The sequence below is a fragment of the Clupea harengus genome, chromosome 9 (assembly GCF_900700415.2).
Source record: "Clupea harengus chromosome 9, Ch_v2.0.2, whole genome shotgun sequence".
NCBI lineage: Eukaryota > Metazoa > Chordata > Actinopteri > Clupeiformes > Clupeidae > Clupea > Clupea harengus.
The window spans coordinates 4028486-4100234 of record NC_045160.1 but is presented as its reverse complement, the minus strand read 5'-3'; the positions used below and the strand labels follow the sequence as shown (position 1 = coordinate 4100234).

General features: G+C 43.2%; 4 protein-coding genes across 9 annotated transcripts in view; 3 read left to right on the top strand and 1 right to left on the bottom strand.

Annotated features, from left to right (window-relative positions):
- The window catches only part of fgf12b (fibroblast growth factor 12b), a 49135-nt gene extending 44492 nt beyond the window's left edge, over positions 1-4643 (top strand). For all 4 annotated transcript variants that reach the window (XM_031573116.2, XM_012837943.3, XM_031573115.2 and 1 more), the window contains exons 4-5: positions 1196-1394; positions 2217-4643. In XM_031573116.2, the coding sequence (XP_031428976.1) occupies positions 1196-1394; positions 2217-2350 (333 nt within the window). In that variant the 3' untranslated portion in view covers positions 2351-4643. The remainder of the gene's footprint in view (positions 1-1195; positions 1395-2216) is intronic.
- Positions 4644-23046: 18403 nt separating this feature from the next.
- Positions 23047-34062, top strand: LOC105909293 (interleukin-1 receptor accessory protein). Of its 2 annotated transcripts, none has more exons than XM_031573112.2 (12): positions 23047-23222; positions 23706-24024; positions 25450-25538; positions 27398-27665; positions 28209-28407; positions 28823-28994; positions 29134-29205; positions 29741-29870; positions 30145-30293; positions 32121-32264; positions 32926-33069; positions 33359-34062. In XM_031573112.2, the coding sequence occupies exons 2-12, from the start codon at positions 23942-23944 to the stop codon at positions 33826-33828; spliced, it is 1920 nt and encodes a 639-aa protein (XP_031428972.1). In that variant the 5' UTR covers positions 23047-23222; positions 23706-23941; the 3' UTR covers positions 33829-34062. The 2 variants fall into 2 exon arrangements, with proteins under 2 accessions (XP_031428972.1, XP_012693362.2); XM_012837908.3 differs by having other exon boundaries at positions 23048-23222; positions 23885-24024.
- A 5136-nt stretch (positions 34063-39198) lies between these two features.
- Positions 39199-56981, top strand: LOC105909271. Of its 2 annotated transcripts, XM_031573110.2 has the most exons (9): positions 39199-39687; positions 40204-40226; positions 40499-40542; positions 41568-41773; positions 53548-53671; positions 54404-54679; positions 55514-55645; positions 55798-55831; positions 56035-56981. In XM_031573110.2, exons 1-9 carry the CDS (start codon positions 39661-39663, stop codon positions 56057-56059), a joined length of 891 nt encoding a protein of 296 aa, XP_031428970.1. In that variant the 5' UTR covers positions 39199-39660; the 3' UTR covers positions 56060-56981. The 2 variants fall into 2 exon arrangements, with proteins under 2 accessions (XP_031428970.1, XP_031428971.1); XM_031573111.2 differs by lacking the exons at positions 53548-53671; positions 54404-54679; positions 55514-55645; positions 55798-55831; positions 56035-56981 and adding an exon at positions 42629-43180 and having other exon boundaries at positions 39340-39687; positions 41568-41897.
- A 993-nt stretch (positions 56982-57974) lies between these two features.
- On the bottom strand, positions 57975-62791 carry fzd4 (frizzled class receptor 4). Its single transcript, XM_012837948.3, has 2 exons — positions 62139-62791; positions 57975-60818 (listed from the first exon to the last, which is right to left on the bottom strand). Exons 1-2 carry the CDS (start codon positions 62394-62396, stop codon positions 59484-59486), a joined length of 1593 nt encoding a protein of 530 aa, XP_012693402.2. The 5' UTR covers positions 62397-62791; the 3' UTR covers positions 57975-59483.
- Between the last annotated feature and the right edge of the window lie 8958 nt (positions 62792-71749).

Below are 71749 nucleotides of genomic sequence, written 5' to 3'. Positions count from 1 at the left end.
CGAGACTTCTCCTAGAACTTCTTATAAGGTTGGAGAATACAGAGCAGGGAATTTGAGACCTTTACAGAATCTCTGTACAGACCTTCTCTTGTGCACTCTCTTCTTTGGCTCAACCCACGTGGTATCTATGGGCTTTAGGTCAGGGGACTGTGATGGCCATGGCAGAAGCTTGTGTTCAGTAAACCGTTTTTGTGTTGATCTGGACATATGTTTTGGATCATTGTCCTGCTGGAAGATCAAACAATGACCCAGTTGACCTGACCCCAAGATGCTACTTTCTTCTGTCACTCTCCCAACAGTGATCCTTGAGGATGTTTGTTTTGTGCCTTTTTTGCCATCCTCCTCACTGTGCATGGGGGCGAAATAAACATGGGTCCACTTCCAAGCAAGTTCGTCACAGTTCCAGTTGATTTGAACTTTATTATTATTATTATTGCATATAACAGTAGATATAGGCGTCAGATATGGGGTCAAATGGTTCTCTTATCATTCTCATGTTGAAGAATGAATATGGACTATGGTATTTATACCCCAGTGAAATAGGAAGTGATGGACTACTTCTTGATAGTTTCTAATTGTTCTTATCAACTTTGTAAAAGTAAAATACATTAAGTTTCATTTCATTTAAAAAGACTTTCTCGGGGTGCCAATGATTGCGGCACATGTGGTTTTGTTAAAAAGAATTATTTCTTGAGGAGGTACTTTTTTTCTCAGAACAAATTTACAAAAAATTCTCATTTTTTTAAGTTTCGAAGTCGAAGCTAATTCACCAAAAATGTGAATTTCCTATAACCCTTTTTACTCATCTTTACCAGGAGTGCCAGTAATTGTGGAAGGGACTGCATGTATGTATGTGTGTGTGTGTGTGTGTGTGTGTGTGTGTATGTGTGTGTGTGTGTGTGTGTGTGTGTGTGTGTGTGTGTGTGTGTGTGTGTGTGTGTGTGTGTGCCAGTTGGTGCATGCTCTGTTTGACTGGCTTCTCCTCCCAGCCCACCTGTGCGTTGCTCGGGGACACTCATTTTGGTCCTCCAAAAGAGGCCATCATTGGGATCCATTCGATACAGTCTTCACAGCACAGAATTACCAGGCACCTGTCTGCAGACCTGCTCTTCTCTTTGTTCCCTCACTCATCTGTGTTTCTCTCTCTCTCTCTCTCTCTCTCTCTCTCTCTCTCCCTCTCTATCTCTCTCCTCAGGACATGTTCACGCCCGAGTGTAAGTTTAAGGAGTCTGTGTTTGAGAACTACTACGTCATCTACTCCTCCACGCTGTACCGGCAGCACGAGTCTGGCCGTGCCTGGTTCCTGGGCCTCAACAAGGATGGCATAATCATGAAGGGCAACCGCGTGAAGAAGACTAAACCCTGCTCACACTTTGTGCCCAGACCTATTGAAGGTGAGTCCTCCGCAGTGGACTGGCGTGGATGGGCCTCTGCTCACCCTCGCACGGGTGGACGGATGTGCCTTATCCCACCATCCGTGCTTTCAGCATGAGTTGAATATATTGATCAGCGATATTTGTATGGGAATCAGTTAGGTTAGCTGTTGTCAAACGTAGCCACTGTTGGAGACCTCACCCTCCCCTTCAGCATGGAGCGTACAGGCAGACTAGTTGACAGGAGGGGATGCACGTCTTTGTGTTCTGATAGGTTAACACAGTTGCACCTCGGTGAAATTGTCCCAGAGAAGAAAGTCCGACAAACATCTTTTTCTCAGCAAATAGATTTCAGCAGAATGCAAATAGAGCCATCAGAATGCAAAGCCGTTACGTTTTCCACAGAAAGTATTGCTCACGGTGGGTTCCTGTAAAAGGTACCTTTTTTTTGGTGCCTGTAAATCCTGACATGGGGAATTTCCCCTGGCGGAGTTAAAATGTCCTATGTCACTGGGACCACATACTGGGGCATCAGTCACTGTAGTAATGAGATAAACAGCAGTTACAATGGTGAGGTTTGTAATTCACATAATGAAAAGACGTGTTGGCATGTTTCAGGCCTTATAAAGGAGGTAGTGTTAGGCTGAGACATAGGGTCTTAACAGAATAGTATTTCTTGCTTGCAGTATTGTTCAGTGTTCACTGCAGTAAGTAGGCCTGTATCATGCAGATTTCAAAGTCTTTGACATTACTTTTACAAAATTTGTTTCCCACCTTCTGTTTCTTTGTCCTCTCCTTTTCTCTCTCTGTCTTTCCCTTCTTCTCCCTCTCTCCTCCCGGCAGTTTGCATGTACAAAGAGCCGTCGCTCCATGAGATCGAGGAGAAGCAACGCTCGCGGAAAAACTCAGGGACTCCCACTATGAACGGCGGCGAGAATGTGGCGAGCCAGGACACTACAGAGCAGGACGGGTCATAGCCTGCACCGGGCACCACAGCACAGCACAGTGCAGCGCCCCCTGGAGGCCAACTCCATTTCTTACACCTTGTGTTCAAGAGAAAACAAGCAAGTGAGCTAACAAACAAAAACAAAACAAAACATCAAGAAGACAACAGCAGAAGAAAACAAACAAAGAAAAAAAAATCCAAGCCTAAACAAGACAAGAAAAGAAAAATCCCAAAAAGGAAAAGAAAAAAAGAAAAAGAAAAGAAGAACAAAAAAATGGAATTCTTGCCTGTGAAATATTTTAGACAAAAAATGGGGGGAAAATATTTGGAAATCAGGACATGAATTTACATTTTATGCAAAAAGCCTGCTGTCGGGCACTAGGATGTCCATCTCCTCCTTTTCCTCCTCTTCCTCCTCCCATGATGATGTAAACAATGTTTTTGAATTTTAAGCTCTGAAAAATAAGCTTTAAGCCATGGTAGAAAACACACCTTGATCCATGAACGCAACGCCACTTTCACTGGCTTATTTGTGTTGTTACTATCATTATGAAGTATACAGTCATTGCTTATGACCCTTTTTGTTGTTGTATCACCTTTATATTATTTAACTTTATTATTTGTTTTCTTTGGGTGGGGCAGAGGGTTTGATAAAGATCATGCGTCATTGGGATTCTTCATCCGTATTGTGTTCGGGAGTGGGTGAGGGGGTTGGCGTTTGATGATGTAGAATACTGATCATACTTTCTCAGTGCATGTTAGGAACTGTCAGAAAGTTCTCATGGTTTTCTTGACACAGCTGTCTGATTGATTGGAGGTTGTTGTCTGTGATGTCCTGGGCCTTGTCAAGGCCAAAAGTGTGTGTCCCCCCTCCTTTTGGAAGTGCATGGAAGACAGTGAACAACCTAGGAATGGACTGCTGAATGCTCTGATAAACTCCCCCCGTCACACACGCCCCCCCCCCCCCCCACACACACACACACAAATCCATTGTCACTCCACACCTTGCAATATGTAGACGTTCATATAGCACTTATCGTTGTGCAATCTGGGAGTTTCTCTAGTTTCCTTTCCTGCCAAAAGCACAGACTGCCCTCTCCAAGCCCGCTGGCCCCGTCCCTCCCTCCCGAGTGGAGAGAGCACCAGTGGAACATGACATACAGCCCTGCGTCTCCCGTTTTAATCTGCCAATAAGTGATTAATGTTGATGTTCAGGGTTCAGGGTTCAGGTAAAAAAAAGTTAAAGTCCCTCGCCATATTTCCCCCCCCCCCCTCCTCCCCGGCCGTAAATCTGCTTGAATAACTCCGGATGCTTGTCACTGGAGAGGAGTTTTACTTTCTCAACCTGGACTGCATCCTGGTGGATTGATATTTAGCATGAATTGCTTTAGCCGCCCTTACTAATTATGCTACTCTGTGGACCCTATGGAACTCTTTCTTCGAGTTGTCTGTTAATGATGCTAATCTGTTGTTAGCGCCAGCAGGCTGCAGATTAGTGGGGAGGTGAGGAGTGCAGGGGGGTCTTGACTGCTGCACGGCAGATGATGGCTAACCTGTGATCGTCCAAGATAGAGAGCCGCGGTGAGGCTGGGCGCCATGGAGGTGAATATGCACTGCCCTTTACTCATGTAGACTTCTCGTCTCCCACCCTCCACGCCTGCCACGACGTCATCATTCATCGCCTGTCACGAGCACTGCGGGACATTTTCAGGCATCCTCGAACACACACACACACACACTCCATCCACACACGTGCACGCATACGCACAGTCAGTGTTTCACTTTAATTTAGTCTATCCAGGAAGTATCGAACCACAGGAAGTCATGGAGGCTGTCTCCGATTGGCTGCCAAGGCCCAAGTTTTCCTCAAGCGTTTCGACTCAGAGGTGAAGCAGAGGAAGCCAGTCTCCAATCACAAGACTTGTCACGCCTCTGAAATGTCTTCCAAACAAAAAATGGGGGAAATGGCACCAGCATCATGCACGTGTCCGTCTGCAGGGTTGGGAAACAGAGGAGGTTCTTGCAGGACTTCTGTGTGTGTGCTTTGTCATTGGCCACAGCTATGGAACAGGACACTCCCTATCTCAGCATCCCCCCTGTCACTGGAGGGTGTCATGTTGTGGAGTTTGATATTGGTGCCATGTTTGACATGGTCTCTTCGGCTGACCTGGACAATTTTTCGTTTCATTTTGATTTAGTGTTTGCTAGCATATGCACCTTTATTATTAAGTCACATTCATATGCATTATAAACTAGGGGAAACATCAATATAAGCAGCAGGATGAAAAAAAGATAATAAAAAAAAATAAAAAATACGAAACCAATGAAACACTTGTTGCCTTTTAATTTGCTCAAACAGAAATATTTATAATATATAATTTGTCTCATCCCTTTTCTGTATCCAAGACCTCATCTCCCTGTGGTAGTCTTTGTACAAACAGGTATAAAGAGAATCAATTACAGCAAATGACTAAATGTAAATGAACCTACGTCCCTATTGGTTGAGAAACAATGAACCTACGTCCATATTGGTTGAAACAAAAAAAGAACCTACATCCATGTTGGCATCATGGGTTAGATAAATAATTTATTCCCATTCCGTGCCCTTGTATACCATCACAGACAAACCTTTCCACATGCACTCTTTTCAGAGCATGAGCAGAGGTGTTCTTCCATCAGCACAGTGGCATTGTCAACTAGCATTAGCGTGTCTGTGTCTGCCATTGATATATCCTTTACCGAAAGCCACCCCTTAGCTTCCAATTCTACCACCCTTCCTTATATACTGTGGAGCCCATGAAAGCACATAAACCCGTTTGCTAGCGTGTCAGGCAGACAAGGAGACAGGAAGTGGGTATAAATAAACTGCTCTTCCGATGGCACGCTTAAAAGACCCCCCCATTTCTTTGATCCACTCCGCATCTTAAGAGCCGAGGCTGTTAGTTAATGTTTGATGAGGGGCCGATACAAACAGATAGTTTTTGTGTGTACTACATGAAAGCCTGGCTTGCCGTCAGTTTGATGGGGTTGTTACACAATGCTAGACAAGAGGCTTAAGATTTCAGAGGATGTGTGTGTGTGTTTTGTTAGGAGGGATGCAGCCTTTTATGAGTTATTTTTAAAGATCTATATATATAAAGCTTCTGATATGGTTCAGCCCCCAAAAAAAACTGTCAGAGAGAGTGTCAGCAATAAAACGCTCACTTTTATTTTACTCTCGCCCTAAACCACCCCGTATTTCTCTTTCACATACACAGACAGGTACACACATACTTTTCAACTGAGATTTTCACAGACAGACATTCTGTCTCACATTTTCTAGTCTTGGTCTCTACCCTCCATACACACACACACACTACCCTCTATACATACATACACACGTATATTATATATACCGGTATGCACACACACAAACACACACTATATTTGCATTTCTTTACTGTGTCCATTTCAACATCCCGTGTTCGGTTCTTCCCTTCTTAAAATGTAACCAGACCATCCCATCAATCAGCAAAAACGTGTTAAAAACAGGTTAAGGTCTTGCAGCGTCAAATATTTCATTTGACCCAATTTGTATACATAAGACAGGCTGTTCGTTCAAGTAAACCTCTCATTATGTTTCCTGCTGTGCTTGAGCTAGCACACAGAGAATTAGCACCAGTCATGGCAATTAGCATAAGGCCTGAAATATACATGTGGATGCAGTGCAGTGCTGTTTGAGTGGATTGTGTGCGTTGCACTAGGGGAGGGGCTCTCACGACTAGAGGAATTTCAGATGAAGCTCGAGTCAAAGTAACTCCACGGAACGGACGTCCATCGTCTTATTCTCCAGAGAATGAGCTGATGGAGGAATGTGAGCTGGAAAAAGAACAGAGAAGGGGGGGGGGGGGGCTGAAAGAACAATCAGTTCAATATTAATCAAGCCACATCTGTGAAAGGTGAGCGAGGGAGAGAGAAACAAATGCTTGCAACTTAGACTTCTCTCTCGGCCCCGTGGGGAATGGCAACGGCAACAAACTTATTTAATAAACAGGAGTCTGCCTATTAACGCCGAGAAATGGTACGTGTTCAAAATTCACAAACAAACCACACAAACAAATCCAATTTATTTGGTGCCAGTCAGCCAATGCTGTTCCGCTCCCCACGACAAATCCACTCTTATTTGCAGTGGGTTTTTTTTCAAGGGTGTCTTGAGGAAAACAGTAAGTGTTCTTTATTTGGGTCTCTTTCTCCAGGCCCAGAGCACAGCTCTCCCCCCACAGCCTTGGCACAGGCCTGTCAATTCACTTGAAACTGAAGAAAGATAGCAAATCCCCACAGAAGAACTACCTTGGAACCATTTTCAACCCAGAGCAACTCATTTTGTCAGGGTTCTTTATATGAAAGTAGCCTATTTCTATGTAGAACTAACGGATTGTCTGGTCTGATGGTTTCTATTGGTGTAGTATATTCTATTCTATCATGCTGCCATTAGCTAGATGAACAGGTGCAAGAAATTCTGTGGAGTGGCATTTCAGCTTTATTCCCTCAATAGGATTCATCATCTTGAACATAGTGGGCAAACTGTGACTTAGTTACATTATTATTATTATAGTATTAATAATATTAATAATAATAATAATAATGATAATAGTTTGAAATATTAATATGGTGAAATGCGTGGGTTTCAGGAGGTCTATGATGATATAACTAACATGATCTTACAGATTAATCCGTATTTAACATTTTGCTTGTGAATCAAGTGCATGCTGGGAGGGACTGAGATATCTGGATGGGTTTCATACTGCATTCTTTATGCTGGAGGCGCCCAGGAGAGACTTAAGCAATCATAAAGGCCCCAGATCTCTGAGAGAATGCCTTGCCAGTGCTCATCCATTTCAGCTGTAGGCAGCTTAATGCACAGTCACTCCCACACCCCACATTCAACTGACAAACTCAATCCATCTGGGCGAGAAAAAAAAGCACCACACTGCTCATCCTCTCAAAATATCACAAACCTCCACCTGCACACAACAATAAGTAGGACACTGATTTACCCTTGCCTTTATCTCTCTTAGTCTCTCTGTACAGAAGGACGGCAGATAGGAAGGATAGCAGGTATCTCTCTTCCTAGGCATCTTTCCTCCTTTCCCTCTCATCCTCTTCATCCCTCCATCTCTCTCTCTCCCTCTCTCTCTCTCTCTCTCTCTCTCTATCTCGTTCTCTCTCTCTCTCTCTGTCTCTGTCTCTGTCTCTCTATCATATTGACGGAATCTGCCTTAAAGCCCATACGTTTGACATGAGCGGATGGCGAATGACAGCGAGAGCTGTGGGATGGGGCGCTTCAGCGAGGGCTGTGGGATGGGTCTCTTCAGGGGCGCTGCCTCAGCTCTTTGTGCCCTATACCCAGCAGATCATAATAGGCCCGAGCAGTGCACACTCAGCACAGAGGAACCGCCACCAGATAGAAGTCTGGAGGTGTGTGTGTGTGTGTGTGTGTGTGTGTGTGTGTGTGTGTGTGTGTGTGTGTGTGAGAGAGAGAGTGTTTGGACCCAGGGCAGCACATCACCCTTGAGACGAGACACTCATTGGGCTGGAGATGTGGATAGGGGGACAGAGAGCTGACACATTACCTTCAGGGAGGGAGGAAGCAGAATACGAGCCCCTTGTTCGGAGCAGATACCTCCCTCTATCACTTTCCCATATAAATCTACCTGCTGATGGACTGAAGATGACACTGACTTTCCCCCTTGCCATTCGCAGGACGCCTGAGAGTTGTAATGAAAGATCCAGTGTTAAAAAAACATCCAGTCACACAAACCCACACATATCGACAAGGTCGCTTGCTTGTGCAGTCTACAGCACACTGAACAGCAGCAGCAGATTCCTGTGGTGCCAAAAAGAGGAAGCTGGTCTGCAGCCAAAGTATGTTTCTCATAGATAATCCTTAGGCTGTGGGTGTGTGTTTTTTTGTCTATTTTAAATCATCCTGCTTGGATTTAGGTTATCTTCAACAAAGGGTGTACAAATACAACTGAATCGTGTAGTAGATGAAGTAAACCCGCTATGTGCTTTGATCGCCCTCTGCTGGTGAAAGTGAGGCAGTGGAAGGGAACAGGAGCCTCAATCACAAGTTGTTTTAGAGATGAGAAAATGACCAGATCAATTGGATAAATGCTGATCAGAGTTATGGGGGGAAATCAGAGATCGTGTTTATGCATAGATGCACACAACAATTATCTCTGAACTTTTTATGAATCTCCCCAAGAGTGATCAAAACACCTTTTCTACACATCTCTAAATTTTGAATCTAAGCTAAAGAATGTCAATCAAATTTGTTTGATAAATTATACTTTAAATACAGCAGCAGAGGTAAGTACAAGTAAAAGATGCAACTGTACATTTCATTGAAACAAAACAAAACAAAAACGAATGAACATGGAAAATGAAAGTAGATCTCAAATAAGGACAAAGTACAGAGTACAAAAATACTACAGGCTGGTTCCAATGCCCTGGGGAAGAACAAATAAAAGTTGTCATTTTGATTTGTGGAAAAGCTAAAAGATCATTCTGAGAGGATCTGACAAGAGTAGATAGATGCAAGACTATGTTATGCTCTCCAAAATTTGAAAAGGGAACTTCAAACATAACAGCTTGCTTGTGCGAAAACCTTAAAACATAACTCAACCACGTGTGCCTTCCCAGTTCTTGTCAGCAGCACTCAAGCAGCTGAAATCTATAGTAGCAATAGTTGATTTATTATATTTTAGTAGGACTAGGCAGGAGATTCCTTCAATGGTCCCAACTACTACTCATGTCAAGATGCATTAGTCTTTACGTCTGATATTTCTCTGCTATAGAAAGCCTGACTACAGATTCTAAAAAGCTTTTGTGATGTTCCTGATATGAGAGTGGATTCAAAGGGCTTTTAGCTCCCAGGCTTTGTAGAGTAATTCATACTCAGGATAATTTGGCACTCCTTGCTCTCTGAGCAGCTGAACCGTTTGGCCACTAGGTGGCGATGAGAGGTAACATAATGAGAGGCGTGCTCTTTATCTGGTATTACTGTCTCGGCACATGTCTATCTGATGACGCTAAATGCACTCAGTCGGTTCTCAGCGCTATGGCTTTAACCACACCATACAAATATCTCTCTATCTGCCACAAAGAGATTTAATCTGAAACTACTGTGGCACGGCAGGAACACGTTTCATCTTGATAAGAATGACAGGTTGCTGCTTTTACAAATGGTTGCACGGCGGTAGGTAACCTGGACTGTGGAACTATTACGAAACCACATGCTCTGTAGTATGGTTAGATATATTCACGCTTAGTCAATACTGCTTTCTGTAGCCTATTAGGGCTTCTGTTTGGTTTTTCACAGCAACCATCAAAATAGGAAATACTCTATAGTGGTAACCCCACAAGTACCATTCTAATCAATTGGCCTGGCGTTTGAGCCTTTTGAGTTAATATAGGTACACTACCATTCTATTCCAGTCTTTGTTTTCGATTAAAAAATGAACCTAACATAAACAGAAATATAGTGTAGACAGGATTAATGTAGTAAGAGATTATTACGGTTGGACACAGCTGATTTGGGATGGAATATCCACATGGGTGTACAAAGTCCCTTCTTCTGCAACCATTATGCCTGTGTTTCACTGGTCCATTATGATATCTAATCCGAAGTTATCATGCAAAAGGTTAAGTCATCATTAGAAAACCCCTTTGCAATTAAGTTTGCACAGCTGAAAAGATTTGTGCTGTTCAATGAAACAATAAAACCGGGCTTCTTTGGGCCTCTTCAGTATTTGGACCATCTTCCCTTTTGGGTCAGTCTATTGTTGATCTCAAACATTAAAGGCTGTTGTGGGTCAGTCTATTGTTGATCTCAAACATTAAAGGCAATCCAAGAGATGGCAAGAAAACTGATGTTTGTCTGACAAAGGTGACAGAACAGTGCAACCAGGCTCTAACCAGGAGAGATGTGTGTGTGTGTGTGTGTGTGTGTGTGTGTGTGTGTGTGAGTGTGTGTGTGTGTGTGTGTGTGTGTGTGTGTGTGTGCAACCAGGCTCTAACCAGGAGAGATGTGTGTGTGCGTGTGTGTGTGTGTGTGTGTGTGTGTGTGCAACCAGGCTCTAACCAGGATTGCAAGAGATGCTGGAGGCCGGGTGCAAAAGGGTGCAGCGGATGCAGCAGGATTCAAACATCTAGATTTCTAGAGAAAGCAGACACCTCACAGTGTGGTACTTTTCTCATGAACACAACATCCTGTCCCCCCCTCTGGACATCCTGTTGATGTGTGTAGGAGGCGGCTCATTTCTTTCCTTTTTAACCTGAACATACAAAAGTGTGTAACTAGAAGACTGTGAAATGGGATTGTGAATGGTGTTGTAGCTCTTCTCACAGGGACCCCTGTTACCAGGTGTTTGACAGACACCAAAGCCACTGAAAGCACACAGCGTTGGCAGGAAGAAGGGAAAGTGTCATCTGAACAGAGAGCCCACAGGCCACGGTCTGACACGTCACCTTCTGTCTAAAGAGCTCTGGATAAAGAGAACTGTAGCTAGCCTCAGAGCTGTAGTGGTACACATAAGTATCTGGAAGACTAAATCTAATAATTATTTCTCTTAAACTATTTGTCTTGGAAAGTTTGAAATTCAGCTGTTAACTGGAGGAAATAAGAGACTTCTATAGTATTATAATACACTGAAAAACAGAATGGAGTCCCAGCTGAAGAATCAGACATGAGTTGAACTTTACTGCAGGTCAGTAGTGAAATGATCTATTCAGAGAATTCTGCAGATAATATGGTGCAATATCCTGTACATGGTTCTAACACCATGAAGTTTGCAGACAACACCATGGTGGTAAGCCTAATCAGAGGGCATGACAAGGCGGCCTACAGGGACGAGGTCCAGCACCTGGCTGCACGGTGTGCAAAAAACAACCTGAGCCTTAACATCCAGAAGACCAAGGAGATCATTGTGGACTTTAGACAAGCTAGGAGCCACGCACATGCCCCCATCAAGGGTATCAAGCGGAATGTCTGTTCTGGATCGATCGATTGAGTCTGAATGTTTGTCCTGTAGGTATCCTTTGCTCTATGATTGGCCTGCTTAGACAATATAATTGCACTTAATTAGCAGATGTAGCCGATTAGCTGGTATCATGTTGCTGATGATATTGACATTTTTAAATACTGCACAATGATAAAGTTTCATTCAGTTTTCAAAAAGCTAACAGAGTTTCAATCTTTAAAATTGGTCTGATTGAGGAGAAGGATATAACTGGCCAAATTTGATGACAGTACTTCATGAAAATAGTTTGGTTGAGTATGTCATATGATCTTGGGATCGGATGTATGCTAAACTGCATGGATTGTTAATAGAAAGCGTACTTTGGGTTTAATTTCCCTGCTCAAATTGAATATTTGCACATCTTCAACCTCACTGTGAAATAGGATTTTGTCCATTTGACCTTTAAAACCTGTATTTGATTAAAAAGATTAAAAACATAAAACCTGATTAATTAAAAGTAACATCCAGAAGAGCTTGCATCCACTTGATGATCAGTTTTCCTGGATAAGAATAATTGTTATGGCATGCATTCAGAACTCCCCTCGGCATGGTGCATACGATCTGAAGATTTACATTTATTAATTTAGCAGACGCTTTTACCCAAAGCAACTCACAGCACCTGTATGATATACAGTTTGTGTATTAACATGTGTGCTCCCTATAAATCAAACCTATGGCATCTGTGTTGTCAGCAACTTGCTCTACCCGCTGAACCACAGGGTGACTCAAGAAATGTTAAAAAGGAATAGTCACACAACCAGTGATTGGTCTATCTATATAAACAAATATTCTGAAAGATCACGACATTTAAATTGAATGCTCCGAAAAAAACATGACCATAAATCTCTGTGTTCACACCAGAAAGCCTGAGGCAAAAACAATCAAAACATTGCCAGAGTTGCTGAGAGACCATAATACTTTGTGTTGACTTTATAATAGTACTGGTTACTTTTTCTGGCTTGCTGTGTCATTGAAGCAAGATAGTTACTTTTGTGATTATTCAAGGCAGCAAGGATATACATTCTTGCAATAGACATAAAAACATCCAACTTTAAACTAGGTGGTACTACACAAAGCAGTGTCGCTGAGTAAAACCCAAGTGCCTTGACTAGATTCAGGGTTTTTCCCGCCTCTTTTTCAAGGCAGTTATCAGGCTGACGTAGACATCTTGTTTTGGGAAAAAGAACAGAACCTGAATGGCCACGGTGCACTGAACCACATAATGAACTCAGGTTTTGTAAAGAGTAACACACCCAGGGTGTTGCTTATTTTATGTGATTCAGTTGGTATCATGTACCGTGCAAATACTTGGGTGGAGCGAAATAATCACCAAAGTAACTAAGAAAACAAACACAGTGTGCTGAAACTGAGCCCAAAATGGCATGTTGTGTGTGGGATTTGATTAGACCTTTAAAGGGCATATTATCAGTGTGTGTGTGTGTATATGTTGGGTGGGTGATTTGCCAGCGGCAGCCAGAGTCCTGATATGCTTTCAGATATGTCTAATGTGTTGTCATTGCCTCAACAAAAAGTATACCTCTTATAATAAAAAGAATAGACTGGGCTAACTCTCTTTATCTCTTTATCTGACAGTGACAGTAGATATGGAAGCATCTTCTAGAGGTGATAAAAAACAAGTGATACAAATTATACTGATTGTATATGATATAACTAAAATACATTTTAAAATTAGTATTATTGCATTGCTATGTTGGAATTAATTTGTGTTTCTGAATTAATGTAACTCTATAGTGGTTAGTCTTTATAGAAGAGTGTGTCGGCATGAATTGGTACTTTCCACGCTCAAAAAAGCCACATGTGAAGGTGTCTCTGCAAACTGAGAAGAGTCACCACTGAATGTGTGGTAACTGTTCAGTTTTAGGAAAAACCTCAGAGTAAAACTGAAATCAACTGACTTGTGGTAAAAAGTGAATAGGTGCGTCAAACTTAATTTCCATGTGAGGTTGAAACCAAGTTCAAAGGCTGAGATGGGAAGGATATAAAAACCAGTGAGACAGTCTACAAAGTATTTACGTCAAAGGTGCTTTACAGGACATTTAATAGTGGAATAGGCCTATTTGGTTTTTATTTTTCAAAATTATAGTTATTTTACACCAACAGATACTAACAACAACTATTGCTTGCATTGTTACACCACGCTTTTTACCTCTACGTTATTTAATCGACCCTGAAGCCACATTAAATGCACCAATTTAGAGGGATGAAGAGCAGCAGCAGCAAAACAAAAAGAGTGGAGATGCGTCGACAAAGTTGAATTCATGGCCTTTATTGGTTTGACCCTCCTTGCAGGGGGGGACAAGAGCTGGGATGTGGCCCTGCGGGAGCTGTTTCTGGATCCACTCCAAAATCCTATGTACAAGGCCACCATGGGGTTCCATAGGTATGAAGATATTCGCCGCCTCATACGGTTTGATGACAAGAGGACCAGGGCTCTTCGACTGGAAACAGACCACATGGCTGCATTCAGGTATGTGTGGGACTGTTTCCTGGCCAATTGCAAAAGAGTGTTCATCCCCAGTGACTGTGTCACCATAGATGAGCAGCTTGTGCCATTTCGCGGCAGGTGCAAGTTCTTGCAATACATGCCCAGCAAGCCTGCAAAATATGGGATAAAAATCTTCTGGATGTGCGACGCGAGGGTCCCTTATGCGATAGATGGAATGATCTACACAGGGAGACAGCCAGGAGAGGAAGTTCAGAGGAACCTAGGAGCGAATATCGTCCAACAGTTGTCCAGCGGAATCAGACAGACAGGTGAATAGAGAATACAGAAGTGAATATACTCTTGGAAGTTCTACCACAATACCTAGATCACTTTTCCAATCTTTCATAGTGTGTATTTAATTTGGTATTACCATTGTGAGTAATGTATCTATTTATAAGCAAAAGAGTAGAATGAAATAAAATGCAGTAAATTGACCATTTAAATTTTTTTTTTATCATAGGTCGCAATATCACAATGGACAACTTTTTTACAAGTATCCCTCTGGCTGAGAAGCTCCTTGAGAAGAACCTGACCATTGTGGGGACGCTTCGCCAGAACAAGCCGGACATACCGCCTGTAATGAAGCCATCCAAATTGAGGGAAAAGTATAGCTCCGAATTTGGATTTAGTGGTAAAATGACCATGGTGAGCTATGTGCCGAAAAAGGGGAAGGCTGTTGTCCTCCTGAGCACAATGCATGATGACAGAGCAGTGGATGACAACAGCATGAAAAAGAAACCAGAAGTGATCCAATTCTATAATCGTACAAAATCAGGAGTAGACACGATGGATCAGATGGTTCGCACCTACACGTGCAAGAGGAGAACACGGAGGTGGCCCATGGTGCTCTGGCACAATGTGCTGGATGTTGCCACCATAAATGCCTACACGCAGTTCACTGCACAACACCCTGATTATATGGGTGGTGTGACCAATGCTCGGCGGCTCTTCATAAAGGAGCTGGGTAAAGAGCTTATAATGCCTCATATGAAGAGGCGCATGGAGGGCACACCCCACCTCCAAACGCATGTTACAGAGGCAATGGAAAGATGTGGGTTAAGAAAAATAAACGCTGCCACCACCCAGCCACAGGAGGACTTCAGACAGGAGGGCCAAGTAAAGAGGAAGAGGTGCAAGATCTGCCCAGCTGCCAAAGACCGCAAAGCCAGCAGCTGGTGTTCCCAGTGCACCAGCCCTGTGTGTAAGGAGCACAAACATGTAATTGTCATTTGTGAGGCATGTATGCACTGAAATGGCAATTCGCACTGTACCCATATGTTTATTGAATCAGTTCTCTTTTCTTGTATTCATACATTTTATACATTCACCACAGTTCAATATCAGTTTTATCGGTTGTATGGTGTATGTTATGTGTAAGTGAAACAAAGTGACAAATAAACATTTCAAATATTAAATGTGTAATTCTTTGGTCCAAAATCACTGCTAAAATAATATTTATAACAAAATCATTATTATAGTATGTCTTTTTAATTTTTTTATCACACTTGCATACCTGGGTCATTTTTGACCCATGTGTGTAAACTTGATGTAAAAATACAAAAAATATTTTAGTTCATAAATTGAGAAAGATAAAATGAAAATAATGATTTGTGGTAATCAAAAACAAGATATTTAATGAATACTTTGAATATTAAATGATGAAATAAATTGATTAACAAAAATATAGCAAAGAAACACTCAGCCGTGCATGAAATAACATTGTAAGTCAATACGGGTCATTTTTGACCCATGTTGTGCCTTAGAGGGGGTTTGCATAGCTTGTGTATCAAAGGGTTAAGGACCTCCTCAATGATGTTGTCGCTAATAAATAAATCCCAGGCATCTTTTGGTGAAACTGTTGATGAACCAGAAGCAGGTCCTGGGCAGCTCCTCAGAATGTTGTGGCTTCTGGCTCTGCCCTGAGTGGGGGGGTGCTCATTCCAGTAGGATCCCTTTTTACTCAGTCTGTTTGCCTGGGTCTGAGTTTCCTCTTCAGAGGACTCATCAGACGAGTCTTCGTTCTCATCCAAGGAGTCTTCATCATCTAGGAGAACTTGATTTCCAGACACGCCCACAACTCCAGCTTGACCCTGTGGCACATATTCTCGGTCATCAGCATCAGAGATGTCAGACTCAGAATCAGGATCAAGAATTGCTTCATCTTCCTCATCCTGTTCTTCATGAAGCATCTCTATGACCATTTCAGCTGTAAATCTGGAATTACTGTGACGAGCCATACTAACACTGTGGATAAAGAAAATCAAATTCATATTTTCATCTATTAGTTGATAAAGTATACAATATACAGTTTACTGTTCTAATTCAAGTTGTATTTTGTTGACCTAGCTGACATTAGCTAGCTAGAATAGAATGTCATGTTGACCTAGCTGACATTAGCTAACATTCGCTAGCTAGAATATAATGTCATGTTGACCTAGCTGACATTAGCTAACATTCGCTAGCTAGAATATAATGTCATGTTGACCTAGCTATCGTTAGCTAGAATTGACCTAGCTTACATAAGCTAACATTATATAGCCAGAATAGAATATGTTAACAGCTAGATAATAATATTGAACATATTTCTTTAGCTAGAATATAATGTCATGTTGACCTAGCTGACATTAGCTAACATTCGCTAGCTAGAATATAATGTCATGTTGACCTAGCTGACATTAGCTAACATTCGCTAGCTAGAATATAATGTCATGTTGACCTAGCTATCATTAGCTAGACTTGACCTAGCTTACATAAGCTAACGTTAGCTAGCTAAATGAGAATATGTTGACAGCTAGCCAATACTATTGAACATATTTCTCTTTCCCACCAGTAGAGGGAAGTAATTTTCAAATGTTATGTGCAGTTATCTTTTCACAAGATATCAAATATTTTCTTAGGTAAAACAATTGTAAAATAAGACTTACATGAATCAGATGTGCAGCCTGTTGAATTCTTGTTGTTGAATGTTGAAGTAGTTCTGACAAGTGTGGCATGTGTTCCTATCAAATTCACACTTGCATACACGGGTCATTTTTGACCCATGTGTGTAAACTTGATGTAGTAATACAAAAACTATTTTAGTTCAAAAATGAAGACAGAGAAAATGAAAATAATGATTTGTGATAATCAAAAACAAGATATTTTAATGAATACATTGTCATATTAAATGATTAAATAAATAGATTTTAAAAGATATAGCAAAGAAGCACAGTCATGCATGAAATAACATGTGAAATGAATACGGGTCATTTTTGACCCATGTTGTGTCTTAGAAGGGTAGTGGAACAAAAATGATTTTTATTAAAAAATTAAAAAAGGACAAATGAAAATAAGAATTTGTGATGATCAAAAACATGTTAATTGAGGAATTCCTGGAATGCTGAATGATAAAATACATTTATTGCAAAGATATTTACAATTTAAACTCCACCGGGTCACTTTTGACCCATGTTGTGTATCAAAGGGTTAACACAACAGCCCAAAAGAATTTGAGAAAAGAATTTGAGAAATGAGGCTTGGTCGATCAGTGATGCTAACGTTTTCAGAGACCACTAACATCCTGTTGTGTACATTTGGTAGATGCACTTTAGGCACTGGAGGATGGACTTATTATACTCTTTCATAATGACATTTTAAGATGTATAATAAATCATATCATGTACACACATTACCATCAACATAAGACCCAGTGGATTTTCTTTAAACTATAGACCAATATTTCATAGCACCCTAATATAGACCTGTTTTACAGGTCAGTATAATCCTATGTTTATACTGTAGGTCTATACTAGAATGTTATATGAAATTTGAAAACAAAGACTACTTAGGTTACTTTAGCCTCAAGGTCAATTGACCCTGTTGTAACTGAACTACCTAATCTTGTAGTAAGAGGCCTCTTTCAGGAGAGTCTGCACTGTTTGAATTGCATCCTTTGTTGGAGGCTTTGAACAAGAAAGAGTGAGAGCTGGAGTCAGACTGCTAATGATTGTGCTCCCTCCCCAGCACCTCTACTCCAGCCCTGAGCAGACGCACATCTCCCGCCTCATATCTGTTTCCAAGGTCAGCTTGACGGATGGGCACCGTCAGCCTCTCAATGTCAGCCCTCTGCTCTGCTCCGAGCCTCATCCCTCTGCCAGAGGCTGAGGCCCAGCTTCTGAGCCTAGCATGAATCTGACATGAGGCTGGTGATGGGTCCCTGACACAGAGCACTGCTATCTGGATTTATCTCTTTTCTCTGGCCTCTGCTTCAGCCGTCTACCTCTTCGAACAGGACATGGGCCCCATTCAGATAGAACTGATGCTGGGTCACAGCGCCCATCCACCTCTGGCAGAACTGCGCCAGATCCGGGCCAGAATTGCCACGCCTAAGCAAGCACTTTGAATCCTCCCTACCAGCCTAGCCTGGCTACTGTCCTTCTTCATTTGCTGTGATGCTCCTGGCAGGCAACGTGCGACCGCTTGACGGAGCCCGATGGAAATAAATGGGTTCCATCGTCAATGTCTCGGCCTGCTGCACAAATGCAAATGGAGCCCGTCGTCTACCCACCACGTGCTGTTTTATAAATCCCCTACCCTCTCAACCCAACCCCGCGCTGGGAAGCCTCCCACCTAGGCACTGCATCACAGCCTGCTTTTAGTCTCCCTTGCCAGCAAGAGCCATGTCCATGCATTACAACCCTCCAGCTTCAAACCCCATTCCCCAGCCAGCAAGAGCATCAGGGGCTTTCTCTGTCTGCTCCTCCTTCCCTCTCCCTTGAGCCACTGCCAGCACCACGGTGAAGGTCTCACTCTTTATCGATTCAGATTACAGAGATTTACTTGCTGGTAGCCACCGTATATATGTGCCTGTGTGTTCCCTCCTTGTTAAAGCTAGGCAAGACAAGGTATTTCAGAAGCATTGTTTGCTACACATCTTGAAATTCTGTGTATATCCAAACAGTACTGAATGCTCTGACAATAAAATTAAATAAATGTCTGTCATCTATGGCAGTCACAGGACTGTAAAAACCCTGTACAATCATTTAATTCAGACCGAATGAAATATTTGGATGGCCTAATTGCCCGTGTACCTACCTACCAGTTCACACTGCCTGTGCACTCATTGTGTGTGAGAGTGTTCCACAAGGCTACTGTCAGTTCCACTTTCTGTTGTTACAGTAGTACGACAAATTTTGGACTTTCAGAGGCTACAGGAGCTCTATCTACATGGTATGTAGGGAGACACCGCTGTAGTTACATAAAGATGCAGTGAGTCATTGCTGTGAGTAGGAGACACTGCTGTAGTTACATAGTCATGCAGTGACTCATTGCTTTGAGGGATACCCAAGAATTAAAAACTCCTGTAAACTCTCCACTGCTCGACCCAGCCCATTATCCGTTTAAATGACATAGATGGATTCCAGGAATATTTCCAGATTCCTGTAGACTACAGAAATGCTGGAGAAGTAGGTCATGGTAAGTCAACACTAGGTCAATATTATGGGACAACTCAACCCATGGATGTCCCAGAAATGATGTGGAACAGCTGAAGTAACAATGCAATAGCCTAAGTAGCCCACCGTCACAATGTTTTGATTAAAAGTGAAACTAAACCTTTAGTTACTTTTACCCCAGGAAAACTCCAATTCCCACTCAAACTCAAAGCCACGTATTCAATGCTAACTGACTGTATTAGTGTCGTGAGAATGGGAGCCAATGTCGTTGATACGGAAAAGTCGGTACTCTCGATACTATCACCTGCGACCTAGTTACATTAACCGCAATCTCTTCGAGGAGAGCAAAAGGGACATTGATATCAGAGTAAGCCCTCGCCATTGATATCCCATTATTTTACTCAGGATATTTTAATGTAAATATCTGTCGGCGTATAAAATTTCATTACGCTTTTAGTATGATGTGGTTAAAACGGTACCTTTAATGTTGGCTATATTTAGTGTTGGAAAGAAATAATCTGTTGCCTAGCGTTTATAGTGAATGAGGTGACGTATTTATGGGGCGCCGTTTGTAAAATGTTGCACGTTCGAAAATCCTGCTCAGTTTTGCTACATTTAGCATTTTCATATGGAACAAAAAGCACGACAATATTCGAATGTCACTTTTTCAAGCATTTAGAGAGAAATTCATGTAAATTCATGCGATAACTTTTCCAAGGATATTTTTTGGCAGTAACACAAAGTTGTTGAATAATATAAATGTTTCATCTAAATGTAAATGTTAAATATAAATGTAAATGTTAAATGTAAATGTAAATGTTAAATATAAATGTAAATGTTCAATGTTATATATAAATGTTAAATGTAAATGTTAAAAGTAAATGTTAAATGTAAATGTTAAATGTAAATGTTAAATGTAAATGTTAAATGTAAATGTAAATGTTAAATGTTCAGTCTACATGTCAGATTTGAAGACTGAACCTTACAATATTTACGGTAATTGGCTTTCATAGTTTTCACGTCACGTCAGAATTACCAGCTTGCGGGCATGAAATACACTCCACAACTGTCTACCACTGGAATTTATACTGGAACTGACCATCTTTCATTCAAGATTATTTAATATATCCGCTTTAAAATTGTCTGACATAGGTAGTAAAATGCCAGTTGTTGCTCAGTTGGCTGTTCAAATCGGCGAGGAGACAAGCCCGGCTGTTTCCAGCTGATTGTAGACGTCTTCTGGGTCAACTTTTCTCAGGCGGGCAGTAAACTAGCCTTCTTTTTGGAGCTTGCAATAAAAGCATTAACCCTGTTTTGGTCGCCTCATTCATCAGAATAACTACTTAAAACGGGAATAGATCAAGAAATAAAGTCAAGACACAAAGCATCAACACGATTAAAATTGGATTACCCGTATGTGTATTGTTTTTCTACTGTGATTTGTGTATGTATGTTTGTGAGTTAAGTTAAGTGTATAAGCTACTGGATGACCTAAATTTCCTTCGGGATTAATAAAGTATCCATCTATCTATCTATCTATCTTTCTGCTCTGAGATTGCGACAAGTACCTAAGCAACTAGGCTAGGCTACTGTATTTTGTCATCCAACTGGTAATACTACAATGCCAGTAGAAAATACTTGGGAAGATAATTTCAGTTGTCATTCGCCAGACCAGGTGGTTGTACTTGTGTTAACCAGGAAATTGTGTAAAATGATAAAGAACAGTGTTGGGTAGGCTAAAGGTTGCTAGCTAACAGCATGTAGCTCGCTAGCTGGTAGCTAGCTATTAAATGGCAATCATCTTTGCTCTGATAATGAAGATGTTTATTAGTTTTCACCTTCCAGACGACATCGTTATTAACCCATCCCCTTCTGAAAATTAAATTACTATCTGTGCTTTTGGTAGGCTTTCAGTTTTTGAGGTGTGTAGGGGGACGGATTTTCTATTAGATATATGTAAATATCTCCAAACTGGAGCTCAGGCAGGGACTTCTACGACGTTACAGAAATACAAATATCAGCGGGTGCAGTAAAGGGATCACAGGTTCCCAAAATGTATTTTTTTTCTAGATATCTCTGTCTGGCTATTGTGGTATGATCTGTGTTTGATGGCGATCGTAATTGAGTAGGTTGCACTGCTCGACGATGTCCACTGTTGGTCGACACATTTTGCCCGCAAGGTATCCCTGGTTGTGTTACTGAAAGCTATGAATTACCGTAAATATTCTAATGTTCTGTCGTCAAGTCTGACATGTAGACTGAACATTTACATTTACATTTAACATTTAACATTTACATTTACATTTACATTTAACATTTACATTTAACATTTACATTTAGCATTTGATATTTGTATTTACATTTAACATTTACATTTAACACTTATATTTAACATTTATATATAACATCGAACATTTACGTTTATATTTAACATTTACATTTACATTTAACATTTACATTTATATTTAACATTTACATTTAACATTTAACATTAACATTTAGATGAAATATTTATATTATTTAACAACTTTGTGTTACTGCCAAAAAATATCCTTGGAAAAGTTATCGCATGAATTTCTCTCTAAATGCTTGAAAAAGTGACATTCGAATATTGTCGTGCTTTTTGTTCGATATGGAAATGCTAAATGTAGCAAAACTGAGCAGGATTTTCGAACGTGCAACATTTTACAAACGGCGCCCCATACGTATTAGCCCATACATAGGTTAGTGTGGTCCCCTCCCCCCCCCCTTTTTTTTAACAATATCCAAGCACCTCTTAATATATATACATATATATTTTAAAGACTGTGTTAACACTTGATTTAATCCAAAATTACAATAATGACATTCTTATGGCCCTCATATTGTGTTGCTAAGGTTAAGGTTGTACCACTCTGGGATACCACTAATTAAGAGTCTTGCTGTGGAGAGAAGGCAAAGAGAATAGACGTTCTTTGGAAGAACAAAGTGATCGAATTCTTCCTAGATCTCCATAACGTGCATTGCACACAATGAATAGAGACCATCAACTCATTTTTAACACCGACTGATCAATATTTTAATAGCAGAGTGTGTGTTGTCGGCCTGTGTGTGCCAGAATGTCAGTGGGTCATTGCTGTTAGGGAATCGCTGCCCTGATGACATGTATTGCTCAGCCAAGAGGTGGTAGGAGAGTCGAACCTTTTTTGTAAGGCGAAGTGTTAGTATCCATGTAATTGCATAGGTTACGGTATGCAATGACCGACTGCTGTTGCAGTGCAATCGCATCTACATTCTCTGGAAATGCATCTTTAGTTAATGTTATTATTATTAAAGGATTAATATGGATTCAAGATGTAGGCTACTGCTGGCCTTGTTCAACCAATCACACAGGCCCTAGCCCCCAGAGAGAGGCACACTTAAGACACACATCTGCACCTGTCCAAATAGCAGGGAACCTTTGGGACCGTTCTGACCCTTAACTGGCGCATATCTGGTGAATCTGCCTCAGATCAGGGCTAGATAGCCCATACCACTGCCTGCGTAACACGTCTGTTGTAACCACATGCTTTAAAAAAGCAGTTAAAATACAAAAATACACTTAATAGTTTAGTTAAAATTAATAACAACATTAACATCTAAAATATAATCCTACATCCATAACGTGTAAATAAACAAAAAATGCATTAAAAAAATGCATAATAGTGTTTAGAATACAGAAGAAAAGACTCACTTCTGGGAAGTTGTGTAACCAAGGGCTTTCCGAGGGAAGAGGAGGGGCTTAAGTGTGTACAGTCAGGTAGTCGCCGAACACAACACTAACGAAATGGAATAAATAGTGGACCAAGGCAAGAAAAGAGGCAAAAACAATGACAAACTATCGTTTATCTACAGCGCTTAGATTTCCTTGGAAGACATTGACTTGTAAGTAACCTAGCCTACGTTTAACGTATAGATTATGAAGTGCTTTTCCTAAATTTGAACTTGAATTTGAGATTTGTAATTCGTTTTACTAGGCCTATATCTTCACAAGAAGACTTAACATAGGCTACATGATAAACTAAGATAAAAGTAAACTTAACTTTGCAACGTTACAACATATCCGGAGAAACCTATACGTGATCCTGTAATTGTGGTAGAATAAAACCTACTGTCGGGTATATTTCCATTGTATACTTAGATAATGCTTTAGGCTAGTTGTGATGTAGTTCTGCTCCTGTGCAATAGTATGAGTTAGGTTATGAAATAGCATTGCCTAACTAGCGGAAACTTAGCCCTTGTCAGTGGAACCCAAATACTGGTATGCATATTGAGTTTCCTGAAGTAGCCTAGTTTACACCCAGCTGGACGACCCTAACTCATGAGTCGGACAGGTGGGTTTCCTGTAAAATATCCCCTCATTGGCAGTGCAAGCCCATCTCGTGGGTGCTCAACTGTGTCGCTTTGATTGGATGAGTTCCTTGGAGCAGCCCGTTCCACGCCTGCCTTTTGCCTTAACGATTTACGGTGCGTGCGGTAAGGACCGTTAAATCATCGCTGGGTCCTTGCTGGTACACATTCAAAGTGCCTTGTCCTGTTTCTTCTAGCATCCTGACCGGAACTTTGCCTGACTCAGCTGCACATTGTCACCTCGCTGCGCCACTATGCCCTGCCCTGCCCTGCGTGTCAGATCCCCGGAGGAGTACCCCAGCCCGAGGCGAACAGTGGCGAGGCGAACAGCGGCCATGTGAGTAGCCTATCGGACAACACAACAGCCACTTCATTCACAGATTTCACACAAATAGCCTACAGTCTTACACACCGCACCATAACAAATGACAAGTACGATAACCTGTGCCATTTTGAATGATCGCAGCGCGACATCGCTAAGATTGACGTGCAAGTTTAGAACACTTAATTCCTGAGTATCTGTAGGCTATTTTCAGTTTATAAAATAATTACGCTGTTATGCACGTCCGTGGTTTGGTGTAGTGTAGGGAATGTCCAGTCTCCAGTGGAAAATGATCGATATGTTGACTGACGGACTGAATCGTTCCATGACTTGCTGTTGTCCCTGTTTGGCCGAGGACACTGTAAGACTCTACTATCGATTACCAAGTATAATTTGATTTTCCGTTAAAGAAATAATGAGATGTCCGGCCGCGGCAGCATTTAAGTACACTGCAGGAGCAAGTCTTCCCTTTTAAGTAATTCAAGCGACTCATTTAAAACTTCAAATCGATCGACTTACGCGGTTTTTTTTCTCCCTGTAATGCATACATGAGACTCTAATTCAGCACTAATGCATCTCAGGGAAATTAAAGCGCCACCTTTGTGATGGTAATATAAGCAAAATTGGGCTTTTAACAGAATTGGAAGAAACTCAGATGATAGTGGCATTTAATCATCTTAATCTGGCGTTTAAATGCTTTTCGGAGGTGGTCTACCGTCGTTCGGCTATAGGCCTACATCTTGTCAGTGTCTAGTATACCAGTACGCCAATGTTTTCCCAACATCTTTATTTAAAAATCCACCCATTTATGATACTGTGTAAACTTGTTTTTAAATGAATATAAACGCACATATGCACTTCCAGCTACTCGTTTGTTTGTGCATGTTTGTGATATGAGTATGTTATATGTTATATGTATGTGTGGGAGAGATGCAGTTTGGAGTACCTGTAGTTTCTCATTGCCCCAGCAGTAAAAGGTGGTGATGTATAGGGCTGTTAATAAGTGAGAGAGGCATCACTCTTAAGACTCTCTGAAGATTCGCTCTTAGGCTCCAGCCATATCTCTCCCCTGGCGAGTAACCATCTGTGCACTCTAACTCTCTTGTGTGTGCATTCGACTTGTCTCATTCCAGCGTTCATTCACTGCATCCTCTCAAACACACACACACCCACACGTACACACATACTTTCTCTTGCTGATAGACTCTCGCACACATACACTCACACACACACACACACACACACACACACATTGACTCTCTCATCTCCATTTTGAGCATCTGTGTGCTGTAATAAAAAAAATGTGAGTCTCTACCTCAAGTGAAATATGTTTGAGTGTGCGATCAATAGAGGAGTGGATGAATAAATATACTATCAATCTGTCGTCTCTCACTTATTCTCTCTCTCTCTCTCTCTCTCTCTCTCTCTCCCTCTTCGCAGGGTTGTCCTCGTCATCTCCCTTCTCTCTTTTGCAGCGTTGATTGAGGGGGAGTCCACTGATGCAGCCACTCCAGTCAACAACCACTCAGGTGAGGGGTAGGCAAGGGTCGGATGAGATTCGATTGGTTGCCTGGCCATCGCTTTGATAACCGACGCACCGCAAGTATTGCACTGGTCTTCTGGTGGCCCTATAAGATGTGAGGATCTTATCTGGAGATCACGCATTTCGTGTCTGACTCATTCCATTCATTATTGGCCGATGAGAATCACTAGTTCTAGGACTACGCATGCACTCATGTCAGTGCATAGAACCAGAATTGTAAACTCTGGTATGGTTCAGCCGAATCAGCCATTGTCCTACGGGTTACTGTGTTCACTCACATTGAAGTGAACACAGGGAGTGAACTCATCCCTATGACCTTGGCATCGTCAGACCCCCTCTAACCCAGCTGAGAGACCACCGGCAGCGGAGAGGCCCTTAGCCAGTGAGCCCAGGTGTAGCAGAGTGGGGAGGAGGATCTGCAGAGCGCGCTGCTTGTGCTTGGCTGTGACTTTTCCTGTTGTGTATCACGCAGTGCATCTCCTCTGGTCGGATGCACCCCCCCCCCCCCTGGGAGGAGAGCACTATTTGAGGGTTTCTCATTTGGATCCTGAAGGGAAACATAAGATGGAGGTGGGATGAATTAACCCCCACACCCCACCTGCCCTCCCCAGACTCTGCAGGAAATGGATTGTTCCAGAAGCGCTTCATTTGTAACGTTCTGCGCCATGCGCTGGTATGTAGACGATTTTAATAGGAAGACTAATCCTCGCCTGTGGAGAAAGTGACAGGGCAATTACCAGCAAACTGCCGACCGGTGTAGCATAGATCGCCCCTCCCCCCAAACACTGCCCCACCACAGAGAGCGAGGGCGAGGGGAGGGGGTTGCGGAACTATGGTTAGACCACTGGCTCTGCCCTACTTTACTTTACCAAGTAGCTCAGGAAGTGATGTGTTACCTTTATATATAGCACATGTTCTAAGAACCTGTACGGGAAAAAACATTTTACTCAAAGCATAGTTTATTTGCAGGTGCTGGGGATTTTTGAATATGCACATCAGTGGAAGTCTCTCAGAAAGTTTGTCTGAATGCGTGTGTGTCTGTGCAGAGGACAGGCCTTGTTGTGTGTGTTTGTTGTGAATTTGTGCGTGTCTGTGCAGAGGACAGGCCTTGTTGTGTGTGTTTGTGGTGAATGTTCAGTGCGTTCAGTATCCCAGCACGTGTATGTTGATTTAGCTGTGCCTGTGATGAAGGATGCAGTTAAATATGTGACAGCCTTGATGAAGTGGCATAACTCATTTTAATGCCGAAAGCCAGCGCAAACAGTCCACAGCTGCTCACTGGCAAAAAACTGTAATTTCTCTGGATGAGTTTGTTTCTTTATTAAGTTGTGTGTGTGTGAGAGAGAGAGTAAAATTGTGAGAATTTGTAAATGTGAGATCTTTAATGCTCGCCCCTTTCATTGAGGCCCTGTAGTTGCTGATGTCGCCATTTTAAACTGTAATTGATTGACTCTATATAAACTTTTACAAGGCATTTATGTCATAAATTTGATGACCCAATTACTGGGCATTTATAGCTACAGGAAGCCCAAGTGTGCTAAGCTGTGTTTGAGTGTAAGATAAATGCACTCAGTCAGTGGACAGGAGACAAGAAGCTAAAATTGATTAAAATTAGTTATTGATCAAGCGTTTGCTCTTTGCTCTTGGTAATCTTCACTAAGTGCTCATGACTCTCATGGGACATCCTCTGGCATCGTTCCAGCTGTGTGTGTGTGTGTGTGTGTGTGTGTGTGCACGTGTGTGTGCGTTTGTATGTGTGTATTCCCATATGTGCTTATACATGTGTCCACGTTGCTGTGTGATCTTTTTACCCTAGCGACTTCCTGTGTGTTCCGTTTCTCCCAGCATCTCAGTGTCTTGACTGGGGCGAGTTGGAGCCGCCCGTGGTCGTGCGGGAGGGGGAGGTGGGGTGGCTGCGCTGCGAACTCCACCACTCCGTCTACAACTACAGCTCCACGCAGGCCAGCGGCCTGAACCTCCTCTGGTTCCGCGAGACGGCCGACCAGCTGCTGGAAGAGCCCATTAAACTCAAGCAGTACTTCAAGGACAAAGAGTGGCTGTGGCTAGAACCAGCTACCCAGCAAGACTCTGGCAAATACATCTGCATGTTGAGGTACAGAATGGACTGTCTGTGTGTGTGTGTGTGTGTGTGTGTGTGTGTGTGTGTGTGTGTGTGTGTGTGTGTGTGTGTGTGTGTGAGAATGAGAGAGAGAGAGGAAGAATGAGTACGTGAGAAAGAGAGGGTAAAAGGCTGAGGAGAGGAAGAGATTGGTAGAAAAAAGGTGACAAAGATTAGTGTGGGAAAAGGGAGGAATAGGCTAGCATTGGCTCTTTAGAGACGTTCTTTTACACACCTTTTACTCCAGATGCTAGCAATGCATGTGCGCAACATTATGAAGGTGTTTACTATTTTTTAAAGCATACTGATATTGTAGGAAGCTTGTTTTTTTAACATCCCGCATTTCATTTTGATGCTACTTGGTCATCAATGAAGGTGTGTTGGTGGAAAGCTAGTAAGTTCGCTAGTGATAGACCAAAAAACTCCACAAGTGTGTTGGCGGAAAGCTAGTTTGTTCGCTAGTATTAAACAAAAAATAAATAAAAATAAATAAAGGCGATGCAGAAAAATAGCACAGAATGATCTCTGATCTTGCAGCAACAAGACGTTCTGCATAAGGATCGCCAGGAGACTGGAGGTGTTGCCGCAGGAAGACAGCGAGTGTGTGGGGCAGGCCGCCGCCGCTGTACTCCCCAAAAAGGTGAACATCCCCATCCAGAGCATGAGGACGTTCACTTGTCCTGATGTCGACATGGTACAGCACCGCAACCTCAACCATACCACCACTTGGTACCATGTGAGTTCAAAGTCAAAGTGTGTGTGTGTGTGTGTGTGTGTGTGTGTGTGTGTGTGTGTGTGTGTGTGTGTGTGTGTGTGAATGTATGTGTGTGTCTAAGAGTGAGAGTGAGAGTGAGAGAAAGAATAAAAAGGAAGAAAAATAGAGTGTGTTTCGTCCTACAGTATATCTCACCTAAAGCCAGAACTGTCAGCTGTTGTGTCATAAATTGCCGTAGTGGTATTTGATACTACATTTTAGTATTTTAGTAGTACATTACTAGATTTTAAGAAGCACTCTTTATAAGTGCTTTAAAAGAGTTAAAGAGCTCCTTCAATCTGTTTTGACCGCCTCCCCTCTTGTTCCCTTTCTCTATCTCCTGTGTTTCTCTCACACTTTTTCTTTCTGTCTGATGATTTTATTCTTCTACTTATAGAACTGCAAGACTTTGGATGCTATGGGTAGGTCCCAAATGGACGCTAAGGGGGACACTGTCACTGTGTATCACATGTATGAGTTTTTCGCGGGCAACTACACATGCGTGGTGTCCTACAGCAAGGCTGGTCGGCATGTCAACTTCACCCGAGTGGTCCAGGTTGTCCCTGTCTGTGAGTGGCACTAATATGTCAGTCTCCTCCTCTCCCTGTCAGTGGGTGCACCTTAATTGCTTATCATGTCATCTTTTCTTGTCATACTTGTTGTCATTCTTTTCTCTGACCTTTGTCTTTCTTTTGTCCTTCACTATAGCCAATGACAGGGTCCCTAAAGAGCCCACGATACACAATCCTGACAAGGCCCAAGTCTACCCAGTTAAACTAGGTGAGATTTGCAGTGACATATCACTGAGCTGTGTGCTGTGCTACTCCATGTGTGACTGTCTGTCTGTCTGTGGAGGTATTTTGTAGACCTGGAGAGAGCGACAGATTTGCACTCCCCTTCATTTCAGTGCTAACAACTTCAGCCCAGGCAGTGTGAAAATTACATCTTTTTTCACGGTGCTTAGTTTTGGCACCAAAATATGAAGATAATCACCTGAGCTCCAAACGTCACATGACTGATGACCACAGTAACCAGAATTCCTATGCTGACTGGCTACATTCCTGCATGATTGATACCAGCCTGTGGGAAGCAAACTTCCTGGTACCAGAATAGCAAATGCTAACTGGCTGAAGCAAACACCTTATTATCACCGTGGTCCACGCTTAGTTCCCTAGTGTAGAGATTTCCTGGCTAAGAGAAGGACTTTGTTTGGATAGTGAAGTCATGGTTGGAGGTCCCGCCAGAAAAGGGCCAGGCTACTCCAGGGACGGCCTGGGGTTGATGATAATAAACGTCTCTATGGCTCCCCCCTTAGGTGAGACAGCAGTACTGACCTGTAAGGCACGACTGCCCTACCTGGAAGGAGAAACACAGGAGCTCTGGTGGACGGTGGACGGCAAGGTGGCGGAGCAGATGGGTGACCAACGCTTCAGTGTCACCTCCAGGTGTGCCTGTTCTCTCCTCATCCTCACAAGCATTCTGTTTATTTTGTGTCCTCCTTCCTCCTTCTATCTCTCCCCCTCTTTTATCATCCACACACCTCTCCTCCCTAGTCACTCCTTTTCATTTCTCCTGTCTTTATTTCCCATTCTCCATTTTTTCCTGATATCTTGTTTGTCCTCTAGCTCTTCCCTACTGTCCTGCTGTCTTTTTTCTGACGTGTGTTTTATCCATTCCTTAATCTCTCCTGCATGACTTAACCTCTTCCCCACGTTGCAGGATGCTAGAGTATGAGAATGGGGACGAGACCAGAGAGACCGTGCTCAGCATTCAGGACTTCAAGCGGGAGGATCTAAACAAAAAGTACAACTGCACTGCTCGCAACGGCCGGGGCATGGCCACAAGCCGAGCAGTCCTCAAGGAGGAGGGTGAGCACGTACTTCTCAAGCTAAACCTAGTCATAGGCTACATCCACGCTAATACATTTGTGTTTTAAAAACGCATCACTTTTGCTACGCATAGGCCTGGCATCCATACTACTCCGGAGCCTAAAACGGAGACTTCTGCAAGCGGTGCCGGCCCCGTTTTAGTCTGAAAACTCCAGGGTCACGTGGAGGTGTGGTGGAAGTGTGGACGAAAAGTGTAGAGACATTTCCCAAACGGTGACGCAGACACCGCAGAACAACTATTCATGAGTGCTGCGACTCGTCAGCATTTAAAAAAAAACTGATAAAATATGTGCCGTAAAATCCAACACATTGTTGGTAATATAGACATATATGCCTAATGGTGTGTGTGTGCGCGCGCCTCATAAATAGTAACTAGCGTACACTAGAGCCTGTCATAATAGCATGCACTGGGGCGTGTCGTAATTACCTTGCGCCACTGTGCTATACACGACCCATCCACCCCCGGCCATCACTCAAACTCAAATCTGGTCACCCTAATTTAGCATGATAGTAGTGGGAAACAAATTCAGAATATTGTCAATTGTGCAGCGGCAACAGTGCAAGGTAAAAAAAAACAGCCACTGGTTGACGGGTGGTCCATATATAGTTTGTTATCAATGAGGGTGAAGATGTTCACCGTGACTCCTGTAACAAACATGCAACTGCTGGCAATTTTACAGAACATAATATGGTTTACTGGTATTGTTATGTGTGTTGTCTGCCTATGCCAGAATGACTGACCTGCACCAGGTGGTTGGAGAGTTAAACCTTTCTTTCGTGTTAGCATCCACATAATTGCATAGGTTACGGTGTGCGACGGCCAGCTGCTGTAGCGCCTCAGTGACACTTACATTTTCTTGGGCAAATGCATCTCTAGTTAGCATTTCACTTTTTTTCTTATAAAGTGGCTTGCAGACTTACCGCACCTCTGCCCTTTCTGGGAAACTGTCCTTTGACGGGCAGCAATGGACAGTGGCCACCTGCGTCTAGCCCTCCCTAGCCCCTCTCCCTTATCATCGCCTTTCTCTCAATAAATCCATTTGTGGCTCCGGAGGCCTCTTCAGCCTCTCAGCCCACACATTTGGCTGGCTGTGGAATCCATTTGGAGGGAGGTGAAGATGAAGATGGAGATGAATGAGGAGGCACAGTCCTCACATGATGGATTTTATGGAGATGTCCTCCATCACTGCTGGCGGTGACCGATAAAGTGGATTGATTTGCAAATGTAGGGGTAGTTTGCATGATCTGTTTATCATCGTCGTCTTTCTCAAAGCTGGCTTGCTCTCTTCTCGGTCAGGGTTTTTAGCCAAGAAAAAAAAGTCTGCTCTGACTTGTTTGTTTGTCATGATTGTCAATATCTTTAAATTACTTTTGATTTCTCTACCGTATTTACTCCAATTGTTTGTTTATCCTTTTGGTTTCCTTAAAAGAAAGACCTTGTAATGAAAGTGTACGATATTAGTGACGGTTATTATCATTATTATTTTATATTTTTTTCCTCACGTCGAGCAGTGCATTGGAGTGGACTATTGTAGCCTATGTTTGTGTTAGTGCTGATTATATTTCTCTTCTATCCAGCAATGTTTTTTTTTTTTCCGTCCTTGACCTTCGTAGTCATTCCTCTGCTTGTCTCTCATCAATTTAAGTGCTGACTCCAATGGAGGTAGGAGAGATAGAGGGAGCTAGCTTTAATTGGCACCACCGCACTGATCTCTGTCTGTATCTCTCATGGTAACCCTCTTCCCTTTCCCTTTCCCTTTCACTCTTTCGATCTCTATTTTTCTCTTTTCTTTTCTCTCTCTGCAGAGAGGAAGCCTTATGTGGAGCTGAGCTGTGGGCTGGGTGTCATAATGCTCATCATGGTGTCCATGTTCGTGGTGTACCATGTCTTCTGGCTGGAGCTGCTGCTCCTCTACCGCTCCCACTTTGGCTCTGATGAGAGGTTCACAGGTAAGAGGGGTTTACATGTGAAGGGACCGGCATTTTAGATTTAGTTTAATAAGTATATGCCATAGTCAATAATCCAATGTATCTTATACCTAGTTATAATTGTTACTTTTATTTGGGACTTAGGTTAGAATGTAATCATTTCTGTTTAGAGAAGAGTTATCCTGAGGGAGTGTATTGAACGTGTCAGCAAATGGCTCAGACTTGCGTCTCCAAGACCTCATGAATAGACGGTAACACCCCTTAAATTCAGTGTATTTAGCAGATCAGCCTTCAATGGATAGATCAGATAATCTTAGGTGGAGCTCGGTGAGTGAGTGAAACTTTTAAGCTCTGTCTCATGATGGTCGGCCGCCATTGTTCAAGAACAAACCTGAATCGTGACTGACTAAAATCCAAGACTGGTCTCCAATATATGGTATAAAATGAAATACCACTACATGTGTGAAGATCAGGGCCATGTGTCCACGGGACAAACTGGACCTCTGTTTAATCCCTACACAGAGTTCAGAATGCAATGTGTAGTCAATCAGAGGCCAATCCGCCCTGAAACTCACTATTGCTTGAAAGGAGAGAGAGGGAGAGAGTTATGATGCTGAGGTGTTGATCCATCTGTCACTTACGACTTTGTTCCCCCCCCCCCCCCCCCGTCACCTCCCTGCAGATGATAAGGAGTATGACGTGTACATCTCCTACGCGCGTAACAGTGAAGAGGAGGAGTTCGTGGATAAGACACTGCGCAGGGTGCTGGAGAATGAACTGGGCTACACTGTGTGCATCTTCGACAGAGACAGCCTACCTGGAGGCAGTGAGTGGCACACTGGGGCCGCATTCATACCGCGTCTCCCACCATTCTATGACATTTATTTTCACATGATTTTATTTTATATTATTATTACAATATTATTATTATTCATATTTATATATTATTTCGTACCAAATCATATTTTTTTATACAATTTATGGACGTCAGACAGACCTTGTCAATTAGGTTATGTGTGTGTGACTGTGTGTGAGAGAGAGAGAGAGAGACTTGTGTGACAAAGTGTGTTTTCACGTGAGTAACCCAGGTCCCCCCCCTCCGTCCCCCCCCCCAGCCATAACAGACGACACGCTGAGGTTTGTGAAGAGCTGCCGGCGGCAGATAGTGGTGGTGAGCCCCGAGCGGGAGGTCCAGGGCACGCAGGCCATGCTGGAGCTGCGGGCCGGCCTGGACAGCATGGTGTGGGACGGGGACCTGCGGGTCATCCTGGTCCAGTACAAGCCCATTCGCCGCGACAAATGGGTGCGGGAGCTGCGGCTGGCCCGTGGGGTCCTGGCGCTGGTCCGCTGGGAGGGAAAGCGCTCCCAGGACATCTCCTCGCGCTTCTGGAAAAGGCTCCAGGTGGAGCTGCCTGTCAGGAGGGTCATAGGGTCGTTGCCGTTGGAGACGGTGACAACCGAGGAGGACACAATGCAAATGAGGAGTATAGACACAGTGAAACGCATAGGAGCCCTAAGCTGTATACGGTCATATGGTTGTGACTGTTGTATAGGAGATCACTCACATAGTGCTCTAAATACATGACTATTTGCAGTTAAAGCTACATTGCAGACACGACATATGTTGGATTTTTTTAAAAGCAGTTCAGTTGTTGAAACGCTTGCAGTTCCATTTCATAATGTCAGTAATTTCTCACCCTTTCAGTATTTTATTGAATCATTTTTCTGTATGTTCACAAGTGTCATATTTGTATACATTTCAGTGTTTATATTTATATATTTATATTGTTTTTTAAATAAATATCATCCATTTTTCATGCACACAAGTTCCTCAAGATTGTTTTGGATCATTTCCATTATCATGAATGTGTCCCGCTGCAAATGTCTTCACATACCAGTGGTTATTGATACAAGAGGGCTGTTGTCTAATGGTCGAGACTTGTGAGAGTTCTTATACTGTACAGAGCGAAGGGTGACATCTTTGGACCACTGATGACCACTCTCATGTTTTTGGTGGATTTGACTGCATATCCAGTATTACCTTTCCTGCTAGGTTTGTACTACCTGTTAGGTTTGAATTCTTGAGGCCATATCGGGATAAATATCGCAAATCCACGATGCTCCTTGCAATGCATGGTTTGTGCCTGGCCATGTCGCATTCCACTGGTAGGACCAACAAGGCTTCGGTTTATGAGCACAGAACCTTATTTCTGCCACGTTGGCACCAGCACTCCATTCCCGAGATGAATTTATGATATGTCTCATTCAGTAATAGCTTCCCTCCCGGACACACTCACCACTCACGTCGGTGAGCTTTGTGTGCTGAAGCAGATATTGTTGACGCACGGATATTTTCGCCTGTCTCTGAAAGCGGAGGCGACAGATGGTAATTAAAATTTAGCTCCTTTTGAAAATTTCACCTGGCGGCCACGAGCCTCTGCCGTCTGCCAGCACAGATAAAGATACATTTGTGCACATTTAGAAAGGGAGCCTTGGGGGTCATCTGAGGCATTTTAAGTTCTAAGCCTTCCCTGGTTATGGCGGCTAAAAAAGAAGAAGAAATGCCGAATTTCATTGAACAAAAGCTGCAGTAACATTTCGCTAGACATGTCACCAAAATGAATAGTCTCTTTTTAAATGTATTTTATGTATTTTCTTTTTATTTAACATGACGATGAATTTGACTTTGACCTCATAATAAGCCCCTGAGTAATTATTGTAATTGTCAAAAAGATTCAGATCAGCCTTACAAGAGAGTTAGTAGAGCAATAAAAGGTAAGGTAATAATTTGTGTTTATAAACATTTTGGCTAATTATGTTTATGCATATATTTCCTTCCTTAAGATTAAAATGGTTGAACTGTGTTGAGTCACTCGAGGTGCTGTTATGCCAGGACTTCAATTTGGCGGATGGTTGTGAGCTCACATCCAACATGGGGTGAGGTATGATACCGCAGGAGAAGGTATCTTTGAGAAGGGGTGAATGAGGTTGGTCACTCCACCTGAGCCACTGTGGTCCCAAAGACATGCTTTGTGACCTGTGGTTGCCCTGGAGACACGGACATCTCCATTGCCCTGGCGGATAGTGTGATAAGCTGTAGTCTGTGGCTCTCTGTGGTCAAGGCCACGATGAGGTGTGTGTATCAGTTTCAAGAACTGGTTTGAGAGTCCTTTCTATCTCCTATTTCTTTGAGACAGACTGTGTTCAGGTGTGTGTGGGTGTGTGTGTTTAAGGGCCTGAGCAAGCTTCTTTTCTCTTCTCCTTGCAGATGAAGCAAAACATTTGCTCCAGTGTGTGTAGGTCCCTAAATCTCAGTCTTTCTTAATCTCTCTCTCTCCCTCACTACCATCTCTCCCTCTCTCTATCATTCCCTCTCTCTTCCATTTTTCTCTTTCCACACCATGCCAGACACGGCGGAGGCCATAGTCCACTGTATGCAGCGCAGTCGCAGGCTGCTGGTGGTGCTGAGTCCGGCCTACTTGCAGCCCCAGAGCCACAGCCTGCTGGAGTGCCACCTGGGCCTGTACCTGCACCAGACCCGGCAGGCCCAGCTGGTCACCATACGCTACCGCTCCCTCAGCTCGCTCGGCGCCCCCTGTGGCGAGGCCACGCAGCTGCGCCGCTTCTCCAGCAGCACCGTCTCGTGGAGGGGCGAGCGGTCCGTGCCGCCAAATTCGCGCTTCTGGAAGCTTCTGCGGCTGGCACTGCCAGTGCGGCCGCTAGCGCTGGGGAAGAGACTGATAGACAGCTCGTCCACCCACTCCGACCTGGCGGTGCTGGCAAGGCTTGGACAGCAGGTGGCGCCAAATGCGCAGAGCCGGAGCAACAACAGAGGACAACGTAGAGCAGGCAGAAGCAGGGGTGTGAGGAGAAAAAGTCAGCTGCGGTCTGAGAGCAGGTGGAGACAGAGGCAGCTGGGAGCCAATGAAAGCTGCACGGTGTGTGTGAGCTTCATGGAATCTCGAGCACCATTAGGTGGTGCTGTAGAGCCCACGTGGAAGACACACCTCCATCAGCCTACAGCCAATGGGATGCCTGCGCTGCCTGCAGTCAGCTGTCCCCTAACAATAGTTGACTCCAGCAGCCAAGAGCAGTCACCTCAGCCAAGCAACGGTGACCAGGACAACAACAACATCAATAACAGCCAGATCTGTGAACTGCAAAGCGGTACCTGCTAACTTAAGCCCAGAGAACATTCTAGAACAGATGCGGCCCACACTGGGCCTGGTGGCACAATCCCAGTACAGAACAAACAAGCCATGCACACACACTTACACACTTCAACATATCTTCAATAGATGACTGAATATTGACATGCCTGCAAACTATTTCCTGTACAATTAATTCATTTATTTGATAATTCCTATTCGGTAGCGCAAACTGTTGTTCTTTGCAATGACACATTTATATACCATTACTTTAAAATGATTAAATATTTTGCCATTGCTTCTCTCCCCATTTGAAGGACATATACAGTACTTGACAGATAATGCTCACTAGATGTCACTCTTAGACAAAAAACATATCTGAAGAAAAACATATCTGCCTGATAGCTTTGTGTTCCACATTTTGGTACATTGGTGGTGCTGTTAACAGAAGTGATCAGAAAAGCCGACTGCCTGTGGTACTGATTTAGATTATGCGTTTCTGAAGGCCATAAAAACTACACTGAAGGTTAAACTAGAATTACGTGGACAGTGACCTTTAACAGGAAAAGGAAAATAGCCAAATATCTCCCACAAGCACTCCCCGTGCGAAGAATCCCCCTCACACCATGCTGAGTCTTATCCCATTTTTTCCTGCTCAGTCTAGGTTGCCATTTTGCCAAGAAACATGTTTTCAAAGTACATTGATTGTAAATGTAGACTGTGTCTACAGTATTGTCTGGGTGATGGTATAATAAAAGCAAAGAGGGTTGCCTACTATTGTTGTGTCTAGGTGGTGTGCTGGTTCTAGCCCACATCAATCTGAGGTCCATGTCATGCCTTTCTATCCTAAGAAATTACCAGTGTGTGAGTGTTATGTATTTGTCAGGTTAGGAATCAGTGTGTGTGTGTGTTTATGTGTCACTGTTCAGGTAAGGCAACCCAAGAGCATGACATAAGCAAAAACGCTTACAAAAAGCAGGTTCAAGGCAACAAAACCAGGCAGGTAAACAACGCACAGGGAGCAGGCTGAGGCAGGATCCAAAGTACATGCACGGTTCAAAAAACACGGTCAGGATCAAATCGACCAGGCAAAGAACAGAGCTCTGGAAAGCTAAGGCAGAGACAATCTGGCAACTGAGTAGTGGGGGGCTGGGAGTATATACTGAGTAGTGTGGGGCTGGGAGTATATACTGAGTAGTGGGGGGCTGGGAGTATATACTGAGTAGTTGAGGGCTGGGAGTATATACTGAGTAGTGGGGGGCTGTGAGAGTAGTGGGGGGCTGTGAGTATATACTGAGTAGTGGGGGACTTGGAGTATATACTGAGAGGGCTGGGAGTATATACTGAGTAGTGGGGGGCTGGGGGTATATACTGAGTAGTTGAGGGCTGGGAGTATATACTGAGAGGGCTGGGAGTATATACTGAGTAGTGGGGGGCTGGGGGTATATACTGAGTAGTGGGGGACTGGGAGTATATACTGAGTAGTGTGGGACTTGGAGTATATACTGAGAGGACTGGTAGTATATACTGAGTAGTGGGGGACTGGGAGTATATACTGAGTAGTGGGGGACTGGGAGTATATACTGAGAGGGCTGGGAGTATATACTGAGTAGTGGGGGGCTGTGAGAGTAGTGGGGGGCTGGGAGTATATACTGAGTAGTGGGGGGCTGGGAGAGTAGTGGGGGGCTGGGAGTATATACTGAGTAGTGGAGGGCTGGGAGTATATACTGAGAGGGCTGGGAGTATATACTGAGTAGTGGGGGGCTGGTAGTATATACTGAGTAGTGGGGGACTGGTAGTATATACTGAGTAGTGGGGGACTGGGAGTATATACTGAGTAGTGGGGGACTGGGAGTATATACTGTGTAGTGGGGGGCTGTGAGAGTAGTGGGGGGCTGGGAGTATATACTGAGTCGGGTGGGACTGGGAGTATATACTGAGAGGGCTGGGAGTATATACTGAGTAGCGGGGAGCTGTGAGTATATACTGAGGGGCAGAGTGGAAACAGGTAAGGAGTGGGAGTATATAATGAAGGGGCTGATTAGCAGAGTGGAAAGAAAATCTGGCAGAGAACAGATACAGACACAGGACTTAAATACACAGAACAATTAACAGAAACACAGAGTACTGAGAGTGTTTGTCTTTTTGACTTTATGTATTTGCGTCTCTCTCTCTCTGTCTCTGTGTGTCTGTCTCCTGTGTGTGTTTGTGTCTCTCTCTCTCTCTGTGTCTGTCTCCTGTGTGTGTATATGTGTTTGTGTGTCTGTCTCTTGTGTGTGTATATGTGTTTGTGTGTCTGTCTCCTGTGAGTGTATATGTGTTTGTGTGTCTGTCTCCTGTGTGTGTATATGTGTTTGTGTGTCTGTCTCCTGTGTGTGTATATGTGTTTGTGTGTCTGTCTCCTGTGTGTGTATATGTGTTTGTGTCGGGCGAGGTTGGTCCTCAGCATCCTCTTTAAAATGGCCGGATAAAAAACCAACAGAGCCTGTCACAGGCCAAACACACAACTGACATCAGACAAACATAGGTCATGTTGGGGTGGTATGGTGTACTCCTCTTGACACCTGTATCAACCTATTGCTCAGCTTCAGCCTTGGCCAGGTGCTGACCACACCAGAACCATGAGTGGTAAAATACATGTGCACTGCACTGTGACTTGCTTGGGAGGAGAGGATGTTGACTGATAGGGTCAGGGAGGTGTGTTTCACTGTGGTGGCAAGGCAGTCTGGTGTCTTGTGAGAATGAAATGGTCTCTCTCTCTCTCTCTCAAGGCAGTCTGATGTCTTCTGAGAATGAAATGCTCTCTCTCTCTCTCCCTCCCTCTCCCTCTCTATGGAAGGCACATGCATGTTGCCCACATTTCTCAACAGTTCTTTGTGATTTATTCCACCTACTTCTCTTGAAGGCTACTCCAAAACCAGCAGTTACAGTAACGAATATCACTTTTTTCCACCACGACACAAAGTGTTTCTTGTTGCAAAGGATGAAAGCTCGTTATATGTATTTAATTTCTTACTATGTGGTTCAATTATCTAATGTTATTAGAATCATCTTTTAGGACGGAGTGAAACATTAACTAATAACTTTTTAGGTGTTATGGAAATGGAATGATTAACTGCATGCTGTAGCCAGTGTGGGTAGGCAGGACTTAAATAAATATTCTTTAGTCGGACATATCAAACGCAACCTCAAAAAAAAATAAAAACACACCTCTCTAACATCCCTCCCTAAAACCAATCCCAAATATAACTTCAAGCTTCAGTATCAGGATGTCAGGAGACATGGCAATAACCCCGGTAAGAGTTTCTGTTTTATTCTCTGGGAGTTTAATATACGGTCCAGAAAGTAGAATAAAAGGATGAAAACAGACGTTTATTGGGCAGTCTATACTCACGATGCAAAAGCACCGAAACACTTATAGCCTATAGCAACCTGAAGAAACTTTATAGGGCAATTAGGGGTGAAAGTTTCAATGGCTTTAATTTGATTTCACCATGTCATTCACACGTCAAAACCCACAAGGCCAATCTGATGCACTGTAGCCTACTGTTTTACAACCGTTTTTTTTTTTTTTTACAACCGTTGTTGTTATAGGAGAGTTAGTATTTTTATATCGTAACGTAGGATAGACATGAGGCAAATACAGGCCTGTAGACCGAACACCATAGAAACATAAAAAGGAAATTCTGTAGCATATGACCTCACGTGAGTCAGGTGAGGATAGATAACTTTATCTACGTGCGGCGGCGACTTTTTTCTATTGCTGTGAGTAATATTGTCTTTACATCTTCATCTCATATTGTCTTTTACAGATATATTTGCAGCTGCTTGTCCTGTAAGTATTGCTTATGTTAATGTAGACACTATCCTTTCCCTGATCACTGCTTACCCTAGAGTTCTTGGCAGGATCCAAATTTGTACTAGTATAATCCGGTCAGACCAGGCAGAAGCCATGCAGAATTACGTAAACAGTGCAAGATACATTCCAGAGTTCATTGCTATGAATGGTGTGCTGCTGACGCAGAGGCAGTGTGGATATTTTAACTCCTTGTGTTATTTCTGATTTGAATGTACTTAGTGTATTTAAAGTGAACTCATATTCTACAGGTCTGCTGCCATACTATCACTGCTGAGGCCTTTTGGGTGTGAAGGTACAACAGCAATAGCTCTCCTCAAATCAGTTCTGCCTGTGTGTGTGTGTGTGTGTGTGTGTGTGTGTGTGTGTGTGTGTTTGTCAGACAGTATCAAACACATGTGAATAACAGTAATACACACACTCTTACAAACGTGCACACACACACACACACACACACACACACACACACACACACACACACACACACACACAAACACACACAAACACACACACACTTACTGCCTTACTTTCACTGTTCTTATCTCCAAAGATAACATTGAGTATGAGTCATATATGGGAATTCCCCCATTGATCTCGATACAGTCACCAAAAACACTACTTTGAGCAGGCGTATTTAGCCTAAATACCATCTGGCAGTGAAACTGAGAGACATGAGAGCTTAATCTGGACCAGCCTGTTAAATCAGCAAATATAATTGCCCAGATTCCCATTACGTCAGGCAGGACAGCGCCTGACTCAACAGAAAGCACAGGTTTACCCTCCCAAAAGCAGTGCAGAGGAGGCCGTCATTTACTCTGTGGGTTGCCTGCACTTTGTGGGGTTAAGCCTTAGGAGCTGCTGCTGAGCTGGTGGAGATGCATAGTGATGTTGTGCCTGGCAGGTGTCTCACTACTACTGTTGCACTGGTGTCGTGGGGCAGAGATCTCGGCAGTATCACAGTGAGGATCAGAACAGCCGATCAAATTTAGTAGAGGAAATTATTAAGGGGAGTTATTCCTTGGCTGACAACATGCACACACACACAAACACACATGCACACACACACACACACACACACACACACACACACACACACACACACACACACACACACACACACACACACACACACACACACACACACACACACACACACACACACACACACACACACACACACACACACACACACACACACACACACACACACACACACACACACACACACACACACTCAAACACACACACAGAGTCGAAAACACACACTTCATCTCTCAGTGTTATGCTTGACCTTTGTGACTTCATGATGTTTTGACCCAGTTCCCATCCAGAACACAGAGATCCAGGCTGAACTGGGAGGCAGAGTGTGGCTGGACTGTGACCTCAAGGGTTCGTTTACGCTCCTGTACTGGCAGGGGGGAAAGACCCAAGAAACTCTAGATGAAGAGGACCTCTTCATCAATGGGATCTCCAGAACACCAAACAGACCATTGGACATTAATGAAGAGTTCAAGAACCGCTCCAGGGTGTATGAAACCAATGGAACCCTGGAACTATGGAATCTGAAGCCGTCAGACACTATGTATTACAAGTGTGTTCAGGTCTCAGAGGACTCAACTATCAACTCGTTGTACCACTTAAACGTGACGGGTGAGGCTTTGTGTTTTTAAATGAAATTTGGACTCAATCAGACTTTACCATTTGTATTAAAACTTTTAGAACTCACTATAGATGGGGAGGCACATTCTAACCTAGAGCCGTCTTTCTCCCTACCTCACACACATTTAAAATAGTGTTCAGTGATATTGAGTCAGTATCTGAAGAGGGAAGTGTGCATTAGAAAACTCATCTAAGAGCATATTTGTCCCTTCTGTAGACCCGTGTGTCAAGCTTTTGTTTGTGTGTGTGTGTGTGTGTGTGTGTGTGTGTGTGTGTGTGTGTGTGTGTGTGTATGTGTGCCTGTATGTGTACCTTATGTAGGTATGTAGCTGTGCTGTTGTATACTGTGTATGTGTGTTTGTGTGTGTATTAATGATTGTGTGTACATGTGTACATTTATAAGGGGAGATATTGTTCAGATCTCCGTTCTCAACCTGTATAAAAAGGGAAATGAAACCTGCTCATCACACACACCTTTTGAGGGAAGCGGATGTCAAAGCAACGTCAAACCTGCCCACCAATGACCCCACACCCACACATCCACACATCCACTCATTCCCCCTTCCTCTATCTCTTGTTGTCTCATAATTCCAGCTGAAAGGGGCTTGATTAGCATGAACATAATGCTGTTTACATTCTAGCTAACTACAGCTACAACATCATCAACCATTTTCTCTCTCTCGCTCTCTCTCTCTCTCTCTCTCTCTGTCTCTCTACCACAGCCAGTTACACAAAGCCAGCCTTGACGACATACTCCCGTGATGATGGCCTCCTCGAGGTGACTTGCTCCTCCTGGGGAGGGTTTCCTCGACGTGGCGTTCAGTGGTTTGTGCTTGGTGAGAACAACGCCATTGGCTGGCAGGAGGTAAAACAAACTGCGCTGCAGGATCCGACGGACTTCCTGTGGAACCTGACCAGCACCATTGCTCTGAACTGCACTCGGGCGCTGAGGATCTCTTGTGCCGTAGGGAAGGCCACGTTAGAGGAGCTCGACATCTGTGAGTGTCGTGCTTGTCCATCAAGAGAGCAGCCATTTTTTGATTGACAGTTGTTTTGAAGAATGGGTTTTGGTTGATATCAAACTGGGACCACTCTTCCTTTTCAACTAGTTTGTATTGCGTATAATGAGGACAGATTTTTTGAACGGTTTCACTTTCCTTTCTTACCTTTCAAGATTTTTCCTTTCTGTGGTTTTGATTGGATTTCTGACCTTAATGTGGCTTTCATATCCTATACGAAAATGAAGTACTAAATAAAGAATGTCTATTTCTGTAGTATCAGTATTTGGGGGACTTTCATTTGTCTTTTTAGCTGCTTGCTTGTTCTCAGTGCTGTTATGTGAAACTCTCAGGACTTTCTTTTTGACTGTCGAGTCCAGTGTTCTCCCCCCTGCAGCAGGGCAGCAAGATGCCTCTGCAAAGCTGTTGATCATCATCAAGGAGTTTCACCGGGCTTTTGGAGTCTGGCGGGGCCGCCCTTATAAACACTTCTCTGTTGGCACTTGCCATCATGGCCGTCTATATTCTGTCACTCAGTTTACAGAAAACAAGAGCTTGCTCAAAAATCTTAAAATACAATTCTGAGAAATGATGTGATATTTTGCTATTCTTTTTCCACAGTTCACATTTGTTGAAGAGACAAAAAGATTTGTCCACACAGACATTTGGTTGCCTAACTTTTATTTATTTTTTAACTTTTAATGTTTTTTTGCAGTTATGTGTAGGTTTATATAATTGATTTTGTGTTCACTCTTGAGCTCAGGTCTGTATGCATCCCGAAGAAATGTATATCATTGTTTAGGGAGATAAAATCAATAGATCTGTAAAGCGATTAAAAAAGAAAATCTAAAAAAATTAATTCTTACAGTTATAGTTCTTTGGGGATTTCCATAGGTTTTTTCGTGAGTATTTCTGAAGTTCTGATATTCTCCATCTCGACCATGAAAATGAGGCGATATATAGAAATAATTCTAAGATTCAGGCTATCAATTACCAATACAGCCCAAAACATTGGCGCTAGCTCCACCTCAAAAGCGAGCGGTGTGAGATACGAACTTCATTATAGCAACGCAGACTGGCCACTATAGCCACCTAATATTGCCGCCACTCGGTGCATAGTGACATTGACGCATTATTTTTCTATAATTAGTTCATGGAAATTAACACGCTCCTTCGCCAACCTTAAAAACAGCTGATATCTAAATTCTTAAATGGAAATCTAGTTTACATAGGAATATGCATAAACATATAAATATGACATATATATAAATATATAACAATATATATAGGCAAGGAGGCTAAAACCATGGGTGCAAGCGTTTGTCCCTAGCACGTCCCTTTAGGTTTCAGAGTGTGACGTTTACTCAGTACCCGCTGGCTACCGTTCCGGAGATGTGGCGGAAAATCCAGTCTCTTTCCATAAACACTAGCCCTGCCTCACTTCCCTCTCTCGCTTCCCTCTCTTCCTGGAAGTGCCTGTCAGTGGTTTGCTAGAAAACAACAGAGAGACCCAGTGACCAAGTGTTGTTGTCCTGTGCCCTTGGGCCACGGCTTCTCCTGATGTGCAGTTCAGATGCCAGTGGCGGACACATCAGAGAAAGCAAGATGCCACATCAAGGTGCACGACAGTGGATCAGTGAGTGCAAACGCTCCAGCAGGTCCCTAAGAGCTGTCCTGGAATGCAATTTGTGTTTACAATTGTCAAAACACGGGTTAGCCTTTAATGCACAGCACCAATGGGAGGAAACACTTTCCGGCTTACTCCGGCATGGAACCACGTCACATCTTCATACTGTGTTGCCTACATTTGAGATCCTGTTCATCTCTGTCAGTAGCATCTGACATCTGATATAACATATACCATGACATATAAACCAAATTCCTCGTGACATTGCAAAACAGTGCACATCACACATAAGTACTGCCCATTCTACATTGGTACTTGTAATTACGATGATTATACTAGAACGGTCTAGTGGATTGGAGAATATACTCCAGACAAAAGCAGAAGCAGAATCTTTTATTTACTGATTTAAACCAAAATGAGGGTAACCGTCATGGTAATCAGTGCTTGAGCTCAACTCACCGGCATTGTCAATGTTATGGTCCACCAAGTGTAACACCAATTCCTTATGTATGGAAACAACAATGTAAACACACGGGACACTAGACACATAGGTCACAGAGAAAACATTAGATTTCTTCAGCTGATAAGCTATATCTTGCTACTATTGCCCTAGATATATAAACAATATGACAGACACCCTCCACTGATTATGTCAGTTACAGAGAAAGCTGAATTCATCATTGCTCAGCTAATTGAACTGGTTTTGGAAATCTCATACAGTAGTGTTGGTTTCATGAGCCACCATTCATATAACACCTTCATATAACGGTGTGTGTTTCTGAGGAGTCTGAGAACTGTGATTGTATGTGTTTGGTTCCCCTTGTTTCTCCTTGCCATTAGTCTGAGGTCCATGTTCTATCCTGCGAAATTGTCCGTGCGTGTGTGTGTTATACATTTGTCTTTGCGACTGTATGTGTTTGTGTGTGTGTCTTTCTCTCTCTGTCTATCTCGTGTGTGTGTGTATGTGTGTCTGTGTTGGGTGGGGTGGGGTAAAATGCCACTACAGTCTGTCACAGGCCAAACACACAACTGACATCAGACAAACATAGGTCATGTTGGGGTGGTATGGTGTACTCCTCTTGACACCTGTATCAACCTATTGCTCAGCTTCAGCCTTGGCCAGGTGCTGACCACACCAGAACCATGAGTGGTAAAATACATGTGCACTGCACTGTGACTTGCTTGGGAGGAGAGGATGTTGACTGATAGGGTCAGGGAGGTGTGTTTCACTGTGGTGGCAGGGCACTCTCTCTCACTTTCTCTCTCTCTCTCTCTCTCTCTCTCTCTCTCTCCCCTCTCTCTCTCCCTCTCTCTCTTTGGGCAGTCTGGTGTCTTCTGAGAATGCAAAAAAAATCTTTCAAAAATCCCAACTCTCTCGTATCAACTGTGCTACCACCAAATATGATCCAGCCAGGAGGCACACAGACACATATGACCCAGCCAGGAGGCACACAGACACATACGATCCAGCCAGGAGGCACACAGACAACTTGCTATAAATAGTTTTATAGCCCATGTAGCGACAGCTAAAATGTAGAAAACTGCATGTTTTTTTATTATTCTCTCTCTCTCTCTCTCTCTCTCTCTCTCGCTAAGAGACACTGCATTGGCTCCCTGCATCTTTTATAATTGATTTTAAAGTTACTCAGGTCCTCTGTCAAACATTCCAAAAGCCCCTCAAAATAAAACTGGGGAAGCAGCCTTTTATAGATTATAGACATTTATAGATGGTGACTTAAAACATTTCTTTTTAGCATAGCTTTTAATTAGCAACATTATTTTTATTATTTATTTAATACATTATTTTTATTATGTCTCTTAATTGTTTTTTTTTTATTACTTACTTTTATTCTTTGAAGTTATTTTATCTTTCACTTGATTTTATGCCCTTAAATTGTTTTATTTTTACTTATATGATTTTCAATAGTTTTCTTCTTTCTTCTCTGTCAGACTGGGTACTGAAATTCTTCAGACAAGACACAGCACAACAACCTACCATAACATAACATAACATATAAGTACTCTGAACATAAATTACACATATGATAAACATATAATAAACCTACTAAATATACAAAATAAATATACAAATCAATCTGCTAAACATATGATACACTATATATATTATACTAACCTAATAGACCTATACTAACCTAAAGACAAATCAAGTGTGTGTTCAGGCGTCAGACAGATCAAATGCAACCTCCAATAAAACCACCGCTCTCTCATATCCCGCGTCCTAAACATGACTTCATGCTTCAGTATCAGGATGTCAGTAGCCATGGAGACATGGTGACATGGTGACATGACCATGCAACTGCTCCCCTTCTCCATCAGCACCGTCTCGTGGAGGCCCTGTTCATGCTTCTGGAAGCTTCTGCGGCTGGCACTGCCGGTGCGTCCACTGGTGCTGGAGAAGAGACTGATCAACAACTTGTCTGCGCACTGTGACCCGACTGTGCTGGCGGGAGGTGGACAGCAGGGGGCGCCAAATGTGCTGAGCGGGAGCAACAAGAGAACACAGTGAGAGGATAGATAGATAGATAGATGGATACCTTATTAATCCCGAGGGAAATTTAGGTCATCCAGTAGCTTATACACTTAACTTAACTCACAAACATACATACACAAATCACAGTAGAAAAACAATACACATAGGGAGAACATGTTCACAGGGAGTGGGGTGCATACAGATATTATACAGATATTATACAGATATTACAGTGTGCATTGATTGTGTCAGTGTTGATGTCCACCAGGAAAGTAGTGCAAAGAGTGCAGAGAGATAGTGTTCATGTGCTTGTGTGGATAGTGCAAAGATAGAGTACTTGTGCTTGTGTGTGTGAGGATAGTGAAAAGTGATATAAATAGTACAGTCTGTGCAATGGGCTAGTATAGCCAGTAAAAAGATGGACAGTGGGATGGAAAATAATGAGCTGAGAAGAGGAGAGGAGACTGAGGTAGACTCATGCAGAGAAGTCCATCTCCCTCCCCCTCCCCTTCTGCGTGGCGTTGTAAAGTTGTATTGCCCTGGGGGCAAAGGACTTCCTCAGCCTGTCCAATGAGCATGACAGTGACAGGAGTCTGCCACTGAATATGCTCCTCTGTCCGTTAAGAGTACTGTGTAGTGGGTGGTGGTCATTGTCCAAGATGGTCAGCAGCCTACTCAATGTCCTTTTCTCCGCCACTGATGTTAGGCAGTCCAGTTCCGTGCCAACAACAGCTCCTGCCTTTCTCACCAGGCGAAGGAAGAGGAGCAGAAATACGTTGGCAGCGGTCTGAGAGCAGGTGGAGACAGAGGCAGCTTGGAGCCAGTGAGAGCTGCTCAAACTCGATCACCATTAGGTGGTGCTGTAGAGCCCACGTGGAAGACACACCTCCATCAGCCTACAGCCAATGGGATGCCTGCGCTGCCTGCAGTCAGCTGTCCCCTAACAATAGTTGACTCCAGCAGCCAAGAGCAGTCACCTCAGCCAAGCAACGGTGACCAGGACATCAACCACAGCAATAACAGCCAGATCTGTGAACTGAGATGCAGTTCATGCTAACTTTAACCCAGAGAACATTCTAGAACAAATGCGCCCTGGAACGGGCCTGGGTGCACACTCCATCAGGACCAGATCCACTGAAGGCTTTAGCTGACGTCTGGGAAGAAATGTGACCTTGGATGACAAACTAAGCCATGCACACACACGTACACACTTCACATATCTTCAATAAATGACTGAAAAGACATGCCTGCAAACGATCTTTTCTGTACGATTAATTTACTTACTTACTTTTCTGTAGTGAAAACTGTTGGTCCTTACTTTGAAACTTTGTCAATAAACCATAAGTATCAATTATTAAAGCATTTGAATTACCTCTCTCCTCACTTGTGCTGAATGGTGCATGCTTGACAGATAATACTCACTAGATGTCACTCTTAGAACATGACAAATTGAAGGAAAAAAAAACTTATGTGCCCGACAACAGGTGATGTGTTTGTGTTCCACAATTTGGAACATCGGTTTTGCTATTAAGAGAAGAGGAACCCACAATTGTAATACGATGATCAGAAAAACAGGCAGCCTGAGGTACTGATTAATATGACGTGTTTTGAAGGAAGTAAAACTATGCTGAAGGTTACATTAGAATTACTTCTAAGCAGGTCGTGACCTTTAAAAGGAAAAGCAAAATTTCCTAATGTCATTTTACCTCCCAAGAATCCCTCTACTGGTAAATGCCACTAGAAATGCAACACCAGGTGATCCAAAAGGGCGCTGTGACATTGTAATGGGGTTTGTGTATGTGGATATTTCTGTGTTTGTTTGTATCAGTTTGTGTCAGTCTCTGTAGAAAGGCATTTCACTATCCATGACAGAGTTTGATTCTAAAGATTCTTAAATGTGAGGTTAGAGACCAAAAAATCACAACGTAGTTACCCATTTCAAATTCACAAATTTGAATATTTCCTCACAAGATTAATTTCAGTCAAACTTCAGCCAAGCGGTAAGTGAAGAGCTAGCAGGACGCATAGAAATGTGAGTCATAAAAAGATGCATAACTCACAAAATGATCTGTTCCTATGCTGCCAAGCATGTGACAAAGACAGAAATTAGCATGTTAACTTGGTAGTCAGATGAGTCTGATCCACACAGCCTTACTCGGTGACAAATAAACAAATGGTATTGTCATGGGAGTATGATGAGACATGATGTGTGAATAGATAAGGTTTGAGGTCCCAGGACCGACTTACTTTAGATTACAACAGTGTAACTGCATAACTGTATTCCAGTATATTCAGTTTTGTTAGGAAAGGGTGATTGTATGTAGCTCTTGAGTCCCTATGCATATGTATGTTTTTATGTGTTCATGTAAATTGTTTGTGTGTGTGTGTGTGTGTGTGTGTGTGTGTGTGTGTGTGTGTGTGTGTGTGTGTGTGTGTGTGTGTGTGTGTGTGTGTGTGTGTGTGTGGTGGGTGCTAAGAGGTTGAGCATTACATAAACTCTTTCACTGATATTTGCAACTAGGAGCTGGTTCTTTATCGCACACATACACTCACTCACACACACCCATATATTGTGTGTGTGTGTGTGTAATGCACACAATACAGCCCAACCCTTTTTTTTGCTTTGTATAATCTGTTTTGTTACTTGTTACTTTTCCACATCTTCTCTTTTTAAGGTTTTGATTTTATTTTTTAGCTTTACATGGCCTTCATATCCTATACCAAAATGAAGTCCTAAAATAAAGAATGGCCATTTTCTTATTGTCAGCATTTGAGGGAATTTCCTCTAAACGCCAAAAGATTAGGCTGCCTTTCTGCTCGTGTGTGTTGTTATATGAAACCCTCAGCACTTTCATTTTCTACATGTCCAGTCTTTTCCTCCCCACACCAGGGAGAGTGAGAGAGTGCAAAAGTACACCACTCTGGGATATGATCTCATGTATTTTTTCATTTTTTTTGGTTCTCTCCACGCCATGAGGCACACAAGGCTGCCACTTCTGAATAGTTGGTTTCAGGAACCATTTTTGTTTTTCTTGGAACAGGTGATTGGCCTGTAGCCCAGACTCCAACCTGGAGGACCAGTTTATTTTTTGTCGGGGTTTCAGACCATTGCTGTGTCATGGACGCTCACGAGCTCCATCTGCCCGGGTGCAGTTTAACGCCACGCCCAGGACTCGTGTATCTCAGGATCTCATGTATTGCTGGCCTCTGGGTTATGCCGTTACTTTCCTTGGTTGTATCCTGTAAAACTTCAAGACTAAACAACTTTTATTTTGTGCCAAAAACATTGTTGTGGCAGTTATGTGTAGGTTTACATTATTGCCTCTAAATGTACTGATGAACTCAGGTCTCAATGCGTCCCGAAGACCGGTACACCTCCTTTTAGGGAGATAAAATGAATGATAGCTAAATACTTAAATGGGCAACGTGTTTACTTGTTTATACACACACACACACACACACACACACACACACACACACACACACACATATATACATACATATACACTATGCATATACATAAACATTCATGTTTTAATGATGTAGCAGATAAGGCAGTGTTCAGATAAATGGGATCATTTCAATATTCATGTCTCGGAGATGTAGGTGTTTGTTGGCAGCTCCTTGTGAGATAGCAAAAGCGAAGTAAATAATTACTAGACAGTGTCAGCCCTCTTGGGTGTGGCGGAAAATCCTGTCTCTTGCTGCTAGACACTCTCTCTTCCTGGAAGTGCTTTTATTTACTGACTTTCACCAAAATGAAGGTAACCGTCATGGTAATCAGTGAGCTCTACTCACCGGCATTGTCAATGTTATGGTCCACCAAGTGTAACACCAATTCCTTATGTGTGGAAACAACAATGTAAACACACGAGACACTAGACACATAGGTCACAGAGAAAACATTAGATTTGTTCAGCTGATAAGCTATATCTTGCTACTATTGCCCTAGATATATAAACAATACGACAGACACCCTCCACTGATTATGTCAGTTACAGGGAAAGATGTACATGCCTAATACAGCTAATTCAACTGGTGTTGGAGATTTCTTACAGTAGAGTTGGTTTCATTAGACAACATTCTGCCTCACTATGGCAGTCCTGGTGTCTTCTGAGAATACAAAAAAATCCCTAAAAAAATCCCAACTCTCATATCAAACAGAAGAGGAAACTGCTACCACCAAATATCACCATGAAAATTAGCCAGTGTAATGACAACTAAAATGTATAAACTGCATGTTATTTATGCTATGGTCTCTCTCTCTTTCTCTGAGGCACAGACATGTTGCCCACATTTCTTTACCGATACTCCAAAATCAGCAGTTGCTAAACGTCACTTTCGTTATCATAATTTTTTTTGGGGGGGGGGGGGGGGACGACGACAAAGGATGGAAGCCAGTTATATGTATTTACCTACTTACTACAGTGGTTCAATTATTAGAATGCTGTTCTTGAACAGAGTGAAACATTCTGGGGTGATTGAAAGTTGAATAATTAACTACGAGCTGTATAGGCAGGATTGTAAAATCGTCAAGATTCTCCACTCGTCATACCTCCTGACGTCAGATCAAACCACACCTCTCGTCTCTCCCTAAAACGTACTAAACATAACAGCACGGGTTTTATTATCAGGATGTGAGGAGCGATGGCTACAATTCAGGTAAGCGCTGCTCTGTTTTACTCTCTGTAATTGTATTATGCAGTCATGAAACCAGAAAAACAAAGGCATTATCATAGCTTTATTGGGCAGTATGGCTAGCCTCTGGGATATAGCGTAATTAACTCTTATCTGTTCTTTGGGGCGCTACCATTATTTGTTTCATTATTTCAGCACAGGTTCATGTAATGCACTGATGATCGATATCGATGAAAAAGCACTGAAAACTTACCGAAACACGTTATAAGAACCTGAATAAAGTTTACAGGGCAATTTTAGGCGTGAATGTTTCAATACTATCTCGCCAATCAATCACACGTCAAAATAAACCGCACGTGCCCTGTCTGCTCCACTGGAATTTTGTGATTTAATAGGCTACGACTGTTGCTGTTGTTTAATGAAAGTCAGTAGGCTACTTTTGTATCGTAAAGTGAGCAAGACATTAGGAAATACAGGTCTGCAGACCGAAACCATAGAAACATAATAAGGAAATTCTGTAACATTGGACCCGTCAATGGGATTTTCCTTGTTTCTCACATGAGTCAAGTGAGGACTAATGACTTAATTTAGAAGCGGTGGAGACTTTGTCATTGTTGTGAGGGATATTTTCTTTACATCTTCATCTCATATTGCCTTTACAGATATATGCGCAGCTGCTTGGCCTGTAAGTATTGCTTATGTTAATGTAGACACTATCTTTTCCCTGATCAATGCTTGCCTTAGATTTATTGACAGTATCCAAATCTGTAGAAGTATAACTGGTCAGACCAGGCGGAAACAATGCGAATTACGTAAACAGTTCATAGCTATGGATTGTATGCTGCTGACGCAGTGTGGATATTTTATTTTTGATTCTGATTTGAATGTACTTTGATTGTACGTTGTGTTTAAAGTGAGCTCATATTCTACAGGTCTGCTGCCATACTCTCACTGCTGAGGCCTTTTGGATGTGAAGGTACCACCATACTCTAACAGCTCAAATCAGCTATGCATACTGTGTGTGTGTGTGTGTGTGTTTGTTAGACAGAATCAAACACAGTGAATAATAGTAATACACACACACACACACACACACACACACACACACACACACACACACATACGTACTGTCCTGCTCTTACTGTTCTTATCACCAAAGATAACATTGAGTATGAGTCATACATGGGAATTTCCCCTATTTGTCTCGAAACAGTCATCAAAAACACATAGCTACTCTGAGCAGGCTGAGCTTAATCTGGACCAGCCTGTTAAATCAGCAAATATAATTGCCCAGATTCCCATTACGTCAGGCAGGACAGCGCTTGACTGCAGAGGAGCCGTCATTTACTCTGTGGGTTGCCTGCACTTTGTGGGGTTAAGCCTTAGGAGCTGCTGCTGAGGTGGTGGAGATGCATAGTGATGTTGTGCCCGGCAGGTGTCTCACTACTACTGTTGCACTAGTGTTTTGGGGCAGAGATCTCGGCAGTATCACAGTGATGATCAGAACAGCCGATCAAATTTAGTAGAGGAGATTATTTAGGGGAGTTATTCCTTAGCTGACAACATACACACACACACACACACACACACACACACACTCAAACACACACACACACACAGAGCCAAAAACACACACTTCATCTCTCAGTGTTATGCTTGACCTTTGTGACTTTATGATGTTTTGACCCAGTTCCCATCCAGAACACAGAGATCCAGGCTGAACTGGGAGGCAGAGTGTGGCTGGACTGTGACCTCGACGGTTCGTTTAAGCACCTGTACTGGCAGGGGGAAAAGACCCAAGAAACTCTATATGGAAAGGACCTCTTCATCAACGGGATCTCAAACAGACCATTGGACATTAATGAAGAGTTTAAGAACCGCTCCAGGGTGTATGAAACCAATGGAACCCTGGAACTATGGAATCTGAAGCCGTCAGACACTATGTATTACAAGTGCTATCAGGTCTCAGAGGACTCAACTATCAAGTCGTTGTACCACTTAAACGTGACGGGTGAGGCTTTGTATTTTTTTTATTACATTTGAACTCAATCAGACTTTACCATTTGTACAGACACTTTTAAAACTCTTTCAATTTAAAACTTTTAAAACTCACTATATATTTAAACATACGGGGAGGCACATTCTAACCTAGAGCAGTCTTTCTCCCTACCTCACAGACACATTTAAAATAGTGTTCAGTGATATTGAGTCAGTATCTGAAGAGGGAAGTGTGCATAAGGAAACTCATATAAGAGCATATTTGTCCCTTCTGTAGACCCGTGTGTCAAGCTTTTGTTTGTGTGTGTGTGTGTGTGTATATGCCTTTAAATGACGGTATGTGTGTGTATGTGTAGATGTATAGTTATAGTGTTGTTCACTGTGTGTGTACTAATGTTTTTGCCTACATATGTACATTAATAAGGGGAGTATGGGGGTACAGCTATTGTTCAGATCTCTGTTCTGTATAAAAAAGGGAAATGAAACCTGCTTGTCGCACACACACCGTTTGAGGGAAGCGGATGTCAAAGCAACAGAGACATACGTCAAACCTGCCCACCAATGACCCCACACACCCACACATTCCCCCTTCCTCTATCTCTTGTTGTCTCATAATTCCAGCTGAAAGGGGCTTGATTAGCATGAACATAATGCTGTTTACATTCTAGCTAACTACAGCTACAACATCATCAACCATTTTTTCTCTCTCTCTCTTTCTCTCTCTCTCTCTGTCTCTCTACCACAGCCACTTACACAAAGCCAGCCTTGACGACATACTCCCGTGATGATGGCCTCCTCGAGGTGACTTGCTCCTCCTGGGGAGGGTTTCCTCGACGTGGCGTTCAGTGGTTTGTGCTTGGTGAGAACAACTCCATTGGCTGGCAGGAGGTAAACCAGACTGCGCTGCAGGATCCGACGGACCTCCTGTGGAACCTGACCAGCACCATTGCTCTGAACTGCACTCGGGCGCTGAGGATCTCTTGTGCCGTAGGGAACGCCACGTTAGCGGAGCTCGACATCTGTGAGTGTCGTGCTTGTCCATCAAGAGAGCAGCCATTTTTTGATTGACAGTTGTTTGCCGTTGTTGTTGTGAAGAATGGTGATATCAGAATCAGAATCAGAATCAGGTTTTATTGGCCAAGTAAGTTTGCACAAACAAGGAATTTGACTTGGTAAAGTGACTCTCAGTGTGCTTACACAAAATATACAACACAATACAATACAATACAATACAAACAAACAAACAGTGCAACAGTGCAATGGACTAAGGAGTTTAAAAAAGTATGTACAAGGCGGAATGGCTATATACAGTAGCTGTGAAATGTTGCGCAACAGTAGTGCAAAGAAGAAGTGGAGAGTGCGAGAAGTGCAGGGATAAATATATAAATATAAATATATATGCTACAGTGGGTTAGTTGTTCAGTATTGAGACGGCGAGGGGGAAGAAACTGTTTTTGTGTCTGGAGGTTTTGGCGAACAGTGATCTGTAGCGTCTACCAGAGGGGAGGAGTTTGAATAATTTGTGTCCGGGGTGTGAGGGGTCTGCAGTGATTTTTCCTGCCCGTTTCCTGACTCTGGAGGTGTACAGGTCCTGGATGGTGGGCAGGTTGGCACCAATGATCTTTTCTGCCGACCTGACTGACCGTCAGGTCTGCAGAACTGGGAAAACTGGGAAACTGGGAAAGCTGTGTTTCTTTCCAAATCCTTTCTATTTACCAAGTCTTTCCATGAAGCGTAATAATAGTTCAAATTGTAGAACAAATTATTCTTACAAAGCACACCAAAGTAGTACTTTACCATTTTTTGTAATTTTAATTGTTTTCCTTCTTAATTTTGTTTTCCTGTTCTGACACAGGTACACAGTCATCCCCCTTCCCTCCTAGTGTGATAATTGCGATAGCTGTTGTGGCTGTGTTAGTGGCTGGCATGTCTGTGGGCTGTCTTGTGGGTATCCTGAAGAGGGTTTGCCCTACCAGACGCTCTGATGGTAAGTCAACAGAGAAGCACTCGCCTGACTAATCTATCAAACCAGTTCTGTTGTTGTTTGTTGTAACCATGTGATTGTTTTTGTGGCGGTCTCGTCGCTGTGAGTCATCGAGACTCCGACACTAAAATATTTTTTTTTCTTTTGTCATGCAGGGGAACTGGAGCTTGCGGTTGTTGTGCCATTGCGGTAAGTTCAATGATCCGCACCACACCTGGGCGGGGGAAGAATCTAGGGAAAGCCCCTCTTCGGTCAGGCAAAGTGATTTTGATAGCTTATTTTCGTTAGCTTGTAATCATTGATGTACCCCTTCCGTTCACGATGACTGATTATACTAATTACTTATACAACATCAGATGACCTTATCCACCATGCTTCTCTCTCCGACTCAGATCCACCAATGACCCTCCCAGTTAAGAAGAGTAGACGACGAGCCTCGGTCCACACTCCAATTGAGCCAGTTTGATTGGTGGAGAGCTGCCGCCCACTGTGTCCAGGGTGATTCCCCTTGTGCGCTGGACTCTCAAAAGTATTGGAAATGCTGACCCCTGGTGGTGAGATGGGGGTGTGCATTCTGGGGATAGATCCATGTGCTGCACCCCACCCCCACCCCACACACTCCCCCTTCTCCCAGTGCATATGCAGGCTGTGTGCTGTGGATGAAGACAGGGACACTGTTTGTCTCTGATGATTGGGGTCGCCAATGAACATGAAGCCATTGTAGGTGTCAGGTTAAGATATTGTTTCTCAGCTTGTTGCAGGTGTAGATGACTATCTGTATGTGAGACCAGTGGATGCACCAACAAGAAAGCATTGTGTACTGTGTATTAAGTAACTTACTGTATTAAATTGCACTTTATTTGGATGGTCCCTTATAGATTATCTACAGATACTTAGATTATAAACAAACTATCTGTTGAAACTCCGTTAACTACAATTTATGGTTAAGGTTGGGGTTAAGGGCTGGGAGTTAAGGTGAGGTTCAGTGATCAATTAGACGACTATTCAAGACTATAGACGACTATTCAAATAAAGTGTCAACGCATTTTCTTGTTAGACTTTCTGAAATATCTTATCTGTGAGTTCTTGTATTAAGAACGTTTGAATATGTTGGAACAAGAAGTAATATATTAATGGTTGTTTGTTGCTGCTTTCATATGACTCAGTGAGTTATAAAAAAAGAAAAAATGTTGAACATGAAATGTTCCTTTTGTTCAAGAATTTAAGAATTTAAGTTCTCAGTGGACATTTGTTGACCCTTCTTTAGGTTCTGACTTCCATTCTATATTTTTATACAAAGAGATGTTATTATTTAATTACATTAAATTATTTCTTCTAAGTTTTTGTGAGATCAAATTTGTATGTGAAAACATCTTTTCTATTCACGTTGTATTCATGCATGAAAACATTCCACAGACATAGATATGCAAGTAGTGTATGCCAGGAATGTTTCATCAATCTTTGTTGCTTATGTCTATCGATGAAGTCTCTATTTCTCTTATACTTTATTAAGACTAAAATATATACTTATTCAACTGCTAAAGGAAATGAGAAGTGTGCTTGCACAGTGCTTGCAGGGACTAAAAAAATCATTTTGCAGTTGTAAACCACTAGATGGCAGCAATGATCTACAATTAAGCAATTGGCATTGCAAACCTTTGAAATGTCCAAAGATATGCTAAAGTTGAAAGAGCATTTAGCAGACATGTTTATCAAAATCAACCTACATTATTGTGCAGATGTACATTTGTTACTAGAATTTGTGCTTCCTAGGTAACTGAACCCGTGATCTTGGGGTTGTAAGCACATTCCTCTACCAGATGAGCAACAGGGACATGATGTAAAAATAGCTGTAGCATTATTATAGTAAATTACTTCATAAAGGTTTTTATTGATCTTTTAATTAGCTATATTGAAGGACAACATTTCATTTTATGTGACATCCTTCATTACTACCCAAGGTCGCAACCTGTAAATGTCAAGGCTATGATAGATCACATTGCTTAACCATCTTACATTGGATTGACATGTATACATATGCTATAACATACATATGTTTTGGTCCAATGTGTCATGAACTGAAATTAAAGATCTTGCAGTATCCCACAAAAAGCTTAGTTCTGTCCAATTCACAGCCATAGTCATGAGGAATCCATAGTGTATTGCCTAATGGCATGTCAGAATAGTCTGCAAATAGGTCATTCTCATTGTTTCACGCACGCACACACACACACACACACACACACACGCACAACCACGCACACACACACACACACGCACGCACACACTCACACACACACATGCAAACTAATAAGCACAAATACACAAAACCTTAGGTTTAACACCAAAGTTTAATTTCTCATCTTCTGATACAAAAGCATTCTTAAATAACAAACTTTTTTTTTTAGTATTTTGGAGTTTGTACAAAGATAAATTAGCATTTTATAATACATTAATAACAAAAAATACCTGTTCCTTTACAAATCCACTGTAAAAAGTACTTCATAGTGTCTCGGGCTTTGCTTCTTCTAACAGCATAGTTGTCCTAGGCACTTTTAGAAATGCAAAAATAAATTTCTTCTACATTCATAACTTCATAGGGGCAATGGAAGCCCCTTTAGATTGTCTAGCCACTTGGAGGTGAGAGGTTGGTTGGCTGAACATAAAACAAAATCTGTTTAATCTACTCGTGTTAAGCCTAGAGAACTCATTTGCTTAAGTCACACTTGGTGGGAATTCATTATAATGACTAAAGACCTGCTGCCTTGCCCACTCTCTCTGGGAGAGTGTGGGTGTATGTCCGTGTATTTTGTTTGCTTATGTAGTTTTATGTATATGCGTGTGTTGGTCTGTTTTACAGGAACCATGTCATGGAAGCTGATTTACTTGTCTTTTTCATAAGACTATCTGAAGACTAAAAATTATAAATTTACATTGGAGAATACAGAAAATAAAAGTTCATCATTCTTTATAGGGGGTTTTAGGAGCACAGCCTAAACTGAGAAGCTCTGGAGCAATGATAATCATCAGGGTGAGCCCTGTGACAAAACAAGAGGTAAAAGTGTCCCATTTGCAGAGTAGTGAAAGGCCTACATTTCCCAGGTGCCCTTGTGTCACCACAATTACCACAGTTTGAACAAGATATTTCTGACTACACCAAAAGTAATCATGACCAAGGCACTTCTACTGTAATAACCATTTCCATAGAAATATTTAATAGTGCATTTTTTTCTTCTCAGTTAAGCTGCACTGGATTTATTTAGCATAGTCATCTGCAAGTCTTCAGCGCTTTGACTATCCAGTGTACAAACAATCTCACAAAAACACCTTAATCAACAACATGAAGGCTAGGAGATCCGAGCCAAAAGGGCACTGCTACGTGAACGCTCAATCCCCCCACTGCTGCTTTACGCTCATCCATGCGGCAGAGCCACAGGGTGGCCCTATTGCCTTTCTGGCTCCAGCCGGCGAGCCGCTCCGCACTCACCCTGAATACAGCACAGGAGCTAACTCAGGCATCCCCTGAATGAGTGATTCCCACTCAGATAGTTCAGTCCAGTTCAGTAACAACATGAGTCCAAAATGTTCATCCCAGAGCTTCCTGGTAGGTTGCGTCCGTACAGTCCACAACCAGCGACTGAGCATTTCAACGTGGACCCCCCCTCGGTCTCAGTCCTGTGTCTTGCTCCAGCATCTCAGTCGTCTGTCGGTCACGACCACCTGATCTCCCAAGAGAGACACGCACACCTGTCCATCTGTCTCAGTTTAATTTGGGGTTTTGTTCCTCCAGGTCCCAATGCTGGCCCCATCTTCTATCTCTCTCTTATTTTATCCTTCTCTCTCACACCACCGTCTCATTCCCCTTGACGGGCTTGACCCAGCCGTTGCCTGCCCGCTTGGCCCTCTTTGTCCTGCCTGAGGTCACCAGACGGTTGGTGCACTTCTGCCAGGTGTGCAGCGTCTTGGCTGACCAGATCCACATGCCCGAGGTGATGCCCACCAGCAGCGACATGAAGATGCGCAGCATCTCGGCCGCCATGTAGGAGTCGCGCGCCGTCTGCTTGAAGTCGGTCCAGTTGGAGATCTCGTAGAAGTAGCAGGCGATGACGCAGGAGGCCGGCACGGTGTAGAGCACGGAGAAGACGCCGATTTTCACCATGAGCCGCTCCAGCTTGTCCGTCTTGGTGCCGTCCTTCTGCAGGTTGGAGCGGATCTTGAAGAGCGCCACCAGGCCTGCGCCGATGAAGAGCGTGCCGATGACCAGGTAGGTGAAGAGCGGCGCCACCACAAAGCCAGTCAGCGCGTCCAGGTGCTGGTTGCCCACGTAGCAGAGCCCCGTCAGGTCGTCGGCATCCACCAGCCGCATGATGAGGATGACGATGGTCTTGACAGCCGGGATGGCCCAGGCGGCAATGTGGAAGTAGGAGCTGTGCATCTCGATGGCCTCGTGGCCCCACTTCAACCCGGCGGCCAGGAACCAGGTGAGCGTGAGGATGACCCACCAGATGGAGCTGGCCATGCCGAAGAAGTACATGAGGAGGAAGACGATGGCGCAGCCTGTGTTCTTCAGCCCTTCCTGGACCAGGATGGGCACGGCCGCCTCCTCCAGGTCGCAGGAGATGCGCTCGCGGCCCACCGTCAGCCGCACCACGAACGCCACGCTGTAGATGTTGTAGCACATGCTCAGGAAGATGATCGGTCTCTCGGGGTAGGAGAAGCGCGACGAGTCCACCAGGAAGGTGAGCACGGTGAAGGTGGTGGAGATGAAGCAGAGCACGGCCCACGCCGCCATCCACACATCTGTGAACACTTTGGCCTGCCGCCGGTAGAGGCCGGCATCGTAGCCGCACTGCAGGGCACAGCTGTGGCTGCGTTTGACCCAGGCGTACTGGTCTGGAACCGAGCCCAGTGTCTGGCACTCCTCCTCCATGGGCTGGTGGGTCCGGATGGTGTGGTACGGCCCGTCGTCTTCCGCCGGGCCCTCCATGCACATGTGGTTCTGGTCGTTCTGGGGTGGGAACAGGCTGCAGTTGAGGACCTCGGGCCACACGAAGCCGAACTCTGTCAGCACCGGCAGGCACTTGCGCTTGACAGACAGGCACATGCTGCCGCAGGGGCCGATAGGGATGGGGACTTTGTCTGTGCACATGGGGACGTAGACAGAACACAGGAAAAACTGATGGAGGGAGAAAGAAAGAGAGAGAAAAAGTGTGTGTGAGAGATTGAACGCCATAAAAATGCAGGACAATGAAATAACACACAAAAGCAAACAAAGTATACCAAAGACCTAAAGCAACTAAAGCACATTTGAATTATGGAGTGCAAAACAATGACAATGGTGCTACTGTGTATTTGGTTTGTTTCAGGAAAGACATGAACACAATAGTGAAGGCTGTTTTTGAATGATGCCTGAATGCCTTATTCAGACTGTTGCAAAAAGACTTGTATATACAGAAGAATAGTGAGATGTCCTTGAAATAGTTAGTTTTACAGATTTGACTGAGTCGCGTACACGTCCACATTTTTGCGATCGTGTACAATAAATGATACACAAGACACAAAGTAAAGAATCACATTCGAGATCAATGTGATGCACAGATGATGAAAACAGTCCAGTTTACTCTAAACTAGAAAATAAATAAATTGTAATTAATGCTCTCGTTAGTATAATAGTCAAAATATAATAGTTTGTTTAGCTGGTTATAAATATTACATATTAATACAAAGAAAAAGAAAATAATAGCAACCTCTCGTCAGGCACGAAATCGATAAAATCTCAAAGCTAGGGTGAATGTATTTTTTCGTTTAAGAGACTTATGAATGGGTGCTTTGATGAAAAGCAGTGCACATTCGGCTCTGTGATAATGTTTGAAAGCTCTCGATGGGTGGGATCTTTTTTGTTTTCTGCTCGTGGAGGGAAATGTCAGATTTTCACTGCGGTCACAAATGTGCTTACTCGCAACCGCTAAAAGGAAATTATAACACAATCTTGGTCGTCGGCGACTCTGTTCTGTTGATGCACTATGAGGACTAGGCCAACTTAAGCTTTTACGATGTAGTAATAATGGGTATTTCTGCAGTTAGCCGGTCTGATGCACCATTGAAACAGACACCTACATAATCACTGTGTAATTACAGTGATATTAACAAGACATGGTTAATAAACGCCCGTGCCACCTCTCTTACTAAATTAACCATGTTTCTGGAACTCGGCAGTCGTCACTTATGATAGACTGAGATGGCGCACTGAGATAACCAGCATTTAGTTTGACTAACAAATGTTGTGCGTATCCTTTTACCTATGTTGAGCTAAGCCTACAAATCGCTGACTTGTTCGAAAGTTGACAGTGTACACAAGGCACTATCCGCGTAACATGATAATCCTAATGTAATATTTGCAGCTGTGTAGGTTAATGTCTTGTGACCGGAGCTCGCGGAGACCAGCAAACTGGCGGAATCGAGAGTTACAGTAGCCTGGCTGGAGAGTCTTCCTAACCTTTAGTTGGCTCGAGCACCCGTACTGAATCAGTGGGCTGAAAGTTGTGAGTTGCAGTTCTGCGTCCGACTGTAGCACGTTGCCGACCAAGTTGGGCATCTTCGTTACATTGTATCCCAAATCCTGACACATAGAGATTCGGATGGGATCGCAGGTCATTTCTTCCTCATCTCCAAACGTGTGCGCAACTCCCAGCTGGCTGAGAAGCACAGAAAGGGACAAAAGCACAACAATATCCAAACAAGAAATCCACCGCATTATTGCGTTGATTTTAAATCCCCTGGTAAGATGTAAGTGTCTCTCAGATCCCGACTAAATTCGCTTTGCAGCGTTGTCAGAAATTAGTCCGTGCCCGTGCCCGAGCCGCTGGGTGGGAACTGACCACAAAGTAAGTTGGCTTGCACTCTCCGCCAGTGGACCCACTGATAAGTAAAGAATCAATGTCCTCATTCGATGATGCAGTTAACAAAGTTACACGAGAGGCATCCTCCCTAAAAAAATAGATGTCCCACTCTGCAAAATGTAACTAGCAGATCCGTGTGGTTCCTCTGGCGTGTCTTCGTTTCGCTGAAACCTCTGGGTCCCGCACTCTCTTGTGACGCTGATCGTTGCGGCTGGGCAGTGGACGCGGTTTCTGGACAGCCTCCGCAGCCTAGTTTGGTAAAGAGGGCGCCGTGATGATTTCTCACGTCGCCAATCCACCAATAGGCTGCAATGTGATCGAATAAGGGCGGTACCTCAGTGGCTCAAAACAGACCTAGCCCTCAGCAGCACTGGCGCTGCACCGGTCGCTGACCGGTGCGAGGTCTGTGTCGGCTTGAAAACCAGCACTTATTCGAAATATGGACATGTTTGCCTCTTATTTTTAGTGCCAGAGGAGGGCATTAATCTACTTCTACGACAATTTAATTTGAAGTCATGCCCTTAAGTTGCCAAGAGCATTCAGTGTAGCGCACAGTTTACTGAAGTCCAGTTTAAGGCTCTCCGTCCCGTTCAGTCACTTATAATAATTTAAGCATTTAGACGACGCTCAAAATCAAACTGTTTGTGGGATAGAATTATTCAGCACCGTGTTATTAGCAACACTTGTCAAATTATCTTATAAATACTTGCAACAGCTGTGAGGAAAGTAAAATGACGGCCTCCAGCTGGAATGTTGTTGCTGTATTTTTGTTTACGTTTTATCCGCTTGACCTCGTGTCCTCCCTAAGATCAGCATCCTGATAACAGACCAGGTATTTACATTCCTCAGACCCACTGTTGGTTAATTAAGCCAAACTTCACACGCTCTGTAAGAGGGCGCGGTCGGGCGGGATTTCTCTAGGCTAACTGCAGCCTATCCCGTTTCTCAGTTGGGACAAATAGGACATTTAAGGTGAGCCTTGCTCTAAATTCACAGGCTGAGAGTTTATTGGAGTACGACCATTACTGCCCGCTTCTCATTGCTGTCACCCATGAGTGCTCAAACGGCCTCCGAACACCAAGGTGCAGATCAAATTTCCACTGTTAGCAAAGCCCCCCACAGACAATAGTCTATCAGATAGCTATCTGCGCCATGATGGGCCTCACTCCGCAGCTGTGAGTTGTGGATAAGGTAGAACAGCTCTCAGTCTCCAGGTGCGACAGAGCCCATCACACATTCAGCTATGGGATGCTTTCACCATATCAGTCACAGTTTTTCACCTCAGAATGGAAGCCAATATGCTCCTATGTCAACAAATCTATCTTTTTCTCATCCATTTCATATTCCCATTATCTCCAGCTTTCATCTCTCTCTCTCTCTCTCTCTCTCTCTCTCTCTCTCTCACACACACACAGACATACACACACACACTGACACCTCATTTTCAAAATGATTAGTGGCCTGATTGATGCATCACGTTTGACATGCATTCTGGGAGTCACTATCTCAAACGTGGAGGCGGGACGTCTCTCCCTTGATGTCTCAGCAACTCCAGGCCTGAACTCCCACACATCTGGCAAGCCTGAGATGTTGACCCATGATGATTCAAGAGGCCTTGACAAACAGGTGAGAAGAGAGTTGATGTGTGTTCGCTGACTGTACTGGGCCAGTCAACCATCTTTAAGAGGAGAAGGCAAACAAAAGAGTTACTACTGTCAATTCAATTACTTTGTTAGAGGCCTGAAATGGGCTAACTCACAATATTTTGGTGGGAAGTGAACAATGTCGTGATGTTTCATGGCGTTTTCTAATGTGTCGGTAATGTAAGCTAACCAAATGAACAATGATCTGTGGTTCTGATGGATAGACCCAATGACCATAAAGAAGCAGAACTTGTAAATGTTGTGGCATATCAATGACTTGCAGGATGAAGCCTTACACGGGCAAACAGCACCTGCGCATTTGTATTATCCAGAAAGCATTCTGCACGTATGACCGTTTGGAAAGCCTCCGTCTCGATCTGGCAGGGCCTCTGAGCCTGCTGCAGCACATCAGTATTTCTCATACTTTACACTCATGCTGTTCAGACTGATGAACGAGCATAAGCAGCCAGTGTGGGGCCATCTGTTGACTTTTAATGCCAGAAGTAAACAGAGAGAGAGAGAGAGAGGGGGAGAGATGGGGAGAGAGAGAGGGGGAGAGAGAGGGGGGGAGAGGGAGAGAAAGAGAAGGGGAGAGGGAGAGAGAGAGGGGGAGAGGGAGAGAGAGAGGGAGAGAGAGAGAGAGGGAGGGAGAAAGGGAGACAAGACGAGACGGGAGTGGCCGGTCTCTTCGCCGAGACGCTGTAAAAACCCTGTGATGTTTAATCAGTACACTGCTTAAAGCGTAACCACGATCGATGGCCTAGCCATGCCTGGCAGAGCAGTGCACTCTGATCATTCATAAGTAGGCCTACATCACCGAGAGAGAAACACTGATTGGTTGGAGAGACAAGCAAGCCAGGAGAGGATGGGAAGGAGAGATAGGCTAATACTCTCATGTTCCAGCTGGTATTTATGCTCTATTCTAATGAAAATTTAGTATAATTAATTAATAATTCAAATTTTTAGACCTAGCTGGTTGGAGCATTGGGGCTTATGTCTGCTGGATTATTGCTAATCAAGGTTCTTTAACCCTCATGCTGTATTCACAACCTTTCTAAAGATGCAAGTTCTTGTCTTTATGACTTTAAAAAAATATATATACAATTTCTAGTTTTTAAGCCTCCTTTTAATGATGTTGTAGGCTATGGTTTTTATTCAAAATAATTCGGTACAACTACAGAAAATAGGCTACAATAGGCTACAACTAGTCCAAATCTAAATCTCAGGATTATTAGTATTTTTTAACAATCTTTTTTTACAATACATAACACAATCTGTAATTTTACTGCATTACACTAGATCCCCATGAGTTTAAGATGAAAGAAAAGATTTTTATTTTGAGGCTGTTTCAAAGTTTCAAAACAGTCAGTTTTGACCAAATCACAACATGAGAGTTAATAGTGCTGAAGTTATAGTTTCCTGTGGAGAACAAATAGGCTCCTGAACATATACTCCCTCCTGTCAGGCATAGGCAGGGGGATCCATCAGTGAAATGACCAACTGTGAAGCTTATCTGATTGTCAGAGGTATTACCCAAGAAAAGACCCACAGGAGTCTCCATCCCCTCCTTTCAATATGAAAAGCCCTTCAACTGCCTATACTGTAGCCATGATCCGTGCATCATAAGTAGGGTGACGAGATATCATTGGAAAAACACTGGCTGTTTGGGTGTTAGTTGACCATCCTCCCCAGTGCTTGCATAAAACAAGCCAGTCAGAACAAAATGGCTACACAGTTCTCAGCTGAGTAGGGGAGTGGAATGACCAGTGTAATAAACACAGCCTACAGAATGGCCTGTTAAGTTGTTGGCAACTTGGGCAGTTTTTGAAATTACACTTTTCCAGCCATGTTTTCCTATAGTTATATTGCAGATGTGCCAAGCAATGTCACCATTCTCAGCTCAAAGGAAGCTTACTGAATGAACAAGGTGTACTTTCTTGACCAAGACTTTCCAGCCACTCCAAAGTTGTTTAATAGAGCTTACTGGGTGTATTAGAATGAGTAAAATAGGCCAAAGCGATTGTAGTTTGTGGTCAAATTGTACCAATAGAAAATACTACAGTTATTTCAATTGCACACATAGCAATGTTCCCTGTTGCTTGAAATGCATATTTTGCACATAACAGCTGACACCTGTTTAGAAACTAAAATCATAAACAGACCTGCATTTAATGACGCGAGATGGCGGCGTGCCCGGAGGGAGTGGAACGGGTAACTAACACAAATATGGGAGACTTGCAAAAGACCACAACGGTTTGCCTCTGCGCGTATATATGTATTTTCTTTAAGCGTGGGGTGTGTGGGAGGCAGAACGGGATGACAGAGTATCTAGTATCGCATTCTGTGCGGGGGAGTGCGTGGAATGTATTACTGGAGCAGGAACGGGCTGTGACAGCGGCGAGGCCGCGGTTTGAAGGTCTACTCCAATGGCATGACAGCAGGTACACGGAGTGATGGATCTCTTCATCGTTAGTTATCCGGGACCTCGTTGGGGCATATCATTTTGTCAGTAAACCGATCTCAGAGACTCTGCCTTCAACGACTAACATTTTCTTGATAGCTTGTCTTTACTGGTCCTGCTCATTGCTAATTACAACTTTTCATGCATTTCGTAGAATTTTCACAAGAAAGTGACAACAAAATAAATAAAAATACACAACTACAGGCAGTTTACACTCACAGTTACTGTGAGAAATATTAAGTTAAAAACATAGCCCATGTAGTCTAAATTAATATGAGCAAAATGTACCTGTAGCAAACCACTGGCCAACTGCCAACATGTCATATCTCAACAATCTCACTTTTTGGAGAAAGCTCATTAATAAGTTACTTTGGATATAACTTATTGCATGGATTATCACAACCATTACATCAACAAACCGAAATTAGACGAAACAAGTTATTAAAGCCATTTATTATCTCCTGGATTGCAACGCTCCCTAAACAGATAATATCGCTCTTCCATCAAAAACAAGATGAGCCGCTGTCAACCTTTCCAGCTCATCTAGGCCAAGAGCCACAGAAGCGGAACGTTATCTTGCGCCACACGCGGGACTAGAAATTCCATTTAAGAATGCCCTATGCATACAGCCACAGGGCACGCAGTCACGCGATTAATATTCTGATCTAGGATTTAGATGAGGGGTTTAAGGTGAACCTTTATTTATGCGAAATTGCATAGGGGGGCAAATTCCTTTGCGCCGACCGACCATGCGTCTTGAAAACACAGCTCATTTGGGGCGACAGCCCATTTCGGCTCTGCCCTGTGCCTCTTCCGCCGTTGTAATGTCTTCTCTATTGAGGGGAAATCGGCAGTCAGCCACCGTGTTTTACTGCGATGTGCCAAACAGTTAGCACCAGGGAACAACAGGCACAGGTCAATATTTAGCGGCAAGCAGCCACATGCGTCTTGTCAAAACAGGTTTTGAATTACACGCAGCTCTGCAATTGCTTTACCGACGCCACCACTATCATTTTACTACATTAAAGAAAGCATTAGGTCTCCATAAACGGAATGAACAACAAACACTGTATCCAGAGAATTTGAAATGATTTATAATTGCTGTAACAAAACAATACGGTAATAATAACTATAGAAACGATTATGTGAAGCCATGAATCTTGAGAGGAAATCGGTTAGTCTAGCAAATGTTGTTAAGTGTTACACTCAGTAGTACATTTGAATGCTTCGTTTAATCCCATTTAGGAATTTGAAAAGTAGGTTTAAATAAAACACGGAGGGCAGCCTCTGAGTGTTTTAATTTCCTAAAACGCCTGCTATTATAGATATGGAGAGGTGTTAACAGGCAGAACATAGTGAAATATTTTCTGGTCTTTATCTGGATTTTGATAAGAAGGGTTTAGCAAAATACAGAGGTCAGTGTGTGTATTTAGATAGAGTTCAGGCTGTGTCTGTGTGTCAGAGAGAGAAACAGAAAGAAAAGGTGTGTGAAAGAGAGGTAAAGTGAAAAGCAAGGACGTGTGTTTGAGGTGCTGTAGCTTTCTCTCTGTCAGTGGAATATAATGTCTTCCAAGGACCTGCGTACTCCCTGGTCTTCTCATATGTGAGAGCTGGATCTTGTCTTTCAACTGTACACACTTTTTAATGGCCTATATCTAAGCAACCTTGTAATGTTTACACTCTCAAACAGGTTTTTTTATTGCATCTGTGCAAGTCTGCTGATAAAGGTTATGTGAAGAAAGTTCTGTTATGAGAGAAAGATTAATGTGCGTGGGTCCATTTGTCAATGTGTGTCAATGTGTCCAGTGAATGATGAGGGATATGGGTACCTGAATCCACATTATAGCAGGCCAGACTTGGTGTGTGTATGTGTGGGTGGGTGAGTATGTATAGCTGTATATCTGTGCAGGAATGGGAATGGGATTGGGAATGTCTGTAGTGAAAGGTGTGAATGGTATGTGTCTGCGAATGCATACCTCTGTGCAAGTGCGTGTGTGTTTTCATTTGTCACCTGGGCGAAGTGTGTATGTCAGTCAGCGTGTGTGCGTGAGGTGTGTGTTTTTGTCTCTTGTCTGTGTGTATTTTTGGACTGCCTTTGTGTGCACTTGCTTGTGAGAAGCTGTGAATGGCATGCGTCGATGAAGGCTGCGTGTGCATGAGAGTGCGTGAGTGCAGCATTGGTATTTGTCCCAGACCATGGGGGACACCCAGGCCCATCATGCTGTTCATCGCCCAAGTGAGTGTGTCTGTTTATGTTTGTTTGCCTGCTTATGTGTTTTCCCTTATACAGTATTCGGAGTCCGTGCATATGCATATGTTATCGTATATGTGACTGCTTATGTGCATGTATACAGATTTGTGTGCGTGGTGCATGTAAATGTATACATGTATGTTTCTGTGGGTGTGTGTGTGTGCCATGTTTTTACAAGCTTTCAGATATTTAGGCTTTGTTTTGACTACATGCCTACCCACCTGTATTGGCACGACAGTATCATGTGGGAATGGTGTCCTCCACAGGAAGGATGATTTGTGGACCAGAGACAGGAGGGCGGTAGTTGAGTGCGGTGTTTGGATTCTCCAGTGGAGTCTCCACTGGTAACCCTGATGATAAGGTGGCCTTCTCCGTACCACCTGCAGCAACCCGAGAGAGAGAGGGAGAGGGAGAGAGAGGGAGAGAGAGAGAGAGAGAGAGAGAGGAGAGAGAGAGAGAGAGAGAGAGAGGGAGAGAGAGAGGGAGAGGGAGAGGGAGAGAGAGAGAGGGAGAGAGAGAGAGAGAGAGAGAGAGAGGGAGAGAGAGAGAGGGAGAGAGAGAGGGAGAGGGAGAGAGAGAGAGAGAGAGAGAGAGAGAGAGGGAGAGAGAGAGAGAGGGAGAGAGAGAGAGGGAGAGAGAGAGAGGGAGAGGGAGAGGGAGAGAGAGAGAGTGATATTTAAAAGCCAGGTTTCCACACATCCCTATAGCAACAAAGAATCTCATGCCATGCAGCAGGAAGGGCCCCTCACACAGCGGAAAAAGATTTTTGTCATCTGACTCAGCCAAACGTTAAGGAGTGTGTCCCAACCAAGCAGATACATTAACCGAGCCTTAATAGTTGGTTTGTGAATTTACAGAATTTTGAAGTTGCCAGCAGAATACCACAAAGAAAACAAAATGGACCAGGCTAACAATAGATTTACACCTCCATGTAACACATAATAAAGCCAGGGGCAATACTGGTGTACAATGCACCCTTACATAAGTGCACTCTCTTCAGTGTCAACTCCTAGTGTGAGAAGAGCAGGGATGTTAGTAGCCCCTATGTCACCACTCACCATGCAAAAAAGAACTGCACATATATTCTCAATTAAAACATGCTGATGAGTCACATACATTCTCGAATAAAACGTATTAATGACACACAACAATTTATAGAAACTCCACCTCTTACAAAGAAGTTGAATAATTAATTTACACCCCGTCATGGAATGGTTTCGTCCTTTCAAAAGCGCACACACATCTGAATAAATGTCTCCTCTGTTTCCTGCTGCTCTTTGAACAGTGCATGTAAATTTCCTAACTATTCACAGTCCTTTTCCTATTTCTTTATCCTATGTTCTAACAAACACTTTGGAAACTTTTAAACTTAATGATTCACTCTGTACTAAAAAAAATGAAACAAACTGCCTAAACAACCCTTGCGTCTTAATTGCGATTCAGAAATCACTTGAACAATTGTAAGGAATTTCGAAAAGGAAGGTGCTTTGGCATGTCCACACTCACGACTGAAGTGTCCATGCAAACATACATTGGTCCAAATGTCCGAATGTTTGTTCAGGTTCAATTGGTTATGCTTGTGTTCGAGCGTTGGCGGTAATCGCCGCTCACGTGACGGACTCGCTTTATCACAGCCATTAATTGAACAGCATTCATGCATGCCCTTGCTACTTTGGGACAACTCAAAGTGCTTTACATTTCATGCTACACATCTGCCGACCAATGGCAAGGCCCCATTTCCGGCCCCTGGGAGCAATGCTTCAGTCATTTGCTCAAGGTCACTTTGGCATGAAGCCAGGAGGATCCAGACTCCAGCAAGGAACCCCTGGAGTCACAGATATCTGCCCTATCGGCTATAATGGTATTCTTTGATGTCTACATTCATCTCAAAGCCAGTAAGACTGCATACTGTTTTCTTGATCGAAGGTCCAAGGTTTTTTCGGATAGTCTGCACTGGGAGAAATAGATTAATTTATGATTAGCTCAACACCTTGATCTTGCATGAAAACCCCAGTAGCCTGCCTTAAATAACTACAACATTACAATGAACATTTCATTTGTTTTTTCAAAGCTACGTTACAGTAACAAACAGATGCTACTAACTACACAGCCCCTTTTAAATGGCCTGCATTGTGTGAAATTGTCTGCTGTATCAACCACCATTTCTCTTTGCTACTAGTCATATTCACATTCAGGTAGTGTTTTTACGGAAGCTACTTATGGCACAGCCGAAGACAATCATCTACTAAAGATAAAGTGCATGTCCAGTGAAGGTATGCTTTCGAGTAGCATGAATGCTTTCCTAGGCTTGACCTTAGATTTATAGGGGAAATAGCTGAATTATACACCAGTAGAGATGTTTGGCTTGTTGGGTCTGGCTCTTTTCACACAATGGCCTTCACCTTCTATTCTCCATTAAAGGTTAGGGTGATGTATTGTTCGCTCTCGAGTCTTCAGGCGTTCAAGTAATCAAAATAATTAGCCTGGCTTTCAGTCCAAACCTTGACCGGACTCCAACTCCTGAGTGCACAGTTGGAAAGGGAGCTGTATTGCGGCCTATTAAAATAATAGTACTCAGTGCATTTTTGCAGTTTATCTGATGACAGACTGTTGAGCATGGTGATGTGGGGAAGGAGGGAGAGAATGTGGAGGGAGACGAGAGAAAAGATATAACCGCGGCGTAGCGGGAGGACCTGTCGGGGATGGGCCAAGGGCGAAAGCGACGGTGAACGAGAGAAAAGACAGGAAGTCGAATCCACTGAGTGTTTTATGCATTTCCTGTCTGCAAAAAAAGAGCAAGGAGGAATTTCGTCCTTGTGTGGGTGAGCCGGAGAGCGAAAGGATTTATGGTGG

Bases quoted from the DNA above. Each gene is read 5' to 3' on its own strand.
- LOC105909293 (XM_031573112.2), top strand. From the start codon at position 23,942: ATGCCCTGCCCTGCCCTGCGTGTCAGATCCCCGGAGGAGTACCCCAGC. The intron at 28,408-28,822 runs GTGAGTTCAAAG...TTCTACTTATAG, and splicing joins ATACCACCACTTGGTACCAT to AACTGCAAGACTTTGGATGC. The intron at 29,871-30,144 runs GTGTGCCTGTTC...CCCACGTTGCAG, and splicing joins CGCTTCAGTGTCACCTCCAG to GATGCTAGAGTATGAGAATG.
- LOC105909271 (XM_031573110.2), top strand. From the start codon at position 39,661: ATGTCAGGAGACATGGCAATAACCCCG. The intron at 41,774-53,547 runs GTGTATGAAACC...AACCGCTCCAGG, and splicing joins AGTTCAAGAACCGCTCCAGG to GTGTATGAAACCAATGGAAC. The intron at 55,646-55,797 runs GTAAGTCAACAG...TTTGTCATGCAG, and splicing joins CCCTACCAGACGCTCTGATG to GGGAACTGGAGCTTGCGGTT.
- fzd4 (XM_012837948.3), bottom strand. From the start codon at position 62,396: ATGCGGTGGATTTCTTGTTTGGATATTGTTGTGCTTTTGTCCCTTTCT. The intron at 60,819-62,138 runs GTTAGGAAGACT...TCCCTCCATCAG, and splicing joins GGTGCTCGAGCCAACTAAAG to TTTTTCCTGTGTTCTGTCTA.